Genomic DNA, 72089 nt, shown 5'->3' on the forward strand with positions numbered 1-72089 from the left:
CGTAGGTTTTAGAATACTCATGGACAAAGACGAGAGTGGTCCTAAAGGAAGAGTGCTAAATTGGGGGAAGGCCAACTATACTAAAATTCGGCAGGAGCTGGGGAATGTGGATTGGGAGCAGCTGTTTGAAGGTAAATCCACATTTGATATGTGGGAGGCTTTTAAAGAGAGGTTGATTAGAGTGCAGGACAGACATGTCCCTGTGAAAATGAGGGATAGAAATGACAAGATTAGGGAACCATGGATGACAGGTGAAATTATGAGACTAGCTAAGAGGAAAAAGGAAGCAAAGGCGACTGAAGACAGACGAAGCTTTGGAGGAATATCGGATGTTGCGGTTAGGGATAGATGTTTGATTACTCTAGGTCAAATCGGCATAAGGAGGGAGGATGTGTTGGGTATTCTGAAAGGCATTAAGGTGGACAAGTCCTCAAGTCCGGATGGGATCTATCCCAGGTTAATGAGGTAAGTGAGAGAGGAAATATCTGGGGCCTTAACAGATATCTTTGCAGCATCCTTGAACACAGGTGAGGTACCGGAGGACTGGAGAATTGCTAATGTTATCCCCTTGTTTAAGAAGGGTAGCAGGGATAATCCAGGTAATTATAGACCGGTGAGCCTGATTTCAGTGGTAGGGAAGCTGCTGGAGAAGATACTGAGGGATAGGATCTATTCCCATTTGGAAGAAAATGGGCTTATCAGTGATAGGCAACATGGTTTTGTGCAGGGTAGGTCATGTCTTACCAACTTAATAGAATTCTTTGAGGAAGTGACAAAGTTGAGTGATGAGGGAAGGGCTATAGATGTCATATACGTGGACTTCAGTAAGGCATTTGATAAGGTTCCCCATGGTAGGCTGATGGAGAAAGTGAAGTCTCATGGGATCAAGGGTGTACTAGCTAGATGGATAAAGAACTGGCTGGGCAACAGGAGACAGAGAATAGTAGTGGAAAGGTGTTTCTCAAAATGGAGAACTGTGACCAGTGGTGTTCCACAGAGATCCGTGCTGGGACCACTGTTGTTTGTGATATACATAAATGATCTGGAAGAAGGTATAGGTGGTCTGATTAGCAAGTTTGCAGATGACACTAAGATTGGTGGAGTAGCAGATAGTGAAGGGGACTGTCAGAGAATACAACAGAATATAGATAGATTGGAGAGTTGGGCAGAGAAATGGCAGATGGAGTTCAATCCGCGCAAATGCGAGGTGATGCATTTTGGAAGATCCAATTCAAGAGCGAACTGTACAGTAAATGAAAATGCCCTGGGGAAAATTGATGTACAGAGAGATCTGGGTGTTCAGGTCCATTGTACCCTGAAGGTGGCTGCGCAGGTCGGTAGAGTGGTCAAGAAGGCATACGGCATGCTTTCCTTCATCGAAAGGGGTATTGAGTATAAGAGTTGGCAGGTCATGTTACAGTTGTATAGGACTTTGGTTCGGCCACTTTTGGAATACTGCGTACAGTTCTGGTCGCCACATTACCAAAAGGTTGTGGATGCTTTGGAGAGGGTGTAGAGGAGGTTCACCAGGATGTTGCCTGGTATGGAGGCCACTAGCGATGAAGAGAGGTTGAGTAGATTAGGATTATTTTCATTAGAAAGATGGAGGTTGAGGGGGGACCTCATTGAGGTCTACAAAACCATGAGAGGTATAGACAGGGTGGATAGCAAGAAGCTTTTTCCCAGAGTGGGGGACTCAATTACTAGGGGTCACGAGTTCAAGGTGAGAGGGGAAAAGTTTCAGGGAGATATGCGTGGAAAGTTCTTTACGCAGAGGGTGGTGGGTGCCTGGAACGCATTGCCGGCGGAGGTGGTAGAGGCGGGCACGATTGCGTCATTTAAGATGTATCTAGACAGAAACATGAATGGGCAGGGAGCAGAGGGATACAGATCCTCAGAAAATAGGCGACAGTTTTAGATAGAGGATCTGGGTCGGCGCAGGATTGAAGGGCCGAAGGTCCTTTTTCTGTGCTGTAATTTTTCTTTGTTCTTTATTCTTATCCTGGCTATGACAGTGAATCCTGCCACCCAGGCATCTTGGTGGGGTTGGTCCAGGTCAAAGATTATATAGTCAGCTGCCAGGAAAACAGGACATCCGTGATGTCACGGATGTACTTGTGGACTATAGCTTGGGAGATGACACTCAAGCCCCCATTCGAGCCCTGCAATGACTCCGAGGCATAAAGTTTTAGGGCTATAGTGACCTTCATGGCCACCGGGAGTGGGTTTCCTCCACTTTCACATGGTGCCAGGCTAGCAAGGACATGGCACAGATGCCACACTATTTCCTTCCTGAGGTGGAGCCTCCTGCAGCACTTGCTGTCCGACATCTCTTTGAACGGTCAGCGACGCCTGTACATCTTGGGTCATTGCTGGCCTTCCCTCTGGGTCCTTCCTTGGCATGATGGGAGGCTGAATCCTCAGGTTATGGGGCGGGCCCCTGCACATGGGCTGCCGCCTCGAGCCTCTGCCTTTGCTGTTGCTGCCGCCCTCACCAGCACTGGTTGTATGTCAGAAGGCAGAGAGTGGGGATAAAGGGGTCTTTTTTAGGATGGCAGCTGGTGACTAGTGGTATACCTCAGGGGTCGGTCCTGGAGCACAACTTTTCACAATATACATTAATGATCTGGAGCAAGGAACTGAAGGCACTGTTGCTAAGTTTGCAGACGAAAGAAAGATCTGTAGAGCGGCAGGTAGTATTGAGGAAGCAGGTGGGCAAAGAGTGGGTAAAGAAGTGGCAGATGGAATACAATGTGGAAAAGTGTGAGATTATGCACTTTGGAAGGAGAAATGGAGGCATAGACTATTTTCTAAATGGGAAGATGCTTAGGAAATCAGAAGCACAAAGGGACTTGGGAGTCCTTGTTCACGAATCTCTTAAGGTTAACGTGCAGGTTCAGTCAGCAGTTAGGAAGGCAAATGCAATGTTAGCATTCATGTCGAGAGGGCTAGAATAAAAGACCAGGGATGTACTTCTGAGGCGAATAAAAGCTCTGGTCAGACCCCATTTGGAGTATTGTGAGCATTTTTGGGCCCCCTATCTAAGGAAGGATGTGCTGGCCTTGGAAAGGGTCCAGAGGAGGTTCACAAGAATGATCCCTGGAATGAAGAGCTTGTCCAATAAGGAACGGTTGAGGACTCTGGGTCTGTACTCGTTGGAGTTTAGAAGGATGAGGGGGAGATCTTATTGAAACTTATAGGATACTGCGTGGCCTGGTTAGAGTGGACATGGAGAGGATGTTTCCACTTGTAGCAAAATCTAGAAGCAGAGGACAGAATCTTAGACTAAAGGAACGATCCTTCAAAACAGAGATGAGGAGGAATTTCTTCAGCCAGAGGGTGGTGAATCTGTGGAACTCGTTGCCGCAGAAGGCTATGGAGGTCAAATCACTGAGTGTCTTTAAGACAGAGTAGATAGGTTTTTGATCAATAAGGGGATCAGGGGTTATGGGTAGAAGGCAGGAGAATGGGGATGAGAAAAATATCAGCTATGATTGAATGGCGGAGCAGACTCGGTGAGCTGAGTGACCAGATTCTGCTCCTATGTCTTATGGTCTTATGGTATGGACTACCACCACCATCGCGAGGACAGCTGCTGCGGATCCACAATATCACCCTGACTATGATATCTGTAAGGAATTGGAGAGGGTCAGAGACCGACAATCAGTTATTGCTTCCACCCCATTACCTTCAAATCCTCTGGGCACCCCCGCCCCCACCCTTACATTCGCTGCCATCTCTCAGGGTGCCAACCAACCTTGTGCTGGTGGACCTGCCCGGCTCATGCACGTCTGGCCACAGCACAGACCTCTGAACATCGTGCCCCGGACCCCAAACCCCCGTTGGGAATAGAGCTGGGCATAGCTACTCCCCCGTTGATAGACACGCCCACCCTCTGGTCGCTGGGGTGTCCCAAGCCCGCGGCCCAGCTTTGGAGTGTAAGGGGCGGGATTTTCCGCTATCGGGATTCTCTGTTTTACCGGCGCCCGGGGGTTTCCCGCCGGTGTGGGGCTGCCCTACAATGGGAAGCCCCATTGACCGGCCAGCGTATCGGAGAATCCCGCCGGAGGGTCGAGGCTGATAAGTGGCATGGCAGGGCGGAGAATCCAGCCCATGGTTGTTGGCTGCTGCCCCTACGGTTGTGCAGCCTCCTGTTTTCAGGCAATGTGTCTGGGCCACATTGGTGTGCCAGGCAGTAGCACCTGCCTGCGACGGGGCAGTCTACTCATAGGAATCCGCTTGGGAACTGTGAACTGCTTACATTACTAACATTGCCAATTCTCCATTAACGATTACCTTCAGCTGTGGGGCCATAGGTCGCCACAGAAAGTGGGGGTTAAAGTGACCTGCACCATATTACCATGGATACGTCTCCGTCCTGGAGGTGTTTGGTGGACGGACACACAGAAGCTGAAGTTGCCTCTCTTATGGGTACACACAATCTGGGGTGTAGCATGTAGGCCCCACGGGCACTGAGCCCTCTGCCTCTCCCAGCCCAGGGGCCACCGAGATCTATGACCGGGCCTGAACCCGCCCCCCCGCCCCCGCCATTCCAAGGACTCCCAACCCCTCCACCGAGCACTGCGGCAGCAGACCCTGTGCCTCTGGGCTGACTGCCCATTTACCAAGATGGCTACTCACCTCCTCCGATCCCCACAGCAGCCTTTTTGCTAGCTCCATGTTTTTAAATAGGTGTGCTGTTTCAAATAGATGTGCTCGCGTGACCATTCTCTGGGGAGCCGGTTATATCATGGGAAGCCGTCAGATAGGGGGTCCTTCTCGTTAATGGAAAGGAGATTGGCCTTAATTGGTGATTAACGGTTTCTCACCATGCTATGGCATGTTCCTGAGCTCTCCAATGGGAGCAGGCTAGTTAGATCGGGAACCAATCGGCACCAGCCGCGCTTCCCGATTTTGGACTTCCCTCGATCTAACTGGCTCACTCGGATTCGCACCTGGCGTGGCGCAGCCGTTTGATCAAACCCAATGTTTCAAGTTGGTATCACTCTTCTACAGCTCTGAATCATAAACTCTGTTTATTTCTCCACAGATGCTGCCAGACCTGCTGAGGTTTCCCAGAATTTTCTGGTTTTGTCCAGGAATGGAACCGTTTGATTTCAGAGGGAAAATCTACTTCAGAGCTGTTGACTATTACTCTTGCTGGTTCGAGATCAGCAGATTCTACACCACAACCATAGAAGTCATGGTAAAAGCCTTAAAGTGCATTTCTTCCACACATGGTATTGTGAATGATGTCGTCCCATACAACCATTTACATTTCTTCACAAGCAAACACAATTTAGAAGCTCATGAGAGAACAAGGGGCAAGAAGGAAATTCAAAAGGATAAGCAATCCTAAGCAGTATAAAAACAAAGACACTATTCAGGTTAGTACCTGGACAAAGGAGAAGAGACTGCCAGGCTGCAGATAGAGTCCGAGAACAAACTCAACAGTGTTATGGGTCAGGGTTTAGAGAACCCCAAAGTGTATCATGGAGTTCGCCTGACCCACAACTTTTAATAGATTGTGATATGGGAAGCAGACAGCCCACTCTAGAGGTGTGGTACAGCAGAAATGGAAAAGTATTTTTAAAAACAAAACAATGTTTATTCTATGAACTCAAGTTAATCTCTTTAAAATAAACAGTGAATATCTTAGCAACCATTAATCCAAAGATAACCCCCAAAGAATACAACACTAAGTAACCTGTATGCTGTCCTTTTACACCCAAAAGACTGAAAACCTTTAAACAGAAGCACATCAGGATTTACATTCAATACTGAAATCATTTAAATTTCTGAATTCACCAAATGATTAAGAGATAGTCCTTCATGGCAGAGAGAACAGCAATACAGCTGCTTTGCCTGACTTCAGCTGCAACACACTGCAAAACAAAACCAAAAAGACAGAGACACACCCAAGCTTTTCTCAAAGCGGAACTAAAAAGCAGAACCAGAGCTCAGCTCCGCCCACTCTCTGACATCACTGCAGTAACATGAGCAGCTAAACATTTCTTAAAGCGACATTCTCATGATACCTCCCCCCAAGAAAAAATAAATAAACCATCAACTTCAAGATGATTTCATTTTTCACCTTTTCACCATCCTTTAAGAAATGCACACAGTAAATATACTTTATAGTTTCAAAAAACAATACATGCAAACAGGTATAATAATATAATCCATTTTTTTTCCATTCTTCTCCCACCAACTGAAATCCTTTTCGATTGACAATCTCTTTGAACAAGAAGGTCTCTGCACGATCCGTCCATTTCTCTAAGCCTTGGCATTTCCCTTTAAAGTCAGATACTTTAGTTCAATCTGATCACAGAGTCCCTTGTAAATCTCCAACACATGCGCATTGGTTATCACAGCTTTCAGGCAGTCAAATGCCTGTCGAACGTCTGCTGTCCATTAAAATTTTCGACGTTTCTGAAGCAAGTCCATAAGTGGAGTAATCACGCTACAAAACTTTTGCACAATGGTTTGATCAAATCCACTCATGCCAAGAAATCGCATTATTTCTCACCGTGTCGCGAGTATCGGAAACTCCCCAATAACTTTTGTTTTCACATCCCGTGGGACTATTCGACCCTGTCCGATTGTATGGCCAAGGAAAGTGACTTGGGCTGTTCCAAATTCACTTTTGGCTAAATTTATCACCAAACCCGCATCCTGAAGTCGATCGAATAACTCCATCAGATGTTTTAAATGTTCTGTCCATGTCTGGCTGAAAATTACCAGATCGTTGATGTATACCGCACAATTGAGTAATCCTGAAACAACTGTGTTAGTTAACCATTGAAATGTGGCTGGGGCGTTTTTCATGCCAAATGGCATAACTTTGAATTGGTATATACCATCTGGAGTCACAAAAGCTGAAATCTCCTTCGCCCTTTCGGATAAAGGTACAAGCCAGTAACCTTTAAGTAAATCCAATTTGGAAATAAATTCCCACTTTCTCAATGCAATTCTCCAAAAGTGGATAGGATAAGAGTCCATTCTTGTAACTGCATTAACCTTTCTATAATCCACACACAACCGTTGGGTACCGTCTGGTTGAGGTACCATCACTATGGGTGAGCTCCATTGGCTGCAACCCAATTCAATTATGTCATTTTAAAGCATACTCTAAATCTCTTTGGAAACCTGTGCCAATTTTAAAGAATTAAGTCTATATGGATGTTGTTTGATTGGAACAGCATTTCCCACATCTACATCATGTGCAGCCATTTTAGTACTTCCCAATTTATCTCCACAAACTTGCCCATGTGATATCAATAATTCTTTCAGGTCAGTTTGTTTTTCCTCTGGAAGATAACTCAACAATGTATCCCAATTTTTAAGAACATCCTTATTTTCCAATTTAATTTGAGGTATGTCAAATTCACAGACATCTGGATTGGGTTCATCACTTTGAGTTTGAATCATTCAAACCTCCTCCTTTTTCTCTCCTTCCCTTTCAAAGTACCTTTTAAGCATATTCACATGACACATTCGGTGAGTCTTCCTTCTATCTGGTGTTTTTACCACATAATTCACCTCACTTAATTTCCTTTCAATCTGATAAGGTCTACAAAACCTAGCTTTTAAAGCTTCACCTACCACTGGTAACAACACTAAAACTTTATCTCCACTGGCAAAACTACGAACTTTGGATTTCTTGTCCGCGACCCGCTTCATCACATTTTGTGCAACTTTCAAATGTTGTCTAGCCAATTCACCTGCTCTATTTTATCGTTCCATAAAATTTGACACGTATTCCAATAATGTAATTTCCGATTTCTCACTCACCAATTTTTTCTTAATCAATTTAAGTGGTCCTCTTACCTCATGACCAAAAAATAGTTCAAAAGGACTAAATTTGGTTGACTCATTAGGTGCATCCCTAATTGCAAACAGTACGAATGGAATTCCTTTATCTCAATCCTCTGGATAATCTTGACAATAAGCCCTCAACACTGTCTTTAATGTCTGATGCCACCTTTCTAATGCTCCCTGCCATTCTGGATGGTATGCAGTTGATTTAAATTGATTTATTCCTAAGCTATCCATTACTTCTTTGAATAACCTCGAGGTAAAATTTGATCATTGATCCGATTGGATTTCTGTGGGTAGTCCATATCTAGTAAAGAATTTAAGTAACTCCTCCACAATCGTTTTAGCTGTTATATTACGTACTGGAATGGCCTCTGGAAACCAAGCAGACACATCTATTATAGTCAAAAGATATTGATTCCCACTTTTTGCTTTAGGAAGCGGTCCTACGCAATCAATTAGGACCCTTGTAAAAGGTTCCTCAAATGCTGGAATGGGTATTAAGGGCATTGGTTTTATCACTGCTTGAGGTTTCCCTATCACTTGACATGCGTGACATGATTGACAAAATTTAACTACATCTTTATGTAGTCCAGGCCAATAAAAATGTTTCTGGATTTTAGCTTGAGTTTTCCTTATCCCCAAATAACTTCCCACTGGTACCTCATGTGCAACTCGCAACGCCTCCTTCCTTTACCCTACCGGCAATACTATTTGATGAACTTCTGCCCACTTTTCATCCGCCTGCATATGTAAAGGTCTCCATTTTCTCATCAAGACATCACTTTTACGGGAATAACACTCTGGTATACACTCAGATTCCTCTTCTGTGTACACTTTCTGATACATCCGTTTTATTTCTACATCTTTTTGTTGTAACTCCGCCAATTTTCCTGAACTAAAAATATCCACCTCATCCTGCACCTGTTCTTGTTCTTTTTCAACCATCTGATCAAAAATCGTTTCTGATAATTGCACTTCCACTTCATCTTCACTCTTTGATTTCTCCTCGTGTCTTAACCTGTGACCTTGCGACCTTGTTACCACACAATCCAGAAACATCCCAGGATATTCGTCCTTCAACACTTCAGTTGTCTGATTTTGCATTGGGTTATCAATGACAGTAGGCATCACTCCCACCTGCGATCCAGCTATATCATTACCCAAGATAAACTGTATTCCTGGACAAGATAGTTTCTCTATTACTCCTAATACCACTTCACCACTCTTCACTGGACTTTCTAACCTTACCTTATATAATGGAACGCTACTCCTCTCATCCTGAATTCCACATATTACCAACTTTTCTGGCAACATTCTTCCCAACCTACATAACTCCTCATCTCTTACCATTAAAGATTGATCAGCTCCCGTATCTATTAAAATTGTGACTTCTTTACCTGCTCCTCCTGATACACATGAGTAAACTTTACCCACACAAGTAAATTCTTTAAAGAGATCTGGCACCTTCTTATTAATCACCTCTTGAACAGTGTGTACAATCTTTTGCACCTCCTTCACTTCCCTTGGGCTTTCCTTTACCACTCTAACACACCACATTGTCTTATCCTGTTTTACCTCATCCGCCTTCCCAGTGCTTTTCTTCAACCACCAACACTGTGACTTTACATGGCCTAGTTTATTACAGTGAAAACATCTGAAATTTTCATTTCGTTTCCACCCTCCTGGATTTCTTTTTTAATCTGAGGTACACTCTCTTTATTGTCTCCCATCAGATCACCTTTACTTTTACCACTTGCATATTTCTCATGTCCCCAGTTTCTATCCCTCACAGGCTGAAACTGATGTCGGAAACCAAGCTTTGATTTATGAACTAATTCATAATCATCTGCCATTTCGGCTACTAATCTCGCAATTTTAACCCTCTGCTCTTCCACATGAGTTCTCACTACATCAGGAATTGAATTTTTAAACTCCTGCAAAAGTATAATTTCTCTGAGAGCTTCATACATTTGGTCTATTTTCAAAGCCCTTATCCACCTATCAAAATTACTCTGTTTGAACCTTTCAAACTCCACGTATGTTTGACCAAATGATTTCCTTAAATTTCTAAACCTTTGTCTGTAAGCTTTAGGCACTAGTTCATATGTACCTAAGATCGATTTTTTTACCTCCTCATACGTCCCAGATACCTCCTCCGGGAGTGATGCAAACACTTCACTAGCCCTACCTACCAGCTTTGTTTGAATCTAATACCCACTGTCCTGTGGCCATTTCATTTGTTTAGCTACCTTCTCAAATGAAATTAAAAAGGCTTCTACCTCCTTCTCGTCAAGCCTTGGCAATTCTTGGACATATTTAAATAGATCCCCACCACGCCTTCGACGATGACGCTCTTTCTCACTATCCTCATCACTGTTATCCAACTGTACATTTCCCTTTATGTCTGCCAATTTTAACTGACTGTCATGTTTCATGGCCATTTTCTGAAGTTCAATCTCTCTCTCTTTATCTTTTTCCCTGATCTCTATCTCCCTTTCTTTTACCTTTTGTTCTGCTCGGGCTATTCTTTCTTTGTTTCTTTCTCCTCTCTCCTTTTCTTTTTCTCTCATTGCATATTCAAGCTGCTTTAATTCTTTTTCATGTTCAAGTTGCTTAATCTGCAACTGGATCTTTGCCATTTCTAATGAGTCAGACGGTATCTCAGGCAACTTTAAATGCTTAGCCACCGCCATAATTACCTCATCTTTTCGCATTTTGTCAGGTAATGTTAACTGCAATATTTTAGCCAAATGTAACAGGCTCCTTTTAGTCTCTGTCTGTAAGGTACTGCGTGTGACCGTCTCCACCCCCAAAAACTTCAGAACCTCTGAAAGAGCCATTGTCCACATCAGACTCCCACTTAATCTAAAATACCACACCTGAAAAGCAACCACAATATTCTCACCCCTCACTGTCTTTAAGTTCACTAAGCCAATCCAATAGATAGACTTTTATCCCGGACAAGCCCCAAATTGTTGTGGGTCAGGGTTTAGAGAACCCCAAAGTGTATCATGATGTTCACTTGACCCACAACTTTTAATAGATTGTGGTATGGGGAGCACACGGCCTACTCTAGAGGTGTGGTACAGCAGATATGGAAAAGTATTTTTAAAAACAAAACAGTGTGTATTCTATGAACTCAAGTCAACCTTTTTAAAATAAACAGTGAATATCTTAGCAACCATTAATTCAAAGATAACCCCCAAAGAATACAACACTAAGTAACCTGTATGCTGTCCTTTTACACCCAAAAGTCTTAACATACCTTTAAACAGAAGCACATGAGGGTTTACATTCAATACTGAAAACATTCACATTTCTGAATTCACCAAATGATCAAGAGACAGTCCTTCATGGCAGAGAGATCAACAGTACAGCTGCTTTGCCTGACTTCAGCTGCAACACACTGCAAAACGAAACCAAAAAGACAGAGACACACCCAAGCTTTTCTCAAAGTGAAACTAAAAAGCAGAACCAGAGCTCAGCTCCACCCACTCTCTGACATCACTGCAATAACATGAGCAGCCAAGCATTTCTTAAAGCAACATTCTCATAACAACAGTCACAATCATACCTTGGTGAAACACCATTTGGCAGAGAGGAGGAGAAGGTGGGAATATAAATAGTTTAACAAAATAGTTTAAGACATTTTTGAGATTACACTTTGAGTGGAGACGTAGACAAAAGGGTTAATGTTTATTTAATTAGACAATGATGCTTCTGATGATATAACCAGAAGAGCTGGTTAGATGACCAAGGGACTCTGAAGGCGCAAGTTACAGAGCAGTCTGTATAAAGAAAATAATGGACTGAATTTTTCACTTCCCAACACCGGCAGCAAGAATTGCGATCAGGTGGAGAATAGCACGCAATGGAAAAACGTGACTTGCTGAATAGCACGCAATGGAAAAACGTGATTTGCTGAATAGCACGCAATGGAAAAACGTGACTTGCTGAATAGCACGCAATGGAAAATCGTGACTTGCTGAATAGCACGCAATGGAAAAACGTGATTTGCTGAATAGCACGCAATGGAAAAACGTGACTTGCTGAATAGCACGCAATGGAAAAACGTGACTTGCTGAATAGCACGCAATGGAAAAACGTGACTTGCCGAATAGCACGCAATGGAAAATCGTGACTTGCTGAATAGCACGCAATGGAAAAACGTGACTTGCCAAATAGCACGCAATGGAAAAACGTGACTTGCCGAATAGCACGCAATGGAAAAAGGTGACTTGCCGAATAGCACGCAATGGAAAAACGTGACTTGCCGAATAGCGCGCAATGGAAAAACGTGACTTGCCGAATAGCGTGCAATGGAAAAACATGACTTGCCGAATAGCGTGCAATGGAAAAACGTGACTTGCCGAATAGCACGCAATGGAAAAACGTGACTTGCCGAATAGCACGCAATGGAAAAACGTGACTTGCCGAATAGCGCGCAATGGATAAACATGACTTGCCGAATAGCGCGCAATGGAAAAACGTGACTTGCCGAATAGCACGCAATGTAAAAACGTGACTTGCCGAATGAAACGCAATGGAAAAACGTGACTTGCCGAATAGCGCGCAATGGAAAAATATGACTTGCCGAATAGCGCGCAATGGAAAAACGTGACTTGCCGAATAGCACGCAATGGAAAAACGTGACTTGCCGAATGAAACGCAATGGAAAAACGTGACTTGCCGAATAGCACGCAATGGAAAAACGTGACTTGCCGAATAGTGCGCAATGGAAAAACGTGACTTGCCGAATAGTGCGCAATGGAAAAACGTGACTTGCCGAATAGTGCGCAATGGAAAAACGTGACTTGCCGATTAGCGGCAATGGAAAAACGTGACTTGGCGAATAGCGCGCAATGGAAAAACATGACTTGCCGAATAGCACGCAATGGAAAAACATGACTTGCACCCGCCGCCGATTCTGATGCCATGTTCCGGTCCCCTACTGGTGGCATTATTGATGTTCGGGACCCGCACCAATTTAAATCTCATTGGTGGGTTGACGTCATACTCCACCCCTCCACGATACTCCGCCCTCTTAGGCGGAAGTCACAAGGACGCAAATTGATGCAATATTTACAAGTGGAGACTGGGTGCCCTGGCTGTTGTTGGGGGGGGGAAAGAAGGTAAAAAAAACTCTCAAACATTACCGGGTCTGCTGGGCGGTGGCTGTCTGAGCGCAGAGTGAGAGTATTGGGGAACGACTTGGTGTCAAGTCTGTGCACTCAGGGTGTCCCACTCGGGATCAGGGTGGCCTGGCTCCTGTTGGCCATTGTTGCAGTTTGTGGATTTAAAAGCTCCCCTATGGTGTTACCTACAGGACCTGGCCATTCACACTGCTGACTGCGTCCTGTAAATGCTCTGAGAGCCTCTGGTCATCTGCCTTTACACTTTGACCAAGCTTTTGGTCATCTGCCTACACCCCTGTGAATGGTTCAGTGCAAACTTTGGTGGACAATGCTCCTATGGAGCATTATGGGATGTTCTGCTCTGCTAAAGGTGCTACATAAATGTACGTTGGTGTTGAAGCAGATGGTAACACTGATAGTTACACATCACAAAGACATTTCTAGGTTAGTGGTGCATAGGCCTGCATATTAACCACCACCCCCACCCCCCCCCCCACCCCGCCCAGCTGCCTCTCCCCGGGGGGGGGGGGGGGGGAGGGGTAGCATGGCTTTCTACTTCGGAAAGGTGGGGCAGCACATGAAAAAATTTGATTGAGTGTCTGATTAAAATTTAACAGTGGCTACAAGGGTGTCCTGGGCTCAGGATAGGTGGCAAAAAAAGGTTTTCTATCTCAAGGTGATAAGTTCCTTTTTCAGGACTCAGAGTGTTCCCCTGCGGCCTCCCTTCTCCCAATTGCACCCCGCCCCCCGCAAGTCATGATCCCTAGCTTTCCTCTGTTTTCAATTGCTGGGACCGTCTCCATGGGTCCCCAGCATGCCGCTGGTTGTTCCAGCCGATTGCCCGTCAGTCTGCTAATTTGACAGCAGGCTGCCGGGTGGAAAATTAAAATATTAAAAATCAAAAATGAGATTATATTCGGCAGGGCCTTTGCACCCCCAACCTTTGAATAGTGTTCCCTGACTGTTTTCATCCTGCCCGGGATCTTCCTTATCTTTCAGTAATTATCAGGGCCAATGCGATATCTTTTACAATTGATATTTCACCTACTTTATGATTTTTGCTAACACCAGTGCAGGACGGGACGTGGTATGCACTGCAGTTATTTGACAAAGTGTGGTCAATTTACTAGAAGCACTTTTCTCAGAAAACAAATCCAGCTGAAAATATATTGCTTCATTAGACTGTGTGCTAAAATTATTCTCCATGCAAAATGCGATAAGACGGGAAAAAATATATTAAGGTTCCTCAAATTATCTGCAACCCTGCTTCTTCTGCATAAACAGGAGACCAGATCAAATTCAAAGGGCATTTGCATGTAATATTTATTCTAATGCTGCCGATTTTAGTAGTTTATTACCTATTAATTGTATTAGAGCTTGGCTTGGAAGAATTTGATGCCAAATCTGAAGAGAACATTTGAGGTCTGAGGGTGTGGGTTAGACTGCAATCAGATTAGTTTATTACTCTGCTCCAGGCAATGTTATTCAGTGTTGAGGCTGAGAACATTTTTTTCCGTGGATTGCGATATTTGGCCACATGAATGAACAGTGGATCTAAATTCCGTATAATTAGAGTCAAGTTGCAAGTCAGGTTCCATCCGCAGGAATATGAAAATATCTCCCTGTTCCTACATATAAGTTACGGGGGTTTGTTCTAAATTTGGTTTAACTTACTCCATCTTCTTCCTTATTGTAGATAAATAAGATATATATTCAAATAACTTCTTGAATTGCCTCTCATCCCGTGATTTATTCACTGTTGTCTTCTGCAATTTTGATCTTCTGCCTAGTCTGATGTTGAGTTTACAGTGGTGTTTATGTTATGATCTGTAACTTCCCTGAAGATTATTAAACTTTGTAAAACTCTTCTTGGTTTATTTCGGCAAAAATCATTTTAGCCCATTGTACCGTTAAATTAATTTAATTACTGCTGAGATTGAAACCCCTTGAGTAGCAATAACAATAATAAACTATTATCAATTCACTGTGTAATATCATTTAGAATAGTTAAATACAAACAAAACCAGAGCTCCCTAAGGTTTAAGGTATTGCTTCAAGTTGATATTTTGTTATCTATACCCCACAACAGTTTGAGATTATCGATTTCACAGACAAATCTCTCCAAGAGGCGGTCAATTGGTAAAACTATTGAATAATTGCATTACTCATTACATGAATTTACATTAAGAGGGCATTTTTCCATAAGAGGATTGGCTTCATTGTGTGAACAGAGGAAAAAGAATGTTGGCTGAGTTTGTACTGTTGATTATCCGGGTGAATTAAAAACAAATACATTTAGAGTTGTATTTTATTTATGTTTCTGGATATTAGACTCAATTATGTATTGGAATTGTGCTGCACTGTTGTCCGATAGATAGCAAGCGGGAAACTGGAACTAAGTTCAATGCATTTGACAATTGCTTTTAAATTCAGCCACCTCATTATCATTTCATTTCTGGGGGTGAGCATGATTAGAACTCAGGTGATGCCATCTCGACTCCATCCTTCAGAATACAATCTGGACACATCAATTGAAAGAGTTTGATTGGCGATCAGAAGAGCAATGTCCGAATGGTGTCCAGGAGGGTAGAGGCTGTGTGCCACTTCACAGATTCCTGTGTTGCTGTGTTGCTGCCCATGAGTAATAAGAGTGGGATATTTTGTCCCCAAGGAATGGGAGGAAGAAACCTGCAGTTAAGACCAAGAAATAATGATTGGAGGCCGTGGAGGAGGCCCCAACTGTAGCATAGTGCCACGCTACTGGATTCAGTACAGAAAGTCAATTGATTACTTAAACAGGATGTGAAGATGCCGGCGTTGGACTGGGATGGGCACATGAAGAAGTCTTGCAACACCAGGTTAAAGTCCAACAGGTTTGTTTCGAATCACCCGAGGAAGGAGCTGCACTCCGAAAGCTAGTGATTCAAAACAAACCTGTTGGACTTTAACCTGGTGTTGTAAGACTTCTTACTGTTACTTAAACAGGGCAGGAAAGGTGGGTACAGTAGCACTTTCGTCAAATATTGCTTTGTAAATCACCGCACCACCTCATTCTGCCTTGCCAAGCCTACTTTATAATATCACTTCTCAATCACTTGCCTTGCAGTTGTATCCATCTTCATTTTTTAAATGCATTTCCTCACATTCCCTCCTTTCCATTCTTTGTTTCTACTCATCCTCATCCTTACGCATCTATCAGGTGAGCACATGCTATTACCCCCACTCATGCATATTTCCCTTCTTCCAGAAGACAGCACAGAATGGCAGGTGGAGAGAGAGAAACTGAGAACCTGAAGATCATGCAGCACACAATGGCAGAGGAGGTGGCACTGGAAATAAATGGAGTTACGGTGCAGGGGCTGTCAGAGATAGGGAGTTACCAGCTATTTTGTGACATAATTAAATAAAAGGCACCCACAGGCACACAGTAATCTCAGTAGATGGTGAAAAATAACCATCTTCCTTGTGAAAAATTGCAACATTCTTTTCTTGCTACCACCAATACATATTTTTGACTCCCATGGGTTTTGATGGGTGCAGCAAAAGTCAATGAACAAAATGGAAATGGGAGGGTACAAGTCCAATATGTTCCCTCTAGGGTAATAGGATGGAGTAACAAGCCCTGAAAACCATGGATAACAAGAGACATTCAGGATATGTTGAGAAGGAAAAGAGAGGCTTTTAGCAAGTGCAAGGGAGCAAATCAGTGGAGACATTAGTGGAGACACAGAAAGTGCAGCATGGAATTTAAGGAAGCAATTAGGAGAACAAAGAGGGGATATGAGAAAGCTCTGGCTGGTAAAAGTAGGGAAAATCCCAAGACATTTTATAAGTACATCAATGGGACGAGGATAACCAGAGAAAGAATAGGGGCCATTAGGGTCCAACAGGGAAGCCTGTGGGTGGAGAAAGAAGACATTGATAGGGTGTTGTATGAATACTTAATTTTGGTCTTCATCCAAGAGAATGAGGGGGTAGATATGGAACTTGGGGAGAGAGACTGTGAGATTCTTGAGCAAATTGTCATATAGAGTGACAAGGTATTGGAGGTGTTGGCTGGCTTAATAGTGAACAAACCATAGAATCGAATCATAGTGCAGAAGGAGGCCATTCAGCCCATCGAGTCTACACTGACCCTTGGAAAGAGTACCCCACCTAGGCCCAAGTCCCAAACCTATTCCCGTAACCCAGTAACCTCACCTAACCTTTTGGACACTAAGAGGCAACTTAGCTTGGCCAACCAACCGAACCTGCACATCTTTGGGCTGTAGGAGGAAACCAGAGCACCCGGAGGAAACCCCTGCAGACACGGGGAGAAAATGCAAGGTCAACACAGACAGTCACCTAAGGCTGGAATTGAACACGGACTCCTGGAGCTGTGATGCATCAGTGCTAACCGCTGTGCCACCATGCCACCCCATCCAGGTCCAGATGAATTATGTCCCAGGATGCTGTGGGAAGCAAGAAAGGAGATTGCAGGGGATCTGACCCAAAGCTTGTGGATGACATAAAGATTGGCTGGGTGGTTAACAGTGAGGTTGAGTGTCTTGGTTTACAGGAAGATATAGACGAGATGGTCAATGAGCTGAAAAAATGGCAGGTGAATTTAACCCTCTAAAGTGTGAGGTGATACACTTTGGAAGGAGTAATGTGAAAAGGAGGTATTCAATGAATGGTATGACACTTGGAGATTCCGAGGAACAAAGGGGATGTGTGCCCAGAGATTTGAAGGCAGAATATCAGGTTAATACAGTGGTGAGAGAGGCATATGGGACACTTGCCTTTATCAATCGAGGCATGGATTACAAAACAGGGAGGTCATGTTAGAGTTGCATAGAACTTTGGTGAGGCCACAGCTGGAGTACTGTGTGCAATTTTGGTCGCCACATTATAGGAAGGATGTGATTGCCCTGGAGGGGGTGCAGAGGCGATTCACGGCAGCATGGTAGCACAAGTGGATAGCACTGTGGCTTCACAGCGCCAGGGTCCCAGGTTTAATTCCCTGCTGGGGAGAGTGTGTGCAGAGTCAACATGTTCTCCCCTAGGTCTGCGTGGATTTCCTCCGGGTGCTCTGGTTTCCTCCCACAGTCCAAAGACGTGCAGGTTAGGTGGATTGGCCATGCTAAATTGCCCTTAGTGTCCAAAAAGGTTAAGAAGGGTTATTGGGTTACGGGAATAGAGTCGAAGTGAGGGCTTGATGAGGGTCGGTGCAGACTCGATGGGCCGAATGGTTTCCTTCTGCACTGTATGTTCTATGTTCCATTATAGGAAGGATGTGATTGCCTTGGAGGGGGTGCATAGGCAATTCACCAAGATGTTGTCTGGGATGGAACGTTTAAGTTATGAAGAGAGGTTGGTTAGGCTTGGGTTGTTTTCGCTGGACCAGAGAAGATTGAGGGGTGACCTGATTGGGGTGTACATGATTATGGGGGGCATGGACAAGATGCATAGAGAGTAGCTATTCATCTTAGTTGAAGGGTCCGTTACGAGGGGACACAAGTTCAAGGTCAGGGGCAGGAGGTTTCGGGGGATTTGAGTAAAAGCTTTCTTACCCGGAGGGTGGGCTGGAATGCACTGCCTGGGAGGGTGGTGGCTTTGGGTTGCCTTACATCCCTTAAAAAATACCTGGATGTGCATTTGGCACTCAAAACATTCAAGGCTATGGACCACGTGCTGGCAAGTGGGATTAGGTGGGTAGGTCAGGGTTTTTCCATGCGTTGGTGTAGACTGAATGGGCTGAAGGGCCTCTTCTGTGCTGTATTTTCCCGTGATTCTGACATGGCAGGCACTGAGTCCTCAGGAGGAGGTGAGTCCCTGCATTGTCAGGCCTCACACCAGCTCACATACTGACACTTCAGTAGGACCAGTAAGGCATATAATCGAGTTTTCAACTTGCAATCCACAGTTCTCAAGTGAGCAACAATATGTGACAGCAGGCACAGTAGTGCAGATTCTGTGTCAGAGAGCACAGCCTTCTCCCAAGCTCTGTTCATCTGGAAGCTGATAGGTGGGGGGGGGGGGGGGGTCACAAACATAAAGAGTAGAATCATTGAGTAGCAGGAAACAATGTTCAATGAACTGACAGCTCAGTCAGTTAATTCAGCACAATTACAGTAAGATCAGAGTAGTCCACCTCAAACATGAATAGAGTGGACAGCACCATGGCTCCAATCACGTGAGTTCATTTGTGACTGGAGCACCATAGTACTGCACTTAGATGTCAACTTGTCTCCCACCTTAACTAGTTTGATGGATACCTCAACTGTGATGTTATAGGCCTGTATTGACTGGCACTAAAGTATTCTCTAACGTAATAAGTTTTGTCTGGTTCCGCCATGAGAGGGACATTGATTTTAGGGGAATGGAGATTTTAAAGGGATCAGGGGCTATGGGGAGAAGGCAGGAGAATGGGGATGAGAAAATATCAGCCATGATTGAATGGCGGAGTAGACCCGATGGCCGAGTGGCCTAATTTTTCTCCTATGTCTTATGGTCTTATGATTTAATTCTAGCATAATATTTTGGGAGGGCCCTTTGTGACAATTTGCCAGTCTAGATTCTATCCCATCAATCTAACGATTGTGCATTGAGGGTTATAATTAAGAATAATGGCTACATATTTTACTGGCTGCAACTTTAGCCTTAGTATCTAAAAGAGTATTATGTTGTATGAAAAACAATCAATCAACTACACTGAGGATGTCATCAGTTTTACCATGGGTAATTAGCTCTGAGTGCTGGCAGAGGACCATTTGCCTTTTTCTGTAGTTTTCTGCTGTGAATATAAAAGGGGTTGTTGTCTCTTAGCATTCTAACATTTTTAATTATTGTACCAACAAATCAATATGCTTCCTGAATTATATTGGCCAGTTTCTATTCCATCTTGATAAGCAACTGAATGGAAAGTCCCAAATTTAAGTTAAAGTACCAATTTGATGAAGAATGCCACCTTCAATTATGTATTAAATACGACTTATGATCTGAAGCTTTGTGGCTTCATGCTTATTTCTTTGTTTACTTATTTCCTCACCTCTCTAAAATGATTTGATTGTTTTTGATGTTGAAAGAGTTATACAATATGAAATTGTTGTGTTGTTCAACCTGCAGATTATCACTATTTGTGTGACACTTTCCATTTGTTCAATTAATAATGATCAGATCATGTTCGGACTCCAGAATGCATAACAAGAAAATATTGGAAGGAAAAGATATCAGGCTTAACTGTTACTTATTAACTTATTACATTTGTGGACCACATTAATGATCACATTCATCAATGACGCTCCCTCCATCATAAGGTCAGAAGCATGGATGCTTGCTGATTATTGCACAATATTCAGCACCATTTGCAACTCCTCAAATACTGAAGCAGCCCATGTCCTATACAGAATGACCTGGACAACATTCGGATTTGGGCTAATAAGTGGCAAATAACATTTGCATCACACATGTGCCAGGCAATGACCATCACCAACAAGAGGGAGTCTAAAATCTCCCCTTCGAATTCAATGGCATGACCATTGCTGAATGCGTCACTGTTAAAATCGGGGGGGGGTTACCATTGACCAGAAACTTGACTAAGCCTGCCATATAAATACTATGGCTGTAAGAGCAGGTTAGAAGGTAAGGATTTTGTGATCAGTAACTCACCTCTGAACTTCCCAAAGTTTGTCCACCATCTACAAAGCACAGTGTGATGGAATACTCTCCACTTGCCTGGATAAGTACAGCTCCAACAACACTCATGAGGCTCAACACCATCCAGGACAAGTCAGTCTGCTTGATTGGTACCACAGTAACCACCCTCAAAATTCACTCCCTCCGGCATTGTTACACAGTGGTTGGCAGCAGTGTGCAGCAAGATGCCCTGCAGCAACTTGCCAAGCCTCTTTAGAAATCAAATTCCAAACCTGCGATCTCCAAGAAGCTCATGAGCAGCACATGGGTGGGAATACCACTAGCTCCAAGCCACACACCATCCTGAGTTGGAACTATATTGCCATTCCCTTATTGTTGTTGGGTCAAAATCCTGGAACTCCCTCACTGACAGCCCCGTGAACATCCGTACACCACATGGACTGCAGCCAATCAAGAAGGTGGCTCACCGCCATTTTCTCAAGGGCAACTAGAGATGGATAAAAAATATTGGCCTAGCCAGCGGTGCCCACATCCTGGGAAAGAATTTAAAAAACACATCGGTGACAGCAACATCCATATGTGTTTATATTGTTAACAAATTTGAGCATATTGACGAAGCTATTGGCTTCAGAACCTGACAGAACTAAGCCACATAATGATTATGATGATCACAAGTAGAATCCATACCTCAGACCAAAAATAACATGTTGTTTTCACATAGCAACACTGAGCTTTCAGACTTGGTAGATTTCTTAATGAGAATGTTCAAATATTTTTCCCTTTTTTGTTCCAAAGCGGAAGAACAAACTTCAAAAGCGAAATGATGAGGTATTTTGAATGCATTTTTCCAACAAAATATATATTTTGTCACCAAAACAGGAAAATATATTCCAATATCAACTTATTTGGCATGGAAAAATCTGAATAGCCATTGACTATTTAAAAAATATGTAATTCTAAACTTTTTGGGCAGTGCTTTCTGAATTTCAAATCTTATCTCGGGGTTTTAGAATAATGAACTGGTTGCTATTGTGCCTCTTCGAGAGGGTGGAGTTTTCTTCTCTCTCTGGTGGCGACTATGGAGGTGGGAATGACGTTCAATTGGGCACGATGATGGCAAATCAGAACCCAGTCCCCTTCCAGCCACTGCCAGAATTAGGCTCTGGGTGGGAAGGTCCAAGATCTGCCTTCCCCTGGCCCTCCGCCACCAAATAAGAACCACGTGAAGGCCTCATCCCACCACTGTTAACAGTAACCCAGCTGCAGATAGCTTGTCGCCATGTGGTGTTCATATGGATAAAACCGTGCGGCCATTTTGTCACCTTCAGACGGGTGGGGAGGTGCCTCGACCAAAGGTAACGGATCAAGAAATTGGACATCGGGAAGTGGTGAGGAGGTGGGTTGGGCGGGGGGTGGGGGGAGGAGACCATAGAACATACAGTGCTGATGGAGGCCATTTGGCCCATCGAGTCTGCACCGACCCATTTAAGCCCACACTTCCACCCTATCCCCGCAACCCAATAATCCCTACTAATCTCTTTGGATACTAAGCGCAATTTAGCATGGCCAATCCACCTATTCTGCACGTCTTTGGACTGTGGGAGGAAACCGGAGCACCTGGAGGAAACCCACACAGACACGGGAGAACGTGTAGACTCTGCTCAGCCAGTGACCCAGCGGGGAATTGAACCTGGGACCCTGGCACTGTGAAGCCACAGTGCTAGCCACTTGTGCTACTGTGCTGTCCACTTGTGCTACCGTGCTGTCCACTTGTACTACCGTGCTGTCCACTTGTGCTACTGTGCTGTCCACTTGTACTATCGTGCTGTCCACTTGTTCTACCATGCTGTCCACTTGTACTACCGTGCTGTCCACTTGTACTACCGTGCTGTCCACTTGTACTACCGTGCTGTCCACTTGTGCTACCGTGCTGTCCACTTGTGCTACCGTGCTGTCCACTTGTACTACCGTGCTGTCCACTTGTGCTACCGTGCTGTCCACTTGTACTACCGTGCTGTCCACTTGTACTACCGTGCTGTCCACTTGTACTACCTTGCTGATGATTGAGAATCATCCCTGCAACGGCCACCTTGTGAACCCCGCAGATTATTTACCTGTGACCTGAGTCACTCCGAAGACCATCCCAATGACACCACCGAGCACAAGAGCTACCTGTCTCTGATTTGCCGGTAGCTCTTGGGAGGTGAGGCTTCTGTCCACAGGGTCTTGATTCTAGGAGAAGGCTGCCATTGGCCTTGTCATTTGCTTAATTGGGTTGTGGTTGGTGGACCTTCCTGAAAAGAAGCAGTGTGGGCCTCTTACTGGCTCTGCAGCCAGCAGGCAAGACCCCAATTGCCTCAACAAGATTCCACCCACAGTATTCTTACCTTCTAAAATGTCAATAAAACTCTTATAGACAATGAATTAGGAGCAGGAGTAGACCACGGCGCCCCTTGAACCTGCTCCTCCATTTAATAAGATCATGACTGATCTGACTGTAACCTCAACTCTACATTCCTGCCCACCCCAATAACCTCTCAGCCCCTCAATAGAGTCGCTACAGTGCAGAAATTTGACCCATCTAGCCTGTATTGACCCTCCGAAAGAGCATCCTACCTAAGTCCACACTCCGCCCGATCCTAGTAACCCAGCCACCTCACCTGCACAGCCTTGGAAATTTAGGGAAATTTAGCATGGCCAATCCACCTAAACTGCACACTTTTGGATTGCGGGAGGAAACCGGAGCACCCGAAGGAAACCCACGCAGACGTGGGGAGAATGTGCAAACTCCACACAGTCACCCAGGGCTTGAACCAAATCCAGGTCTCTGGTTCTTTGAGGCAGCTGTGCTAATCACTGTGCCAGCATGCCGCCCTTGTTAATCAAGAATCTATCCAGATCAGCCTTAAAAATATTAAAAGATTTTTCTTCCGCTGCATTTTGAGGAAATGAGTTCCAAAGACCAACGACCCTTTGAAAGAATATTTCTCCTCATCGCTGTCTTAAAAGAGTGACCCCTTATTTTTAAACAGTGACACCTTAGATTCTCTGACAAGAGAAAACACCCTCTCCACATCCAGCCTGTCAATATCCCTCAGGATCTTAAAGGTTTTGTTCAAGTCGCCTCTTACTCTTCTGAACTTGAGTGAATACAAACTTAACCTCTCCTACCTTTCCTTATATGACAACCCACTCATTCCTGGTATTAGTCTCACATGAAATACACTTTCCTTAGACTTGGCTTAAATGGAAAACTATCTGAAAGTTCACAATTTGATATTATAAGTATAATATTATAAATGTCTAGTTTTAGAATGGCATTCTTTTATAGCAGTCATAAAACTGTTACATTTGAATTTAGAATGATTGTATCTCGCGAGTCTCAATCACGAGAAGCACATAAACACTGAATTTGTCAATACACACTTACATAATTTTACATTGTAAAGATTCCATGATATAGTGCTCTATGGTGGTTAATTTCTTGGCCATTTCTGGTGCATTAGGAGTTCCAGAATGACGTCGGAAAATCTTTCAGTGAGCAAACACATGTGTGAACAGTTTCGAGCATTTGTACACTTTTAAACAAACCCCCCTCTCATCCCACCAAATAGCTTCAAACTTCTCAAGCAGCTCCACAAAGCATTCAGAGTTATCACTGGCCTTGTTTATATACCCAAGTTGCACTAGTGGGGAGTTAATTCACAACTGCAATTACAATAGTGCACACCTGTTTGTATTGGGTGCAGCAGATGGAAAGAAAGAAGGCGGGATTCTCCGTTGCCCGATGGCGATATCGTAATCGGCAAACGGGCGAAGGATCCCTTCTGACGCCCAAATCAGGGGCCGTGCCGGTTTGACGCCGGTTTTGAGTCTCCGCCCCTCCGACATGGCGTCATCGCGTCATGCGCCGCACGGCATTGGAATAGCATTGGCACATCATCGGAAGGTCCTCCCCCGATGGGCCGAATTCCTAACCGCGCGGTCGACGTATGGTCTAAGCGGTCGGGAACTCAACGTGGCAGCCGTGGACTATGTCCAGTTCCGCCACAGTCGGGCATGAGCCATTCTGCTGGCCAGAGGGGCTTCCGCGAGGGTTGAGGGGCTGGTCGGGGTTGGTCAGCGATTGTCTGTGAGGCCGTATTTAGCAGGCCACGTCCACACATGGCCGGTGCTATGTTGTACGGTGTGGCCGCTGCAGGTCTTGGCCGTGTGCATGCGCGGCCACGAAGCCGGTCATTTTCTGCCCGTTTTTGGTGTGGGAGACGGAAATTTTACTTGGCGCCGCTGCTAGCCCCTCACCAGTCCCGGAATCGGTGAGGGCTCAGTGCCGAATTTGGGATCGTAAAACGCCACTGTTCCCATGCAGGCATCGGCACTTAGCTGCAGAAACAGAGAATCCAGCCCAGAGTTCCTGAAGGAGAATAGCCTGCAAATCTATTATTGCAAGCACAAAACGCTCTTTTAAGTGTTTTGCTTTGCATTCTGCATTTGCACGTATTTCTGACTCTTCTCAGAAGGTTAAACTGCTGTCAAATCTTTGGAGGGGGGTAAAGTTTTATCAAGTATTTCTTATGGGCAACTATTCTCATCCTTCTTCTGGCCACCCGAGGGCCAGGATTTCAGAAGGTTTGTAATGCTGCGTTGATGGCTCAGGGCACGAGCACAGACTGTTGGCTACATCTCTGGAAGGTGATTCTGGGTAGTCAGGTTATTCCCCCACATTCCACTTGGATAGTGCACTGAGCGGGATAACGGGGGCCTTTTCTGCATTGCTCTATTGAAAGACAGCAGTATCATGCAGCTAAAATTCATGGATAACTTATTCAAACTCTAATAAAAATAAAAATGAATGAATCGCCCAGCATCATCCTAAGCACTGGATTCAGACACGTTCGAGGCATATCCAACTGAGTCAACACTGAAAAATCTTCCTTAGCAGCATCTGAGGCCAAAATTAGTGAAACAACAGCCTGACATATTCACTAGATTGATTCCAGAGATGAGAGGTCTGTCTTATGAAGAGTGATTGAGCAATTTAGGCCTATTATCTCTTGATTGTAGAAGAATGAGAGGTGATCTAATTGAAATATATAAGATGATAAAGGTATTGACAAAGACGTAGAGCAGATGTTGCCTCTTGTGGGGCAATTTAGATTGAGATGTCATAATTTTAGAATAATCGGTCGCAGATTTAAAACAGAGGTTAGGAGAAATTACTTCTCTCAAAGAGGTATGAATTTGTGGAATTCACTGTCCCAGAGTGCAGTGGATGCTGGGACATTGAGTTAATTTAGGAGCAGATAGACAGATGTTTAATTAGTAATGGGTTGAAGAGTTATGGATAACGGGCAGGAAAGTGAAGTCGTGGCCTAAAGGAGATCAGCCATGATCACACCGAATGACAGAGTGGGCTTGAGGGGCTGAATTGCCTACTCCTGATCCTAGTTCGTATGTTCTGATGTTCTTCTCTACTCATTGGATCATATCTTTCAGGCAATGTCCCAGACTCTTCCATTACCATCCATATGTGTCCTGTCCCATCACAGGACAGATCCACCAGAGTTGACAGAACAATGGTGTACAGTTGGAAGGGTGTGACTCTGAGTTTTCAACACTGGCACTGGATTTGATGAAATCTCATGGAATTAGGACAATAATGGACCTGGAAGCCTCCTGCTGATTACCAACTATCACCCTCCCTCAGTAAATATCTCAGTACTGTTCAATGTTGAACATCACTTGGAAGAAGCACTGAGGGTAGCAAGGACACAGAATGTACTCTCGGTGGGATACTTCAATGTCCATTACCAAGAGTGTCTCAGTAGCACCACTACTGACCAAGCTGGCCAGCTCTTGAAGGATATAACTGTCCGGTTGATTTTAGTGGCAAATGGTGAGGAAACCAACACAAGGGATAAACATAGATGAAGTAATCCAGAACAATCTACTGGTCATATATGCATTTGCCCTTGATAGTACAGGTAAGAATGACCACACTACAGTCCATGTGGATTCTAAATCAGTCTACAGCTTGAGCACACCCTCTGTCTTGCTGGCAGGCACTACTAACATCTGAGAGATCCAGAACAGTTCTTGAAGGTCAAAACTGGGCAACGATGAGGTTATGAGGGTCATCTACAGAAGCAGAATTGCATTCCACAATATACAAACTTATGGCCTTGCATATTCCTCGTCCTATCATTATCATCAAGCAAGGGACCAACCCTGGTCCAATCCAAGTGCAGAGGAGCATAAGAGAAACAGAATCAATTGTACCTAAAAGGTAGATGCAGTGAAGTTACAACCCAGGACTTCGTGAATGTTAAAGCAGTGGGAGCAACTCACTATAGACAGAGCTGAGCAATTCCACAACCAAGGAATCGTATTACACATCTGCAGTACTCACATACAGTCATGAATGGAGGTGATTAATCATAGATTACCATAGAATTTACAGTGCAGAAGGAGGCCATTCGGCCCATCGAGTCTGCACCGGCTCTTGGAAAGGGCACCCTACCCAAGGTCAACACCTCCACCCTATCCCCATAACCCAGTAACCTCACCCAACACTAAGGGCAATTTTGGACACTAAGGGCAATTTATCATGGCCAATCCACCTAACCTGCACATCTTTGGACTGTGGGAGGAAACCAGAGCACCCGGAGGAAACCCACGCACACACGGGGAGGATGTGCAGATTCCGCACAGACAGTGACCCAAGCTGGAATCGAACCTGGGACCCTGGAGCTGTGAAGCAATTGTGCTATCCACAAGGCTACCGTGCTGCCCCTAATAAAACAACAAATGGGGGGAGGAATCTCCACAACATTCCCAATCCTTAATGATGGAGAAGCATGGATGTAAAAAGGTTGAAGTTTATGCAAACTTCCTCTGCCAGAAGTGCCGAGTGGATGATCCATCCCAAGCTGCTCCTGTAGTCCTGAGCTTCACATTTGACAAACTTCACTCTTTGTGATATCAAGAGGCAGAAAACATTGGAAATTGCAAAATCTCTAGACCTCAATGACTTCTTAATTGTAATGCTGAAGACTTGTGGTCCAGAATGAACTGCACTTCTAGCCAAATTCCAGAACTGATTGTAAGCTGAGTCAAACTGTTCCAGTGCAGCTACAGCACTAGTATATACCCGACAAAGTGAAAAACTGCCCAGGTATGTCCAGTCCACAGAAAAAATTAACAATCTAATGTCATCAATCACCTCCCCATCTGCTTAGAGCCAATCATCAACAAAGTGAGGAAACGTCAAATCAACAGTGCTTTGAAGCAACTCATGATCATCAATAACCTGGTCATTCATGCTCAATTTGGGTTCTACCAGCATCATCTGATTCAGCTTCAGACCTCAATACAGCCTTAGTTCATACAATGACAGAAGTGTTGAATTTCACTGGCGATGTGAAAGCTACTGCCCATGGCACCAATGCGGAATTTGAGCAAGTATTGTATCTCGGAGCCAAAATACAACTGAAGTCACTGGGTATGAAGGGGAAAACTCTCCATTGGATGGAATCATATCGAGGACAAAGGCTACGATTGTTGGAGGCCAAACATCTCAGTCCCAGGATATCACTGTAAGAGTTTCTGAAGTGTCTGAAGCTCAACCATCTTCAACTGCTTCATCAATGACCTTCTCTCCATCATAAGGTCAGGTGTAAGGATTGCACAAGTTGTTCAATTCCACTTGGAATGCCAATGATAATGAAGCACTTCATGCCCTTATGCATCAAGACCTCGATAGGTTTCAGGCTTGGACAAATAAGTGCTAAGCATCATCTGCGCCAAGTCATAACCTAGGATATTGTGATACCTTTTTCTTCTTAAAACCCCTATGCTGTTTGTCGCTCCTTTCTTCGCAGACTCTTTAATGTGTTTCCATTGCTCATTCGTGATGGTGCAATGTTTGTCTTTTCTAGCTAGTGCTTTGTTTACTTCATTTAATTCTTTTAGCATCTCTAGGTTCTACTATATTCCGTGTGTTTCACCTTGAATCTTTCTCAGTTGGAGTACTGTTTTCATTTTCACAAGATTATGATCTGTGTCAGCTCCCGGCTGAGTCTCAAGTTCTTAGCACTACTTCTGTATCTTTGTCATGATGCCGGCGTTGGACTGGGCTGGGCACAGTAAGAAGTCTTACAACACCAGATTAAAGTCCAACAGGTTTGTTTCAAATCACTAGCTTTCGGAGCACTGCTCCTTCCTCAGGTCTCACTGTTATTGTAAAGATCCTCTTGTGACTCCTTGTCTAAGCCTTGTGTCCTTTTAATTCTTGTCCTGCGCAACATTACAGACCTTAGATTTTGAGTTGAAACTGTCCGTCCCCCCCGTCCCCCCCCCCCACACACACACACACCCCACTGCAAGCTGCTATTTGGACTGATCTGGCAGATTTCTTTGATTCAGTATGCTCTGTGGCATAGCCCATGATGTTATTTTGTTGGACTTGGTTAGCAAACAGTCACCTCCATTGCAATCCCAGGGTTAAGCATATCCTCAATGCGGATTGGTATTTTTTTTCTGCAATGCCTTTCTGGGTGATTCTTTGTGTGTTTGGTTTTTGTTTGGTTTGGAGCTGCAGAGCTAAGCAGAATCCTTTTGCATCTCCCAGAAGAAGGGAATTATCTCTCAAATCGTAGCTGGACCTCCTTCAAGTAAACAAAGCAGTTAGTGATTACTCTAAGCCTGAAGATAGAGCTCAGGAGGGGGAATCTTTCTGGATTCTTCTACCATTAAAGTTACCAGACCACTCGAACGCCTCGTGAAAACTGTTGCTCTGATATTCTCTTTAATTGAAATAAGCTGGTGGTGGGTCTGCTGAAGCTGACCACATGTCAGAAACTCAGCAGACCTGAAATGCATCTTAGTTAACGTATGTCGCTGGAGGGGCAAAGACCTCAACCCCAGAAGCGAAGACCCTCAAAACTCTCATTCCTCTTAATCCCTGTTATTTTTTACCCTTTCCTACCTCCTCCACCATGTGTCTGTCTTGTGTGTGTCTGAGAAGAGAGTGGATGGAATTTGGGCAATATTTAGATGAGCAGACCAGTGTCCCATTCTGACCATTATAAATTCATCTATTTCGTTGTTATAAATAAACAGCTTTTTAATGTTTTCCTTGGTGCCTGTTACTTATTGGAGCAGTTAAGGGTTAAAGATCTCAGGAAAATACACAAATTCTTGGTTCATTCACGTATGTTGAGATTCAGTGGTCTATGGGGCTGGAACTGATCACACACTCGCCTACAGTATCGTAACATTATATTGTCCAGTTGAACGCCTTCAAAATCACCAAACTCACCAAATATTTTCCATGTGTATTATCTTCTTACTATGATGCCTAAACCATGTATTTGTTCTGAGTCATTTTCTTCCTCAATTATCAGTTTTTGGCCTCACGCATCTTATTTTCCAAGACCAAATCGTCCTACTTTCTTGACGACTCTTCCTTCTCCAACAAAACTGTTCCAATCTCTTCCCACTCTTCTATTCAGTTAAGTTTTCAATTCTATCATGTATCCTCATCTAAATATTTGCTTGTGGGCATATATACTGGAATGATGGTAATGTCCACTGATTGCCCCTTTGGTTCCACTGACATCAGTCTACCTGAGCCACAATTCACTTCATTCACACACTTGACAGCTGTCCTGTCTATCATTGCCGCTATGCCCATTCCATTCTTTCCTCTTCTTGAGTGTATTATTCTCATTGCATCACTCATAAAATTGCCTTCTCATGTTCACATAACCTTGGGATGTTTTATTTTTCCTTCTCAATTCCTTGCTTTAGGTTCTCGAGTTTTCCGTTCCTGTTCATTGTTTGTACATTCCCTGTTCCTATTCTTTGAATATTACCAAGCTTGTAGATGTGAGGATTTTGCTGGATAGTGACTGGAATTCCTCACTTCTTCCCTTGCCGAGCATAACCTCACCGTTCCTTTTACAAACCTTCCTGCCCGTACCGTTATTGTTCACATGTGCTGATGTTGCCCTGAGCTGTTTTCTTGGCTACTTTCAGTGGCGGCTCGCCACTGCCTTCCATTTTGCTGTGGCTTCATCACCACCAACTCCACCATTGCAACAGGTAATACTAGATTACAGTGATACCAGTGGCAGACCTCACACATCTGACCTGACAAGTGTAACTGCTATCAGCTCTTCCTGCATTCTGTTCAACATTAGAGCCACATAAACCGCCTTATAGTTTGGCCAACAGTTCCGCATTCACTTTAGCTCAGTTGCAATTCTGATTCTCCCACTCACTCAAAAGCCACAGGCCCAGCTAATGGAAGACACGCTTCACTCACTGAGCCCTCCAGCTGCCCTACAGCTCCTTCACATAGAAATAAATGTCCCCTTCCTCTGATCATCTGAATAACGTTATCACCGGTGTGGTTAGGGGACCGGCTCTCCAACTAGTGGCATCACCCAGGAAGGGGCAAGGGGAAATGTTAAAAAGGTAAAAATGGAAGAATGTTAATACTGAAGAAGGCAAGCTGAAATATAGAAACTTAAATAATGAATTAAGAAGAGAAATGGAATAGACTCGAGAACAATGGTTAAAAAAAAATCAATATGATATATTTGAAGAATTAAATCGATTATGAAGGGTAGACCTCATGTATGCAAAGGCAAAGGAGATTGGTGACGTATTGCACAAAGGACTGAAAATAGAAGAAGGAAGGTGTTTTCTTAACAACCCCTGATGAAATTTAAAAAAGATGGAAGGAACATATTGAAGAGCCAAATACAAAAATGGAATAAACCCGAAATGATTGAGCTAGAAGAAAATCAATGTTGACATTGATTTCATTGGGACAGAAATATGAGAGAGTGAGATAAGAACAGCAAAATATGAGATTAAAAACTGGAAAGGTAGCTGGAATAGATTAAATACCTTCTTTGTCGATTAAAAACATGTGAAAGAACTTTAACATCAAAGTTTACCATGCTGTGCAAAGATATTTACTTATGAGGAGAATGGTCAGAGGATTTCATGTAGATAATAATGATCATCCTCATCCAGAAGCTTGCTGATGTTCCGATTGTACGTATTCTGATTGTCCATGCTTTGAAGGTTGTGTGAGTGTTGTAACAGACAGTTGGTGGGAAGGCACCGAACTAAATCGGGGATGACCAGTTTGGATTCCAGAGAGGAAGAAGGACAAAACAAGCAATTGGCATGATAGGATTAATGAGTGAAAGTAGGTTTTACGACGGCGTCATCTGGCCCCTAGGATCAGCGATTCTGCGCTGCACAGGGAGCCAGCATGACACTGGAGAGCCTCACGTTGCCTCCAGCTGCCGACACGGGCATCAGCACGGGCGCGCGAGTTCACACATACGCGCCACAGCCGGCAGGAGTTCGCGCATGCGCATCCGTTACCGTCTCCGCGCCGGCCCCGACGCAACATGGCGGAGACCTAGCGCAAAGTGACATAGGCCCCCACCGGGATAAGCCCGCCTGCCGATCGGTAGGCACCTTTTGCGGGCCAGGCCACTGTGGAGGCAGTGCACCCCCGCTCATATATTTCCAGGCGGTGTGGGGTGTCTTCAATGGGAAATCCCATTGACGGCGCTGGGAACAGAGAATCCCATCACCAGCGAATGGCCTGCCGTGAGGAACAAGTGGCTGGGGACCTGGAGAATCCAACCCACAATCTGACTTTAAGATTGGGGGTTGAATTATAACGAATAATTCAACGAATTATTACAAATCTGCAGCAAGCACAGAAAAAGGATTACAGGAACTCGTCTGTCGACTAGTACGGTCAACATGAACTTTGGAATGAGTGTGAATATTGGCAAAACCAAAGTGGTGCTTATCTCAAAATCGCCAAAAACAAAATTAACCCTTTCAAAACGGGAAGAGAACCTGCCCAGGTACAGGAATTTTGAGTATTTATGAAGCATAACTTCTTTGAGATGGAAGATGTAACAAAGAAATAAGAATAGGGGGCGAGATTCTCAGACCGCCCGCCGGGTCAGAGAATCGCCGGGGGCTGGCGTGAATCCCGCCCCTGCTGGTGCCGAAGTCTCCGGCACCGGATATTCGGCGGGGGCGGGAATCGCGCCGCGCCGGTTGGCGGGGCCCCCCGCTCGATTCTCCGGCCCAGATGGGCCGAAGTCCCGCCGCTAAAATGCCTGTCCCGCCGGCGTAAATTAAACCACCTACCTTGCCAGCGGGACAAGGCGGCGCGGTCGGGCTCCGGGGTCCTGGGGGGGGGGGGGGGGGGCGCGGGGCGATATGGCCCCGGGGGGTGCCCCTACGGTGGCCTGGCCCGCGATCGGGGCCGTGGGGGCACTCTTTCCCTTCCGCCTCCGCCACAGTCTCCGCCATGGCGGAGGCAGAAGAGACTCCCTCCACTGCGCATGCGTGGGAAGCTGTCAGCGGCCGCTGACGCTCCCGCGCATGCGCCGCCCGGAGATGTAATTTCCATGCCAGCTGGCGGGGCACCAAAGGCCTTTTCCGCCAGCTGGCGGGGCGGAAATTCGTCCGGCGCCGACCTAGCCCCTCAAGGTTGGGGCTCGGCCCCCAAAGATGCGGAGCGATGCCCGTCTGATTTGCGCCGTTTTGGGCGCTAGTCGGCGGACATCGCGCCGTTTCCGGAGAATTTTGCCCAGGGATAGCAACGAGAACGTCCGTGGGTGGGATTCTCCGCCCGGTCACACCTGTTTTATAGCGTGGCACACCCCCGCCGGCAGCTTGATTCTTCATCCCGCCAGCCGGCCAATGGGGTTTCCCATTGTGGGCAGCCCCACGCTATCGGAAAATCCCCTGGGATGAGTACGCTGCCGGCACAACGGAGAATCCTGACAGCGGAGAATCCAGCCCAATTTGGTGAGAGGCAGTTGCTAACTGGAAAGCTGAATAAACAAGTTTGTTGATTGAGCTTGATTCAGAGTATTGTTTGATTATGGATGTGAGACTTGGACCTTATTGAAGGAGGAGACTGTTGTGGCCGCTTGCGGTTTGCTGCCACCTTATATGTTGATGTCAGCCTTATGGGATCTGTTTCTATGCTATCTATGCTAAGCAAGATATTGCGACTGCCGAGGGTTCTGGTTGAACACAATGACATGAAGTTTATTATGTGCAACAACTACATACACAACTCTGCACAGGTCTTGATCTAGTCTGGGTCCTAACAGTTATAATAATAATAATCTTTATTAGTGTCACAAGTAGGCTTACATTAACACTGCAATGATGTTACTTTGAAAATCCCCGAGTCAGGGTACTCCGATGCCTGCTCAGGTACACTGAGGGAGAATTCAGAATGTCCAATTCACCTAACAGCACATCTTTCAGGATTTGTGGGAGGAAACCAGAGCACCCGGAGGAAACCCACGCAGACACGGGGAGAACGTGCAGACTCCGCACAGACAATGACCCAAGCTGGGAATCGAACCTGGGTCCCTGGTGCTGTGAAGCAACAGTGATAACCAGTGTGCTACCGTGCCACACTTACATAGTTACAAGTTACATAGCTTAATTAGTTGACTATATGCCTGACTCATAAGTTATACATGAAGAATTATTGATAGAGTCAGTCAGTAGTGAATGTCTACATTAGGGATCCCAAGCAATAGTGAATATCTAAAAGGCTGCATCTTTTATCCTCCAGCCTTACACAAGGTGATGTCACTATGCAGCTTTCTAAAGCACATATCATTGTCTGTATAGTATCACAATGAAGACCAACTTGTCAAATAGTTTTGAAAGTTGTGCATGGATGAGAATTGAAAGGAACGGCTGGACTGGAAAAGTAGCAAATGATGAAGTGCTGTGAAGAGTGATGAACAATGAAATTTGCTGAACATAATTAGGAAAAGATAAAAAAACTGGTTCAGCACAGGAAAGGGACCTGTAACAGAATTTAAAGAGGGAAGAATTCGAGGAAAAAGAAGAAGAGAAATGAAGAGAATATCAAGAGAAACTGATTACAAAAGTAGAAAGGTAATGCTTCAGTTGTACAGTGAACTGACGAGACCACATCTGCAGTATTGTGGACAGTAATTGTCTCCTAATCAAAGGAAAGATGTAAATGCGTTAGAAGCAGTTTAGAGAAGGTTTACCAGGAATGGGTGGGTTATCATCTGAGCAAAGGTTGGAGATACTCAGACCCTCAGATACTGAAGCAGTCCATGCCCATAATCAACAAACATGGACAATATTCAGATTTGGGCTGGCACGTGGTAAGTAACATTCGCACAATACAAATGCCAAACAATGGCCATCTTCAACTAGAGAGAATACAACCAGGGGCTGGATTAGCATAGTGGACTAAACAGCTGGCTTGAAATGCAGAACAACGCCAGCAGCACGGGTTCAATTCCCATACCGGCCTCCCCGAACAGGCGCCGGAATGTGGCGACTAGGGCTTTTCACAGTAACTTCGTTGAAGCCTACTTGTGACAATAAGCGATTATTATTATAACTATCACCCTTTGACGTTCAATGGCATTACCATCGCTGAATCCCTCACTATCAACATCCTGAGTGTTATCCTTGATCAGAAATTGAACCGGATCAACCATATAAATACAGTGGCTACAAGAGCAGATCAGAGGCTGGGACTTCTGTGGCAAGTAACTCATCTCCTGATTCCCAGAGCCGATCCACTGCCTACAAGATGCAAGTCAGGAATGTGATGGAATACTCTCCACCTGCCCAAATTAAATTTACTCCAATAACATTCAAGAAGCTTGACTCTATAGGCAGCACGGTAGCGCAGTGGATAGCACTGTTGCCTCACGGTGCCGAGGTCCCAGGTTCGATCCCGGCTCTGGGTCACTGTCTGTGTGGAGTTTGCGTGGGTTTCGCCGCCACGACCCAAAGATGTGCAGGCTAGGCGGATTGGCCACGCCAAATTGCCCCTTAATTGGAAAAAATTAATTGGGTACTCTAAATTTATTTTTTAAAAAGCTTGACACTACCCAGAACAAACTATCCACTTGGTTCACCACCTTAAACTTCATTCACCACCTTAAACACTCCCTCCTTCCACCACTGACGCACCACTGCAGCAACTCGACAAGGCTCCTTCGACAGCACCTTCCAAACCCGTGACCTTTATCACTTCAAAGTCAAGGACAGTAATTACAATCTTCAAGGTCCCCTGCAAGTTACACACCATCCTGACTTGGAGCTTTATCACCATACGTTCACTGTCGCTGGGTTAAAATCCTGATGCTTCCTTCCTCAGAGCACAGTGAGTGTACCTCCTCCACATGACTGCAGCGGTTCAAGAAGGCGGCTCACCATCACCTTCTCAATGTTAATCCGAGATGGGAAATAAATGCTGGCCTAGCCAATGACACCAATGTGCAGAGGAGATTCACTAGGTTAATCCCAGAGCTGAAGGGGTTGGATTACGAGGAGAGGTTGAGTAGACTGGGACTGTACTCGTTGGAATTTAGAAGGATGAGGGGGGATCTTATAGAAACATATAAGATTATGAAGGGAATAGATAGGATAGATGCGGGCAGGTTGTTTCCACTGGCGGGTGAAAGCAGAACTAGGGGGCACAGCCTCAAAATAAGGGGAAGTAGATTCAGGACTGAGTTTAGGAGGAACTTCTTCACCCAAAGGGTTGTGAATCTATGGAATTCCTTGCCCAGTGAAGCAGTAGAGGCTCCTTCATTAAATGTTTTTAAGATAAAGGTAGATAGTTTTTTGAAGAATAAAGGGATTAAGGGTTATGGTGTTCGGGCCGGAAAGTGGAGCTGAGTCCACAAAAGATCAGCCATGATCTCCTTGAATGGTGGAGCAGGCTCGAGGGGCCAGATGGCCTACTCCTGCTCCTAGTTCTTATGTTCTTATGTTCTTATGTCCCATGAACAAATGTAAAACATGGTCAACCTGCAATCGTCCATTTTACTATCAAACAAAGTCAAGATATATCCCAAACTATTTAATGTTTATTTTAGTCCTGTCTCATGTTTCAATTTCAATGTTACTAACAACTGACCAGAATCAAAAATAATTCAATTACATTTTGGGGGAAATAGAAACATCGAAAAAATAGGACTAGGAGGAGGCCATTCGGCCCTTCAAGCCCACTCTGCCATTCATTATGACCATGGCTGATCATCCAACTCAATAGCCTAATCCTGCTTTCCCCCATGTCCTTTGATCCCCTTTGCACTAAGTGCTATATCTAACTGCTTCTTGAAACCATACAATGTTTTGGACTCAACTACTTCCTGTGGTAATGAATTCCACAGGCTGACCACAGTCTGGGTGAAGAAATTTCTCCTCATCTCTGTTTTAAATGGTGTAATCCATATCCTCAGACTGTGACCTCAGGTTCTTGACCTACCCCATATCCTCAGACTGTGACCCCCTGGTTCTGGATCTGCCCCATATCCTCAGACTGTGACCCCCTTCACCTACCATGCTCTCACCTTGGATCTGCTGCCCGACCACATTCGACTTGACCTCTGACCGTGACTGTTCCCTCTTACCATCCTGAGTTCTCCCATTAATCCTATGTAATCTTATGTAATCTAATGCTAGGAGATCGTTGACTGAACTAACCGACCTAATGTTTTCTACAGGCTTACAGAAATGTGGCAGAAACAGTCTCCCATATTTTACCTTGAAAAAATAGCTTTTTGCCAATGTGAAGATCTTACATTGAAATATGACTTCTGCTGGATGGACGAAGAAACAATAAAATGAAAGAAAATCAAAATCCTCTGGATGCTGGAGATCAGAAATAAAAACAGAAAATGCTGGAAAACTCAGTCAATCTGGTAATTTCTACAGAGAGGGAAACCAAGTTAATAGTTCACATCTATTATAACTTTTCTTCGGCTCTGAAGAAGTCATATTGGTCTCAAAATGTTAACTGGGTTTCTCTCTCCAGACATGCTGCCGACCAGCTAAGTTTGATCCTGCATTTGGAGTTTAAATTTAAGAAAAAGAAACGCTGGCATTTATATAGCACCTTTTATGATTAACAGAACTCCCAAAGTACGCCACAACCAATGAAATAGTTTTGAGGTGCAGTCACTGTTGTAAAGTAGGAAACAATGCAGCCAACGTGTTCAAAGCAAGCTCCATAAACAGCAATGTGGTAGTGATCAATTAATCTGTTTTTATGACGTTGATTGAGAGGTAAATATTGACCAGCACACTTGGCATATATTATCTGCTCGTCTTCAAAATAGTGCCATAAGATCTTTTAAATCCATGCTAAGTATTCATATTTCATATTTTTTTATTCTGGGTGTTCTTATATTCTCTCCTTTAGTAAATATTCTATTGTTTTTCCTACTATCGATGTAATGTGAATTTCCTGGGCATGTTCTGTCCCCTTCTTAAATATTGGTATTCCATTGACTAGTCATCAGACATTACACTTTTTTTGAATTAATTATTAAGTATGTGTTGCAATATCTCTGTTATCACTTGCCTTTGTTATTTAAAATTTGGGAATGCAACCCATCGGGACCAGAAGTTTTATCCGCTTTGAGTTTGATCATTTATTCAATAGATCCACTCTTTTTTTAAATCAATTCATCAGATTACCCATCTCATCATTCAATGTAATTTCAACCTTATGTATCTTTCTTGTAACTACTAAAGCAAAATAATTATTGAATATTTCTGCTTTCTCTCTATAACTGGTATTATTCAGTCTCTCCCTTAATGACGGTATTTCCAACCCAGCCTTTATTTCTTATTGATATGCCTGAAACATATTTTCCTGTTTTGTTTTATGTTCCATGATAATTTAATTTCACCATTCCTCTTTGACTCATTTTTTAAAAACTTATCTCCAAATCTTTTCATATTCTTTCTAATCATGCTCACCTCTGGGGCAAAATTCTCCCCAAACGGCGCGATGTCCGCCGACTGGCGCCCAAAACGGCGCCAATCAGACGGGCATCGCGCCGCCCCAAAGGTGCAGAATGCTCCGCATCTTTGGGGGCCGAGCCCCAACATTGAGGGGCTAGGCCGGCGCCGGAGGGATTTCCGCCCCGCCAGCTGGCGGAAACGGCCTTTGTTGCCTCGCCAGCTGGCGCGGAAATGACATGTCGGGGCGGCGCATGCGCGGAAGCGTCAGCGGCCGCTGACAGTTTCCCGCGCATGCGCAGCGGGGAGAGACTCTTCCACCTCCACCATGGTGGATCGGTGGGCTCCGATTGCGGGCCAGGTCACTGTGGGGGCACCCCCCGGGGTCAGATCGCCCCGCGCCTCCCCAGGACCCCGGAGCCCGCCCACGCCGCCTTGTCCCGCCGGTAAATAGGTACTCTAATTTACGCCGGCGGGACAGGCAATTTATCGGCGGGACTTCGGCCCATCCGGGCCGGAGAATCGAGCGGGGGGGCCCGCCAACCGGCGCGGCCCGATTCCCGCCCCCGCCGAATATCCGGTACCGGCGACTTCGGCAACCGGCGGGGGCGGGATTCACGGCGGCCAACGGCCATTCTCCGACCCGCTGGGGGGTCAGAGAATGACGTCCCTGGTCTCCATGTACTTAATGTATGCCCCTTATGTCTTTCTTTATCTATCAAGTTTCACGAGTGTTTAGTGTGTTCTTTTCCATGAATGGAATATATTTTTCCTGTGCTTGACTGAATATCGTTTTAAATGTTTCCCATTGTTCTTGTTGTTTGCCAAGAATGCCAATATTTTCCCAAATGTTGCTCTCACTCACTCAAAATCAGGAGGCGAGATTCTCCACTCCCGCGCCGGTTGGGAGAATTACCTGGGCCGCCAAAATTTCCCGCGACGCCAGTCCGATACCCTCCTGTGATTCTCCCAAGCGGCGGGAACGGCCCCATCGAGTTCCGCGGGCCGCAGGACGGAGAATCGGCGGAGACACCCAAAATGGCGATTCTTCGGCACCTCTGCTATTCTCAGGCCCGGATGGGCCGAGCGGCCAGGCCAAAACGGCAGGTTCCCCCCGGCGCCGTCCACACCTGGTCGCTGCCATCGGGAACAGCGCGGGAACGCTGGGGGGTGGCCTGCGGGGGTACCTCAAATGTGGGGTGGCCCGCGATCGGTGCCCACCGATTGTCGGACTTCCTTCCTTCCGCAGCCCCGCAAGATCCATCTGCCATCTTCTTGCGGGGCGGACTCGGAGAGGATGGCAACCACGCGCATGCGCGGATGACTCCAGTTATGCGACGATAAGGCCTGGCGCGTGTAGTTGACGTGGCCCCGCTCCTAGCCCATTATCGGGCCCTGAATCGGTCGGGATAGGGGCCGTTTCACGCCGTCGTGAACCTCAACGGCGTTCACGACGGCGTGGGCACTTCGGCGCGGGAGTGGAGAATCCCGCCCAGGTTTTCTCCAATCTAGTAACTTGTTTTTGTCATATTTATATACTCCATTATCATATTAAGTGTGCTATATTATGATCATTATTGCCGAGACGTTCCCCTAGCTCTATCCCCCATCATTGCTTCTGTTCATTCCCCATTATTAGTCACAATGAGGAATCTTGGCTTGGTGGGCATTTTACCTATTGAGTTAGAATGGAGTCCAGAACGCACTGTCGGAACTCTATTCTCTTAACCCTTTTACATAACACTTTTGCCCAATTAATATCAGGGTGGTTGAAATCCCCATGATTTTACTCAGTTCTTTAACTTGTCTTCCTATTTTATTCTCCACCTTCCTGCTACTATTTGGTGGTCTGTAAACTACACCTATTAGTGTGATAGATACTTTCCTGTTCCTTTAACTCTATCCAAATGGACTCGATTTGTATCTTTCTTATACTTGTGTCCCTTTTTTCTACTGTAACTAAGTGATCCCTAATAAGTACAGATACTCCAATGCCCCTTCTCCACTTTCTATCTTTTCTGAATATATTCTACCTTGCAAAGCTTTATCCCCAAATCTTATTTTCCTGTAGCCGTATCTGAGTAATACCTATAATATCTGGTTCCTCCAAAAGAATGATTGCCTCTAGCCTTCTAGTCTTATTGCAGGCATTGTGTATCTTCTTGTACAGATTTTTAAAAACTAATTTAAAAGAAATAAATTGAGAGTACCCAATTTTATTTTCCAATTAAGGGGCAATTTAGCGTGTCCAATCCACCTACCCTGCACATCTTTGGGTTGTGGGGGTGAACCCATGCAGACACGGGGAGAATGTGCAAACTCCACACAGATAGTGACACGGGGTCAGGATCGAACCCGGGTCCTCAGCACCGGAGGCAGCAATATTAATTGTACTAAGATTTCCATTCACTTTATGTTTAACCACTATTTTACACTCCTGTTCTATAAACCTATTTCCTCCTTTGCCATCAATGTTCTCTCTTTATTCATTTTTATGCTAACTTTTTCTGCTTTGTTTACATTTAGGCTGCTTATGTTTACAACAGAACCCTCCCTCCATCTTACTAGCTTAAAGTCTTTGCCACTCCCTATTCACCCTTTGCACTAGGACAGAGGTCTGACCCCAGTTCAGGTAGAGCCCATTCCATTACTAATGTTCCCTACTGTCCCATTAAAAGGAAACTCCTCTCCTTTCCTTTAGTGGAGGACATTGGCCATCCTTGCCTGGCCTGGTCCACATTGGACTCAACACCCACAACAATGGAATTGATTCAACAGCCCTTTGAAATAGCCTCGCAAGTCACTCAATTCAGGGGCAATTGGAGATGGATAACAATTGCTGGTCTGCCAGTGATGCTCACATCCCTTGGAAGAATTTTAAAATGTTAGCAAGAAAGCCAGAATAGTCAGCAGCCTTGGTGTGGTCTGTAGGACCTGGGTGCAGTGTCAGAAGAGGCTGAATGTCCTTCTCTGCTCTGCGAGTGTGAGTGAGGAAATCCCTTTGCATCTTGAGTGAATGTTTATTTGTGGGTATGCGTTTGGTGGGGCTGGAAGGTGTTAAGTTCCTGTTGCCATGTTTTCCTGTGCCTTACAAGGCTGTCTGAGACTAGAAAGGATGTTGGGATGTCTGGAAGGGAAAGTCCAACAAATTGTGGGGCACATGGGCAGTGATGTTGGGGAGGAGGAAATAAACATTGGCACGTCAAGAATAGACTCTTGAATCTGCTCTTGTCCTCACAGGAGAAGAGGAAGCACAATGTGTTGGAATGAAGCTGCACATGATGGTGATGGTACCAGTGCTGACTATTAACTGGTTGAGGAGAGGCTGGGGTTTCGCAGGAGAGTGAGAGTGAAGGGGATACACTTTCGATTGTGGTAGTGGCTCAGAAATGGAAGGCAATGGGACAAAGACTGTGATATTCTATCCCCTGCTCCTCTATGTTCTTACAGAAGTAAATATTTGAATTGCGCTATGCCCAATCACAGAATGCAGCTGCAGCTATCTGCTCTGAATCTTTCATGCTTTCTCACCCATCAGATGGATCATCTTGCAAACCAGCAGAGGAAATGGATAGTCGTCATTTAACCTCAAGAGGAGGGACCCTCAGAAGCTGTCACATCATTGCTGTAAGCTTATACAACCTCAGATACAGGCGCTTTGATGGGGTTGAGTGTTTTGGTATGGATGGGTGCACATACTGGGGAAGTCACGTTAAATTCCTCCGAGGGCTTGTTGGAGAGAGTTTCCAGGCCTGTCGGAGGAGTGTTGGACGATGCTGAGGTCTAGGCAGCTGATGAGTTCCTGGAGTTGTCCATTATCTAGCAAATGTTGGATGGCCAGCAGGATGTACATGGAGATCTGGCAGAGATTCCTGGTGGTTTGCAAGCCCTGGTTCATACAATGAGGAGAGGTGGCAGAGCATGTGCACTGTGGTCAGCCTTAGCTTTGAAAATACAACATATTCCAGCGAGAGATTGACAACATTCATGGAGTGACAGCTCCAGGAGCTCAATCGTGTTTCAGGGGTTACTTTCAGAGCTGCCAGTCCATTCACTGGCAGTGACCTCAGCAGGGCACTGCCAGTTTGCGGGATGGATTAGGCACTTGGTGCCTCTTCTAGCTGCTCATCCATCTGTTGTGAGCAGGGAGGTGGAAGGAAACCTCATGTTTACAGACGAGCTTGTAGCCATCTGGGATGGCCACTTCCAACTAGGTGCAGAGGAACTCGCAAAGCCTGGCGGGTAAAATGGACAAGCCAAGACTCAGGCAGGCTCAGAGCCTGAAATGCATATTTGTCAGCAAAAAGTCCAGACGGTATCGAAACTGCATCCAATTAGCATTTTAATGGGGCCGATTAACGTTTGATGGACCATCTTCCCCAAAACAAAGGACTGGTACTCAAGCAACCAGAACAGTCCCAGTCATTTTGGCGCCACTCCCTGTTCAAGGGAAACGCAAACAACGGGGTCAGTGACCGCTTGGGACACGCCCAGCCATCCAGATGCCCGCCCACTTATTGGCTAAGGAATCGAACGGAGTGATCAGGGATCACCCAATTAGTAAGGCCCAAATCGAAGGACCGCCCAAAAGAGAGCGAAAATCCCCTGAGTATAAGAAGAAGAGTTCGCCATATGTTCGCTCTCTCTTGGCCTTGGTACCCCGGTCACGGCCATCGCCAATTGCAGCAATACCAGAAGCGAGTCCAAGTTCAACGCCCGCTACCAGACGGATGAGCCCAGCTGAGCAGCAGTTACTCCTTCGAACCCGAGAGATCCAGAATTGAACAGCGGCCACTGTTTTCTGACCTAAGCCGGGTGCCCGAAGTTAAGTACAGGTTGTCTTAGTTGATAAGTGTAGTTAACTAGTAGTGTTTATGTTGCATGACTAATTGTGTGTAAATAAAGTACCCTTGACCTTGAACTGACTAACTGGTGTTTGGGTCTTTGATCGATAGCCGGTTGAAACCTGTGGTGGTATCATTCGATACCTGGCGACTCTAAACATTCGGACATAGATAACATAAAAAGAAGAGCAAATTCACTGATTGCCATAATTGGAACAGAGCCACAGAAAAGACCAAGTAGAAAAGAAGCACAATAAGCTGCAGCTATCTGCAGCTGGGGGCTCCTCTCAGGACCCTCCTGATGGTGACAGCAGCTCCTCCACCACTCTGCCAGTAACCGAAGAAACCGCGACGACTGAGGAGTATCCCACCACCTTTCAAGACTCTAAGCTGGTGGAGTCCATCACAGCCTCCAGCAACCAGAATATGTCTGCCAAGGCCATCCAGGCCAATGGGCATCTGGGCCAGAAGCCTGATGCCAATGCAGCTGCCAGCGATGGGGGAGCACCAAGATGAAGCACTCGGAAACATTTCTAAAAATCACTGTAAACACAAAAGGTCTATCAAGGGTAAAATCTTTATCTTTGTGACTTGTGTATTGTTTGTTCCACATCATTTTATTAAAATCTCATCTCACGTCACATCTCCTTCTTATGCCACAAGTGCTGTTAAGCTAGGATGCCTGCAGTTCAAATCAAAAAAATGATTGAGCATTGTAGCTTTTTTCAGGGGAAGGTACAAAAGAAATAAATTGTCTGGAAGCTTTCATGAGCTCTGAGCAAGAATGCTACTGCAGCTTTTCAATGATTTGCACTGTTAACTTTAGAAACCCCAAGGAAGTGCCTTTGAATCAGAGATTCCCTGGCTCCCAAACACTGAAATGACACTGAGTTTGAGCAGGTTCTTCCTCAGAGTGCCAGCTGGAACTGCCCTCAAACATTTGCAGTTGTGCATCACAGTGTTCACCCTCCGTCTGATCTCCCTGAGTGAGAACCAGATTGTGCAAGGCATAGAACATAACCACAATGAGCAACAAACACTCTGGAGGATGTTGAAGAGTTCCCCCAGACCAGCCCGGGCACTGAAACCTCACTTTCAGGAGGCCGAACACCCTCTCAATTGCTGCCTCTGTGGAGGCATGGTTTTTGTTGTACCTTTCTTCAGTGAGCATTCATGAATATTTTGGCGGGATTCTCCATCGGCCGACACAGGAATCGCGAAAGTCGTTTGGCCGGCGCCGGTTTCACGCAGAATCGCAATTCTCCGGTGCCTCGACAGTGGCGTCATTACGTTCCAGAACACACGTGCAGTAAACGCCATTGGCATATCATTAGCGGGACTTGACCCTGTATTCTCCGGGGCCTCCACGATTCTCCGTCTCCACTGGCGCGCATTCTCGACAGCAAGGTTCACTTGTGCTTTTAAAAATCGTGAAACAGGCACGGTGGCTGCTGAGGGGGTACGGAAGTGTCCAACTTCGCCATACTTTGCTGACAGTTGTGTCCCCTGGCTGGGGTGCTTCTGCCAGGGCCGGGGGAGGGAGTGCGGGGGGGGTGGGGGGGGGGGTGTAGCGGGGTGGTGGTCAGGAAGTGGGCTTCGGTATCAGGGTGGATGGGCACGGAACACCATTGCTGCAGCCTCCAAGGCGGCCATACAGCTGCACATGCCGCTGATTGCCCACTGTGATCTTAGTACCAGAGGTCATATGGGTGTTCCCCCCAGGCCACCCCCTTTGGTGTTCTCTGGCCCCAGCTGACCCATCGGTGGGATGACGCGCTCCAGTGCAACCAGTGTAGTCTTGTTGTCTGGGATGGTGTGTGTGTGTGTGTGTGTGTGGGGGGGGGGGGGGGGGGGGGGGGTGAAGTGTGTATATGTGGCTGCAGCTTGTCAGCCATCTGAGTGTTAATCACGGACTCGGAGAATCCTGCACCTTTTCCCATTGGAATTGATTGTGTTTCATGTGGCACCAGTACTAGCCTCTCAATGGTCACTGAATCGGTCCTGGTGTGGCGCCAGTGGAAGTCCAAGAATCCTGTCCCGGCGTCAACACTTAGTCTCAGGAACGGAGAATCCCGCTCCTTATATTTTCAGCGGATATCCTTTATCCTGCACCAGCCAACCATCCAAACATGGAGGGGGATGAATATCTTTGGAAACTGGCAGGGTTGCAGAACAGAGGAGTGCTGGCAACTCTCAGAAAACCTGGCACAAACCTGGAGGCTCTCCTTATCCGGGGAGCTCGTGTTCCATGAGATTCACGGGGAGATTAATCCCCACGGATCTCATGGGGGTTATAACAAGTAGTATGGGTGCTATTTGTTTAGGACATGCAGAAGGATGTCTCCACAAAACCGAAAAGTACATCGCTCACAGCAAAAGGTTACAGATGTTCGGACTTTATGGCTTATGCCAGCCAGATACAAGTGGAAATAAGTGTGTCGCAATATTTCTTTCCCTGAGAGATTGAGAGGAGGAATTTAAAGCAGCTATTCCAGATACAGCGACCAGTGTGAAAAGTGCAATTATCATGAGCAGAATCCAGGAGGAATAGACAGCACTTCTACAGATGGAGGTTTATTAATATGAAGTCCCAGTGAGCTGACACCAGCCTCCCAGAGAAACACAGGAGCTCACAGGGTTGAATAATTTATCATCTGTAGGGGTATGGGTCTTAATGTATTCAGAAATGTTGCTATTTTAACTTGTCAGCTATCTTAAGAGTTTAATAATAAATTAATTTCAACAATTTATATCAATCTCAGACACTGATTGCAGCTGTAAATGTATTATCAGCAACCTCTATTATTGTGACATCACTGCACAGACTTTCAATGGCCTTTAAGTCTCCTGTTACTTCATCAATTACAAAGAACAAAGAACAATACAGCACAGGAACAGGCCCTTCGGCCCTCCAAGCCTGCGCCAATCATGTATCCTATCTAGACAAACCGCTTGTATCCTTCTATACGCTGTCTGTTCATGTGCCTATCCAGATAAGTCTTAAAGGTTGCTCACGTATCTGCCTCAACCACCTCACTTGACAGTGCATTCCAGGCCACCACCACCCTCTGTGTAAAAAACTTTCTCCACACATCTCCACTGAACCTTTCCCCCCTCACCTTGAACCTGTGCCCCCTTATAATTGTAATTTCTACCCTGGGAAAAAGCGTTCAACTGTTCACCCTACCTATACCCCTAATAATTTTGTAAACTTCTATCAGATCGCCCCTCAGCCTCCGTCTCTCTCGGGAGAACAATCCCAGTTTATTCAATCTCTCCTCATAACTAATACACTCCATACCAGGCAACATCCTGGTAAACCTTTTCTGTACTCTCTCCAAAGCCTCCACGTCCTTCTGATAGTGCGGTGACCAGGATTGGACACAGTATTCCAAATGTGGCCCAATCAACGTTCTATATAATTGTAACTTAATTTTCAAGCTTTTATACTCATACCCCATCCGATGAAGGCAAGCATGCCATTTCCTTTCTTCACCACCGTTTCCACCTGTGCTGCCACTTTTAAGGATCTGTGGACCTGCACGCCCAGGTCTTTCTGTGTCTCTTTGCTGCTGATGGTTCTGCCATTTATTTTATAGCTCCCACCTGAATTGGATCTACCAAAATGTATCACCTCACATTTGTCTGAGTTAAATTTCATCTGCCATTTCTCTGCCCAATTTTGCAGCCTATCTATATCCTGTTGCATTCTGACAATCTTCATCACTGTCCGCAACACCTGCAGTCTGAGTATCATCCACAAACTTGCTAATCAGACCCGCTACGTTTTCTTCCAAGTCATTTATATATATTACAAAGAGCAGATGTCCCAGAACTGATCCTTGCAGAACATCACTAGTTACAGACCTCCATTTGGAAAAACACCTTTCCACTGCTACCCTCTGTCTTCTTTGGCCAAGTCAATTCTGAATCCATCCAGCTAGTTCACCCCTGATCCAATGTGATCTAATCTTTTGCACCAGCCTGCCATGGGGGACCTCATCAAATGCTTTACTAAAGTCCCTGCAGGCAACACCCACAGCCCTTCCCTCGTCAATCATTTTTGTCACCTCCTCAAAAAATTCAATCAAATTAGTGAGACATGACCTCCCTTGTACAAAACCGTGCTGTCTGTCGCTAATAAACCATTCACTTCCAAATGTGCATAGATCCCTCTCTGAGAATCTTTTCCAACAATTTCACTATCACTGACGTCAAGCTGGCCTATAATTACCCGGATTGTCCTTGCAACCCTTCTTAAATAACGGTAAAACATTGGCTATCCTCCAATCCTCTGGGATCTCACGTGTGGCCAATGAGGACACAAAGATTTCTGTCAGAGGCTCAACAATTTCATCTCTTGTCTCCCTCAGTAATCTGCGATAGATGCCATCTAGCCCTGGGGATTTGTCTACTTAATGCTTTTTACCACACCCAACACTTTCTCCCTCGTAATAACAACCTGTTCTAAAGTGTTTACGCATTCCTCAGATACACCGCCAATCAACTTGTCCTCTCTTTTGTGAATACTGATGCAAAATACTCATTGAGGACCTCACCTACTTCCTCTGGTTCTATACATAATTCCTCTCCTTTGTCCTTGAGTGGGCCAACTCTTTCTCTAGCTACCCTCTTGTTTCTAATATACATATAAAATGCCTTGGGGTTCTCCTTAATCCTGTCTGCCAAGGACATTTCATGACCCCTTTTTGCCCTCCTGACTCCCTGCTTAAGCTCTTTTCTACTTTCCTTGTATTCCTCAAGTGCTTTATCTGTTGTCAGTTGCCTGTACCTTACATATGTATCTTTTTTCTTTTTGACAATATTCTCAGTTTCCCTGGTCATCCATGGTTCCTGAATCCTGCCTTTCCCATCCTTCCTTTTTACCGGCACATGCCTGTCCTGCACTCCCATCAACTGCTCCTTGAAAGACTCCCACATGCCATGTGGAACACCGGTTCTTAGCAGTGTATATTTTCAATTTGGTACACTGTGAGAAAAATATGTGAACCAGGGAAGAATACTCCATTCGTTGTTTGAACAATTAACAAAGAATACTTATTAACTTAAAACAAAACACACTACATGATGAACTATAATACACGACAAAACATAAATACACTGATGGCTATTGACACACAGCATTACAGGAAATTACTCCTTGGTTCGAACTCTGAGATGCCCCTTTGATCCCAAACAATACCCAATATTATGTAACTCTAAGAGCTAAATCCAGAAAATAATTACCACACACGGGTTCTGTGTCCATGTTTGGGATAGTCCAAAAACTGCTTGGTTTGAGTTTAGTTCTTAATCGGCTGCCTGTTGAGCAAAACTTGTTTTTGGGAGACTGTTTCTGCAGCTGGGTGTGGCTGATGGTAGCTGTGCCTGTGTTTGTCTCTGTCTCCCTTTTTCCCCAATCACTGTGCTGTGGATATACCACTTTTTCCCTTTGATGTTATCCACCCTGTGATGTCGGCTTTTCGCATATTCATGTCAATTTCCTTATCTCTCGGATTTGAAGTTACCTTTACCGTACCCCCATTGATTTCCTCTAGCCAACTTGGTAAACATTTGCTTTTCTATTTTTTATAAATTTAGAGTACCCAATTCAGTTTTTTCCAATTAAGGGGCAATTTAGCGTGTTCAATCCACCTACCCTGCACATCTTTCCACCTACCCACGCAAACACGGGGAGAATGTGCAAACTCCCCACGGACAGTGACTCAGAGCCGGGGTCGAACATGGGACCTCGGCGCCGTGAGACCACTGTGCTAACCACTACGCCGCCATGCTGCCAACATTTGCTTTCCTCACTGATATGCCAATTTGCATTTCAACATGTCAGGTTTGATTCTCCTGGCCTCCTCGCCCAGTGTGTCCTGGTGACGGGAGGTGGCGCGGCGTTCGTTGGCGGTGGGATTCTCAGTTCCTGTGCTGTCAATGGGAGTTCCCATTGAAACCGCCCCATACCGCCGGTAAACCTGCATGCAGTGGTACACTCCTGGCGGGACCAGAGAATGCCGCCGCCAGCGAATGGCTGGAGGATTTCGACCCTCCGTAAACATCTTCTTCCTTATTTTCTTTTATCCCAATTTCATTTTTTAATCTTAATTTTCTCCACTTCTTAACACTATTGTGAATTTTCCCTAATTTCACTCGTTTGCCGGCCTTTGATGAGGCTTCAAAAATTAAACCGGTTCAGACTTCCGGTAGCGGCCATGGTTTGATCGGTCACATCCAGGGTGGCTCCTGTGTGGAAGTGTCGGGTTTGGAACTTTCTGCCCATTTGATGGGTGATTTCTGATGACAGAGTGTGAGAAAAGAGGTGGGTGGTGGATTCCCTCCCAGTGTGAGATGGCTATGGGGTACTAGACACAGCAGAAGTTGGTGAGAGCCCTAGCTCGGCAGTTGGAGGAGCCTTGTGTGCGCAGCACTATTGGGAAAGATGGCAGAGCGGAATGGGTCATCGTCGATGGCCACATTGCAGACGGAGCAGCTCATGAACTTCAAGGATTGATTCAACGACAGCGTAAAGCGATGCAGCGAGATTGGTCCACGGCGATTGAGGGTGCCATAGCACCTATCGCGGATCTTTGCGTCGAATAGAGAAGGGTCCGGAGGCACTGTGTGCAACAATAAAAGAGGTGGAGAAGACAGTCTCAGATCAGAGTCACCGAATCGTATCACTGGAGATTTTGATGCAGGGGGAAATGTGAAAGGTGCTGCGGCAAGGGTAGATGACCAGGAAAATCAGTTCAGGTAGCAGAATCTGTGCATCGTGGATCTGCCGGAGGGAGTGGAGGTAGCGAGTGCTACCAGCCGAGTGATGAAGATGTTTGAGAAGTTGATGGATGAAAAGGTGTTTGAAAGGGCGGCAGAAGTGAATTGGGCCCACTGGTCCCCAAGTGAGGAATCTACCTCTGGGAGAACGGTTTTCAGATTTGGCAGAGCTTCAGAGAAGTTTAAGTTACCTAAGGGGTCTGAGTTCAGACAGCTGCAGGTTCAGGATTATGCGTGGAAGGAGCTGCCCGCTTTCCCCAAAATACCGGAGTATACACTCCTGGAAAAGCTGTTCGCTCCAGACATGTGGGGGGAAGGGAACATCGTTTGGGAAAGAAAGAGACGATGTTAGTGGAAAGGATCAAGGGCAGGTGTGAGGAAGAGCTGGGGACCGAGCTAGGGTGGGGGGTATGGAGTGAGATATTGCACCTGGTCAATGTGACATCCTCATGTGTGAGTATGAGTCTCATTCAATTCAAGGTGGTGCATAAGGTACTTAGGACGCAGGCCCGGATGAGGGGGTTCGACCCTGGGGTAGAGGATCACTGTGAGAAGTGTGGACGGGAGCTGGTGAACCACGTCCATAAGTACTGGAGGTGCACAAAAGTGGAGAGCTTTTGGGAAATGGTGTTCAAGGCTCTGTCGGAGATAGTGGGGTTCGAGGAAGCGCAGTGCGCCTTGGTGGCCAATTTTGGAGTCTCGGATTTGTCGGGGCTACAGGAACGTAAGGGGGCCAATTTGGTGGCCTTCGCCTCCCTGCTTGCCCGGTGGAGGATGTTGCTGAACTGGCAGTCAGAAATGCCACCGGGGCGGGGGCGTGGGTTGGGGGCGTGCACGAATCTTTGAGCCTGGAGAAGTCAGTTTCACTCTGATAGGGTCGGAGGAAGAGCTACATGGGCGCTGGCGCCTGCTCCTATCTATGTTCAAGGATCTGTTTGTCGCCAGGGGAGGGCAGGGATGGGGGGTTAAGGGGAAAAATATTATAAACTAGGTGTACTGATTGTGTTTGTGGGTGTTCTTTATCACACAATCTTGTTTGAGTTAGGAATGAAATATATCTATTTTAAAATTAAACCAGCTTTTTTGGGTGGAAGGCCACTAGTAGGCACGTTTTAAAAGATTTCAAATGTAACTTTTGTTAATTTACTAAGAAACTGACCACTGTACCGCAACGTTACTAAAAAATGGCTTGTGTCTTTAAAAGTAATTTTCAGTAATTGCTCACGTGGCAGATTGACACTGATTAAAATGTTTATTTTTGGACTGCACGGTGATGCAGTGGTTAGCACCGCTGCCTCACAGTGCCGAGGACCCGGGTTCAATCCCAGCCCCGATTCACTATCCGTGTGGTGTTTGCGACATTCTCCTCGTGTCTGCTTGGGTCTCGCCCCCACAACCCACAGATGTGCAGGGTGGGTGAATTGACCACGCTAAAATTGCCCCCTCAATTGGAAAAAAGAATTGGTGGTACTCTAAATTTAATTTAAAATAATGTTTATTTTTGTGATATACCCATTTACAGCTGTATTAATCGAACACTCTCAAACTATGGCAAAGAACATTTAAATTATCTCCTACTACATTGACCGATTGCGCAATCTCGTGGAAGATTTTGCGGTCAGTGAAATGCAAATGAGTTTGTGCTGAACCTCAAAAGGAAAAAGAAAATAATTTCTGAAAACAGTCAACTGTAAACGTTCTGCTAAAATATCTTGTAATTAGCACAGTCTGCCCTAAGGCCCTTCACAATCTCACACGTATTCCTGCCAAGAAAACAGTAATTTTATTTTCTTCATTCTTGCCAAAACTGCAAGAGATGCAGCACAGTGCAAATTATTTATATGAAAAAAGAACAATGAATTTCATTAGTACCCATTACTGGTGGGTGGGTATTAAAGCACTTTAGGTAGTTATAATGTCAAAAGTGCTTTCACTGATTGCTAAGGCAGGAACACCAATCAATTCTGATATTGCAGCAGTATGTGAAATATTCAGTCAGGCATTAGTTGGAATTATTCATGTCTACCACCTCAGTGAGGGAGAATGAGGCATGTTATACCTGCTGTTATATTAAAACGAATGTTGCATCGTGTACCAGGACACAAAATGAAGCTGAAAACTAAACTGACAAAACACATTTGATTGATTATTCCAGTGAAACAATTCATGAATTATGAAGATACTTTGCAATATTGCACAAAATGGATCACAAACGACCTCCGAAGAGGAGACAAAAACATTTGTGTCAATCAATGAAAGTCAGCGCAGTTTCCCCACACACAAGATTGGAGGAACACGGCGTAATTATTTCAAACTGTTGGGGAAGAAAATAGTAGAATCCGATAAACAAAAGGTCCGAGGCATGCTGCAGAGAGAACTCTGTTCCAAAATGCTTCCGTACAATTCACAAAGGGGAAAGTAGATCCCCCAAGCTTCAGTGGTCTTTCTAGTGGGAAAAGCTATTTTGAAATCTCTTACTCAGCAGCAGCAACAGCTTGCACTTAAGTGAAAGGTTTAACAATGAAAACATCACGAGGCACTTCAGAGAAGAAAGAAGAACGTGGGCAGCAAATTGGAAAGGAAAGGTTTGGAGAGGTGACCGAATGCTGGTCAGAGGCATAGGTTTTTTTCATAGATAGAATTTACAGTGCAGAAGGAGGCCATTCAGCCCATTGAGTCTGCACCGGCTCTTGGAAAGAGCACCCTACCCAAGCCCACACCCCCACCCTATCCCCATAACCCAGTAACCCCACCCAACACTAAGGGGAATTTTGGACACTAAGGGCAATTGTAGCATGGCCAATCCACCTAACCTGCACATCTTTGGACTGTGGGAGGAAACCGGAGCACCCGGAGGAAACCCACGCACACATGGGGAGGACGGGAAATGGAGGGGCAGAGGTTCATGGGACAATAGCAGAGAGTGAGAACTTAATTGGTGAAGCACGACAACCAATATTGTGGAGATGGGCAGGGATACACAAGAGGAATTGACAGTTTGGAGATGGGGGTCACAGGGCTGGTGGAGATTAGGGTGGGATGAGACCAGGATGAATTAAACTCCAAAAGAGCAAGAATGATAAATTAGAGGCATTAAGTGGGTGAGAGTCAATGTAGCAAAGCAGGTTAAGGGGGTGTTGTGTGAGTGGTATTTATTGTAGGTTTATGATATGAGTAAGACATTTTAAGACAACTCTTAAAATTCAACTCTTTGATCAAATCTTTCCTTTTTAAATTCACTGTCCATTTTCGGCATTCTTCTGTGATGTGCTTTGTGATGTTTAAGTGCGTGTTATTGCTGTCATTGAGGAGGTTTAAAAATAACTCATCTTAACAGCAAAGTCCATGTAAATTTGTGATTAAAAAGGTATTATAATTCTAATCCACAAATCATAATAAAAATGTTTTCTTTATTACAAGGCATGTCTGATATTTCTTGGCATTGGAAATAGCAAGGAGAATGACCATGTTGTGTGTTACACATCAACATGCACTTTTACATGCATATTGTAGCCTGGAGCTATGAATAGTGATGGTCGAGGTTCCAATTTTCTTTCCATCACAGAGCTGACCAAGAATCTCTCCTTTTTTTATTGTGTGTGTTGGAAGGATTTGCAGTAGATACTCAACCTGTTCGGTGACATTATAAACGCACCTTCCTTGGCCATAAAATCCTAGGTAGGTCTCGAACCCGGAGCTTCTGGCTCAGAGGCAGAGATGCGATCCACTGTGCACAACAAGATCTCAAGCCACATGTGTCAAAAGAAAATTATACTGGTGCAGCATGTCAGGAAAAGGAATGGAATATTTTTCTCAATCTCAGCACAGAGTATTCTCTGATCAGGTATTGTATCGCTTAGATTATGTGTAAAGTGTTTGTTACAGTGCACCAATAATGCACTTCCCCCGGTGGGGGAAGGGGTTTGCACAGACGTCCCTCCTAAGCAAGGGATCCAATCGCCAGAAATGCTCTTTGAAACAACTTTTGGAGCATTTAGGGGTTCAGACGCCTTATATACTAGAGACACTTGGGTGGGCCCTTAAAGTAGCTGATATACTTTCACTATGCAGCGCTACAACACAAGGTTCCTGTGACATTATACAAATGTACAGCGTATGAAGAGTTAATGTTATGTTAAGTCTAGCCATTAGAGGGAGCTAAGGGACAGTACTATAAATTGCCCTGGTTCTTAAGCAAAGGGGAGGAGTTTAGACTGGAGCTGACAAAGATAAGATTCATAGTGTATTGCAGAGTTAGTTAAGATATACTAGTTATAATTAGTAGATAGAGATAGTGAGTGTAGCTTAATTCTTAATTGGTAGATAGTGTTAATGAGTGTGGTTTAATTCGTACATGTATGTTTGCCATTCAGAATAAGTGTCAAACTCAAATTTAGTAGTGTTAGTAAAATTAGTTTAGTTCTTCAAAAGAACTTAGTGTATCTTTGTGATCACTATGCCTTCCTACCTGGAAATCCCTCATAAAGATCACCACAGTCCCAACTGTGGATCACAAAAGGGGACTCTCAGTTTTGGGAATCTCCAGCCCTGGAGCCTCACTCTGTCATTCCCTTGCAAGGGACAGGCAGGAGATATATTTTTTTCTTTTACATGTCAATGAAGAAACACATGGAAACACAAAAGTAAAGATGAAACAGTGAAGTAATTGGTTCAAATTTTGAAAAATGAATTTTGTCGCTTCTCAGAGCTAATTGTTCTGATTTGTTGCAACTGAAAAAATGTTGACTTGTTTTTTGTGAACCTATTTCTGTTCCTAGTATTTAACTGGTTAACTTTCATTAATTATCAGGATGATAGAGATCAATTTTCACTCTTTGCAGCTGGTGAAAACTGATGGTCGAGGATCAGTCATGCGCCCAATCTGAATTTTCTTTCCATTATAAGTACAGCGGGCGGGATTCTCCAATCCCGCAGCAGAGTGTCAACGCCATCGTAAAACGCCGCTCCCAGGACTAATTCTGGTCCCTAAAGGGGGCCAGCACGTCGCTGGAGCGGTTTGCGTCGCTCCAGCTGCCGATCCTGGCGCGAACTGGGCGCTGCGGGATCCGCGCATGCGCAGTTGCGCCGGCTCCAACGAGGCCATGCGCAGTGGCACTGGCGCCAACGCGCACATGCGCAGTGGCCTCCTTCAACGCGCTGGCCCCGACGCAAAATGGCGCAGGATTACAGGGGCTGGCGCGTGGGAAAGGAGGCCCGCAGCGAGGCCAGCCCGCCGATCGGTGGGCCCCAATCGCGGGCCAGGCCACATCGGAGGCCCCACCCCCGGGGTCGGACACCCCTCCTCCCCCACCCAGAGGCCGCCACCCAACCCTTCAACGCTGAGGTCCTTTTCTCGGCTCTTTTCTTACGTCTGCTCGGCTCATCCGGGCCAGTGAATCGGCGGGCCGGCCACGTAGAGCGCCCCGCGACCGGCACAGCACCAACCACGCTGGCGCCAATGGCGCCGATTCTCCGCTCTGCCAGCGTCGGGGCGGCGTGGTGCAATTCGCGCAGCCCACCGGCGACTCTCCGACCCGGCGCGGGGTCGGAGATTCCCGGCCCCCTCTCAAAATTGGCACCCTCAGGCTAGGGCAATGCTAGTTTTCTGATCTTGCCGGATTTCTGGTCAGCCAGTGCAGGCCATCCGCATTTCTGTTCAAGTCAGATCAGGTAAGTTCAAGAGTCATTTGAAGCATAGGAATAGACCAGTGCACATGCAGGAAAGGGGCTAGTCAGATTCCACACTGTGTCAATGCAGCACCTTGCAATGTCAATTTTTCAGACAACTCTGGTTTTTGGACAGCCAGAATTGAGACAGTGCACTGTACCTTCAGTTGGGTAGGGTATGTAATTTTAAACATTTTAATTCAACCTGCCTCTACTATTCCAAAGAAACCAACCCCACCTTATCTAATCTTTCTTTGTAGCATAAGTGTGTTCAGCATAGCAAGGGTTAATGTGGGACTGGAGAACAGTACTGCCCACGTCATGATGTAGGGAGACACATAACAGCAGACAGGCGACAGAGTTGAATGGAGAGAGTCAAGGAGAAGCCAGCATGATGTTAACTCAGAGTTTGGGCTCTACTTTGTACAAATGTAAATAGCTATGTCTAACCAATAAGCATTACTGCTCAACCCTTACAAGTTGCTGAACCTCTATGTGAGTCCTACTGAACCATGTCTTACAACATGGCGACAGATCATGAACTAAAGAAACTGGTGAGGGAGCCTAAAAGAACTGAAGGAATAACACTTGACTAAATTGCACCTGAACCAAAAACACAGTTAGAGATCGCCGAAAAAGAAACTCTATTGAAGACATGGAGGCTGAAGTGCAGGGAGAAAAAAAAATACTCTGCAGATAAAGGACTCCAACATGGAGATCCATTGTGAACTCCCATCCATTGCAGAGTCAAAGGACCTAACAAGGCTGAGCAGAAATTCAGTTCTTTTGTTTTTAATTTAGAGTACCTAATTGTTTTTTCCAATTAAGGAGAAATTTAGTGTGGCCAATTCACCTGCCCTGCACATCTTTGTGTTGTGGGGGTAAGACCCACGCTGACACGGGGAGAATGTGCAAATGGACAGTGACCCGGGGCTGGGATCAAACCCTGGTCCTCAGCGCCGTGAGGCAGCAGTGAGAAATTCAGTCCTAAACTGGAACTAGCCTTTAGAAATCTGTGGGTCATTACTCACTCAGAGCCATCCATTTTCTTAATCACTACAGTCAGTCAGACTAGAGTCAACACCATATTTTTAAAACTCAGCCAAAGCTGGGATCACTTTTAAATCACCCGAACATACTCCAAAAACATTCAAAAGGGGATCCAAATCTTCGATTTCAAAATTTGGTACAGAAAATCAATTCCTTTGAGGTCGGATTCATAATCACTGCAGAAACCCGTCAAAACATAACAAGCGTGGAAAGATGAATTTAAAAATTGGTTACTGAAGTGCCATCTTTAAAAATGAAAAGCATTTAAAGCTGTCCCTTCAAGCTGAAAAGCAACCATGGATAATAGATCAGTCCTATCCATTTGGGATGATACAAGTGCTAGGCCAGGCACAGAATTGCAGACTTTCAACGTACATGAGAGTTAAGAAGACAGAGGTTGAAGAAGTGAATACACTGATGTACTTAGTAGATTCAATGGCTGATTACATCGCTGCGGGGCAAGGAACAAAGGAGTTTTCAGGTAAGTTTAAAGAAGTTTTGAAATCCTTTGATACCTACTTTAATTTAAAATGTAAAAAGATTTTAGATCAAACAAAATTCAACAAGCCTGGAGAACGCACTGAAGCTTTCAGAAACAATTTATACAAATTGGCTGAAAGCTATGACTACAGTGACCAGAAATCAAAGCTCATTCGGTCTCGAAAAATAGTCAGGGTGGCTGATGATGCCCTTTCAGACATATGACCAGCAAAGGAAGACCTGGTTCTTGAAAAAGGCCATCTAAATAGTCATGCAGTTTGAAATTCGCCAACAACACCAGTTTTACATGTTAAGGTTAAGTCATGGCATGAAACGACCCCAACTGTCCAGCTCATAAAGCACCAAAAGGCCAGGGAGACTGCAGGCCAGAAAAGCCATTATCCAAATAGACAACATGGTGGAGACCATGTCAGTGGTAAGCTGAAAAGTCTAAGACACCGAGACATGTGGCGGATCCTAAAACAGTTTATGAGGTTGAGATACCACACCAGGAAGAAGTTGAATTATGTTTGGGTGAGATCAAGGATCCCGCATTCTCCTTTTTGGAATGCTCTGTAAATCGCCATAAATGATCACCTCATCAATTTCAAATTACCCACCAGAAATGAAATGAAAATGAAAATCGCTTATTGTCACAAGTAGGCTTCAAATGAAGTGACTTTGAAAAGCCCCTAGTCGCCACATTCCGGCGCCTGTTCGGGGAGGCTGGTACGGGAATCGAACCGTGCTGCTGGCCTGCCTTGGTCTGCTTTAAAAGCCAGCGATTTAGCCCAGTGTGCTAAACCAGCCCAGTGTGCTAAACCAGAGCCAGCATTACGGTGCGCTCAGATAACAAATAATGGCTGAAAGACCTCTGGCTATGAATGGCATGTTGTGTTGGGCGCTCTGGATCCGTGGAACTCATACAGGCCACCAACACTTAAAATAGTGCAACACTATTTTATTAAGTCAGAAATTGTTTAACATACTTTCTCTGTGGGGTAACACGATATTAGATAGAACTAAAGACCTATGCCTTGTCCTAACCAGTCTAATCACTGAGCACATGGTGAAGATCTGTGCTGCAGGCTGTGAGCTCTGTCCTACTAGGAGGCTGCAGCTCGAATCAGCGGGAACTCTGATGCCCCTTGTCTTTATAGTGAGTGTGCTCTAACTGGTGTTGTGTGTGTTGATTGGTCCCACTGTGTGTCCATCAGTGTGTGTGTGTCTGCACCAAGATATACTGGTGTATATTATGACATGGCAGACCTGTAGGAATCTGACTTCTGATCTTAGGCACGATCCTAGAACCACTCCAGTATGGTAGAAGTCAAATATTCAAAATGTTGTCTGTCATCTGAATCCTATCCCTTTCACTCTCACGCAGGGATGCCTTTGTTGCCCTCTTCAAAACAGCACTCATCAACTACACTGAACTGCAAGTTCCCAAGAGATTGATCAGTGAAGAAATTCTCAACTGGTGACTTCAGCTCCGAATTGTCTTCAACTTTTGCAGTCCCAGTTTGTCTAACTACCTTGCAGGCGGCAGAAGCTTCTCTTTGGTCAGACCAGCCAAACCTTCAGGTAAGTAGCACCATTCTTCAGGCAGAAGGCACGCATGAAAATGACCATCAATAGAAGGGGTCGAACCTTAGGCTCCAACGGTTGTTCTTACACAACCAGAAACAAAACTTCAATCCGCAGCAGAAGTGCACAGCAGCAAGGTGAGGTGTGGGGGGGGGGGGGGCAAGGGGGGAGGAATTGGGGAGAAGGGGGTAGATTGGGGGGGAGTGGTGCTGGGGGAGGGAGGGAAAAGAGGGAGGGTGGAGAGACTGGGGGGGGAGGGGAATGAGAGCAGAGGGTGGGAAATGGGCGCTGGCGATGGGTTGGGGGGGAAATGGGGGGTGGGGGGAAGATAGGGGAGGGGTGGAGGGAGCAAAATGGGAGGGGGGATTGGGCGAGGGAGGGAAATTGGGGGAGGAAGATTGGGGGGAATGGAGAGAAATGTCAGGGAGAGGGTTGAGTTGACGAACAGAGCCATGTCCTAGGAGAATCTGGAGATGTTGAGGGCCTTCCTGGTCTTCCTCGCATGTTGGACCCTTGACGCCGCCTGTCCTCCAAACTCAGGCTCCTCCTTGGGCTCATCCTCCAGTCCCTTCTGGGCCACCTCCTCGTCCTCCTCAGATGAAGCCGCATGTCCCTCAGCCTCCTCCTCCAGCATGTCGCAAGCAAGATTGTGGCGGGCACAGCAGACCACTACAAAGCAGGAGACCTTGTGGGTGGTGTAATGCAGGGCACCGCCAGAGTGGTCGAGGCATCTGAACCGCATTTTCAGCAGCCTGATGCTTAATGGCAGCATGGGTGGCAACGTGGGCCTAATTGTATCGAGTCTCCGCCTCATCCTCAGGCCTCCGCACCGGCATCATGAGCCATGACCCCAGCGGGTATCGCTTGTCCCCACCAGTCAACCTGTCATCCTGAAGTGGTCCTTGAAGACACCGGGGATCTCCGAGAGCCCCAGGATGCAGCTGTCTTGCACACTCCCAGTGTAGTGGGCACACATGTGCATGAATTGACACGTGGTCGCATGCGAGCTGAACATTCAGGGAGTGGAACCCCTTCCTGTTAATAAAGGGGACTCCCTGATGCCTGGTGCTTGCAGAGTGACATGCATACCATCAATCACTTCCTGGACCTGGGGCATTTCAACGATGGCAGCGAATCCTGCAGCTCGGGCATCTTGGTGGGCCTGGTCCAGCTGGTGATATGATTGGATGGTTGGACATACAGAGCATCCATCACTACCCAGAAGCACAGGTGGGCTGTATAAATGCAACACAGGTCCCCGCTTGAATCCTGGAATGACCCGGGAGGCATAAAAGTTCAGGGTTGCAGGGTTGTCCTCCTCCTCCATGGGGCGCTGTGTCCACGTGGATGTGGCACAAGTGCCGCAATGTCTCCCTGTTGAGACGCAGTCTTCTGCAGCACATGGTGTCTGTCAACTCATTAAATGGCCAATGACGTCTGTACACCTTGGGCCATCGTTGGCCACCCCTTCTGGGTCCCTCCTCAGACTAATGTTGCAGTTTGGACTTCAGGGTGTGCAGTCACTCCCTGCACGTTGGATGCCACCTCCGGACTGTGTTGGCATTTCTGCCGTCGCTGGTGTCCATCGATACCTTTCAGTAATTTATAGCTTTCTTCCTCACTATCAACCAGGTGGCCAATTATTGTATCATCTGTGAACTTCTTAATAATGCCCCCTGCATGTAAATCATTGAAATGAAAAGATAGAACCTAGTGCTGGGTGCCACAGAACCTCACTGGGAACTGCTTTGACATTACAAAAACACTTCTCTACTTGATTACTCCTTTAAAAATACTACATTGAAGTCAATCAACTCAAAACAAATTCACCACATTAGAAAATTGAGTCATACATCATGATACTGCAATGTGTAAGGCATTTTGGACAACATTTTTTCTTAAAATATACCACTTTTGGACTAGCTTACCCAGCAAAGATAAAGGGCGGGTTCTCCTTCCTGGGACGCCCAGATTGTGTTCCCCAATGGGGCAGAAAATTGGGTGTCGGGGGAAAAATCGGGATCAACGCTGGGCGCTCACCCAATCGCAATGCTCCGACATCCCCGTTTGCGGGGGAAATACGATCCACCCTCAGCGGGAGCATGTAAATAAATGCAAATTAGTCATAATGACCCATTTACATGCATTTAGCAGACCTGGCGCCTTCCGTGACTCTCCAGTTTTGCGATCCGGGGGGGGGGCGTGGCCAGTCACAACACCCGCGCTATCAAGCCACTCGCTCAAGATGGCAGCCCTTTTACCTCTCCTTGATATGGGGGTCAAAGTTGATTTGCGGTCCAATGGAGGGGGCATGGCCGATGGCGGGACCTCGCTATCAGGCCGCCCGCTCAAAATGGCAGCCCAATTGTGGGTACCCCTGGGAATCCCTCCTATTCCACACCATGCATGCATTTGCAAGGCAAGGTATACAGTATTGCTTATCGGTGTGCGCTCCCATGGGGAACGCAAACTGGTTGCAATTCAGCTCTGATGGGAGAATATAGTTGCTGAAATGGCGAATTCCGCCAAATTAGTCATTCTGGAGGCTAACACGTTTAGCAGACATTTTGAAAGACAACACAGTAATTTCTGTGTTACGCAACATTTAACAGCTATGCAAAATACTTCATGTACCGTACAACGAGACAATGTATTGAAATGTGTTTTGGTAACATCAGATTACAAATAGTATGCCTTGGCTAATGACAGTCACATATTTAGCCATTGATTATTCGAAGCACTGACATTATTAGTTTCCTTTTTCTATAAGATAGAAACTTAGCTGTAATATGGTACTTTCAAAATTTCACGCTTAAAATAGAATAGTTTCTTAAAACGTCTACGCATATCTATACCTATTTTATTTTAAACTCAATGGCCTTACCAAGGAAGAAACGTGAACATCTCCAATTATGATACTGCAGTTTAAGCCAGCAAATATGACAAAAACATACTTTAGGCTGTGAATCTCTGCTCCTGTGTTCAAGACCATAAGATATCGGAGCAGAATTAGGCCATTTGGCTCACCGTGTCTGCACCGATATTTGATCATAGCTGATATGTTCCTCATCCCCATTCTCCTGCCTTTTCCCCATAACCCCTGATCCCCTTATTAATCAATAAATCCGCGTATTAATCAAGAACACCAGATTTGTGCTTGAAATGCTGTTAATGACAGGGCTGCAGACGAAGAGCTGGAAGGTGGAATTAGACTGAATAGTTCTTTCTGAGAACATAAGAACATAACAACTAGGAGCAAGAGAAGGCAATTTAGCCTCTCGAGCCTGCTCCACCATTCAATATGATCATGGCTTATCTCATCATGGCCTCATCTCCACCGTCCTGCCCATTCTTTGTAACCATTCAACCCATTACCAATTAAAAATCTGTCTAACTCCTCCATAAATTTACTCATTGTCCCGCACTCTGGGGTAGCGAATTCTACAGATTCATGACGCTTTGGGAGAAATAGTTTCTCTTCATCTCTGTTTTAAATTTGCTACCCATTATCTGGAGAATACCCCACAAGAGGAAGCATCCGCTCCACATCTACTTTATCCACAACTTCTATCAGCTTATATAAATCGATTTGATCTCCCCTCGTTCTTCAAAACTCTAGAGAGTATAGGCCAAACTGCTCAAACTCTCTTCATAAGACAAATCCCTCAATCGGGAATCAATCTAGTGAACCTCCTCTGAACTGCCTCCAATGCCACTACATCTTTCCACGAATAAGGGGACCAAAACTGCGCACTGTACTCCAGGTGCAGTCTCACCAATGCCTTGTACAGTTGCAACAACACTTACTTACCATTATACTCTATTCCTTTAGCTATAAATGCCAACATTCCATTCGCTTTCTTTGTTACCTGCTAGTTTTCTGCGACTCATGCTCGAGAACTCATACATGCCCCTGCACCGGAGCACCCCAAAGTCTATACACATTTAGATAATAAGTTGCCTTTCCATTTTTCTGACCAAAATGTGTGACCTCACACTTCTCCACGTTAAACTCCATCTGCCACATTTTGACCTACTTTCCTAACCTATTTATATCCATTTGTAAGATTCTTATTTCCTCATTGCAACTTTTTAGTGCCATTTGCTAATTTGGCTATCGAACCTTCTAGCCCTGTATCCAAGTTGCCAATATAGATTATGAATAATTGGGGCCCAAGGACCAAACTCTATGGCGCCCTTTTATTTACATCTTGCCATCCAGAAATTGATCCCGACTCACCACCTTCTGTGTGTCAGCCAGTCTTCTATCCAAGCTAACAAATTACCCCTAACCTCATGTGATCTAACTTCTGTCCAACCCCTTCTAAAATGCCTTCCAGGAGTCCAGATACACTACATCTACAGGATCTCCATTATCCACTTTGCTTGTTATACCATCGAAGAACTCAAGCAAATTAGTGAAACATGATTTGCCCTTCTTAAAACCATGCTGGCTCTGATGGATTGTGTTTTGACTTTCCAAATGTCCTGATATTACTTCCTTAATAATGGATTCTAATGATTTCCCAACAAGAGATGTTCAACTAACTGGTCTGGAGATTCCTTCATTCTGCCTCCCTCCCTTTTGGAACAAGGGCATTACATTAGCATTTTTCCAATCCACTGGAACCTTTCCCGTTTCCAGGGAAGTTTGGAATATTATAACCAATGGATCCACTATCTCGACTGCCACTTCCTTTAACACCCTAAGATGTAGGCCATCAGGTTCTGGGGACTTGTTTACCTTCAGTCCCAATAGTTTGTTAAATATTATTTCCCTATTGTTGCTGATTGTTCAAAGTTCCACACTTTCTATCACCTCTGAATTGCCCGTTCCTATAGGGATAGTACTAGTGTCCTCCACCGTGAAAATGAGGCAAAATATTGATTTAACATATCCGCCATTTCTGTGTTCCCCACCAGTAACTTTCTGGTTTCATCTTCCAAGGGACCAACATTCATTTCAGTGACTCTCTTCCCTTTTATGTACTTTCTGTATCCTTTTGATATTTTGCACGAGCTTTCTTTCATAATTTACCTCAGCTCTTTCGATTACTTTTTTAGTAAACCTTTGTTTATATTTGAAAGTTTCCCACTGGCCTTTGAAACATGGGATACCTCAGTTTTTGTCTTTATATTGTCCTTAACCTCCTTGCATCGCCATGTATGTTTTTATTCTTCTTACTGTCTTTCTTCCTCTCTGGAATATATTTTGGTTGTGAGGAATTGAACATAGAACATAGAACAGTACAGCACAGAACAGGCACCTTCGGCCCTAGATGTTGTGCCGAGCTTTGTCCGAAACCAAGATCAAGCTATCCCACTCACTGTCATTCTGGTGTGCTCCATGTGCCTATCCAATAACCGCTTGAAAGTTCCTAAAGTGTCCGACTCCACTATCACAGCAGGCAGTCCATTCCACAACCTAACCACTCTCTGAGTAAGAACGTGCTTTGGACATCCCTCCTATATCTCCCACCCCAAAGCCTATAGTTATTCCCCCTTGTAACAGCTACATCCTCCCGAGGAAATAGTCTCTGAACGTCCACTCCATCTATCCCCCTCATCATCTTATAAACCTCTAATAAGTCGCCTCTCATCCTCCTTCGCTCCAACGAGAAAAGCCCTAGCTCCCTCAACCTTTCCTCATAAAACCTACCCTCCAATCCAGGCAGCATCCCGGTAAATCTCCTTTCCACCCTTTCCAATGCTTCCACCTCCTTCCTATAATGAGGTGACCAGAACTGCACACAATACTCCAAATGTGGTCTCACCAGGGTCCTGTCCAGTTGCAGCTTAACCCCACGGCTCCTAAACTCAAGCCCTCTGTTAATAAATGCTAACACACGATAGGCCTTCTTCACGGCTCTATCCACTTGAGTGGCAACCTTCAGAGATCTGTGGAAATGAACCCCAAGATCTCTCTATTCCTCCACATTCCTCAGAACCCTGCCGTTGACCCTATAATCCGCATTCAAATTTTTCCGACCAAAATGAATCACCTCGCACTTATCAGGGTTAAACTCCATCTGCCATATTTCTGCCCAGCTCTGCATCCTATCAATGTCTCTTTGCAGCTTACAACAGCCCTTCACCTCATCCACTACTCCACCAATCTTGGTGTCATCAGCAAATTTACTGACCCACCCTTCAGCCCCCTCCTCCAAGTCATTTATAAAAATCACAAATAGCAGAGGACCCAGCACTGATCCCTGTGGAACACCGCTGGTAACTGGTCTCCAGTCTGAAAATTTTCCATCCACCACCACCCTCTGTCTTCTATGTGATAGCCAGTTACTTATCCAATTGGCCAAATTTCCCTCTATCCCACACCTCCTTACTTTCTTCATGAGCTGACCATGGGGAACCTTATCAAACACCTTACTGAAATCCATGTATACGACATCAACTGCTCTACCTTCATCGACACACTTAGTTACCTCCTCAAAGAATTCAATCAAATTTGTGAGGTAAGACTTACCCTTCACGAATCCGTGTTGACTATCCCGGATTAAGCTGCATCTTTCCAAATGGTCATTAATCCTATCCCTCAGGACCTTTTCCATTAACTTACCAACCACCGAAGTAAGACTAACCGGCCTATAATTACCAGCGTCATTCCTACTCACTTTCTTGAACAGAGGAACAACATTCACCACTCTCCAGTCCTCTGGCACTATCCCCGTGGACAGTGAGGACCCAAAGATCAAAGCCAAAGGCTCTGCAATCTCATCCCTTGCCTCCCAAAGAATCCTAGGATATATCCCATCTGGCCCAGGGGACTTGTTGACCCTCAGGTTTTTCAAAATTGCTAACACATCTTCCCTCAGAACATCGACCTACTCCAGCCTACCCGCCTGTATCACACTCTCATCCTCAAAAACAGCCCCTCTCCTTGGTGAACACTGAAGAAAAGTATTAATTCAACACCTCTCCTATCTCTTCTGACTCCATGCACAAGTTCCCACTACTATCCTTGACAGGCCCTAACCTCACCCTGGTCATTCTTTTATTTCTCACATAAGAGTAAAAAGCCTTGGGGTTTTCCTTGATCTGACCCCCCTCCAGGAGTTCTCATGCCCCCTCCTAGCTCTCCTTAGCCCTTTTTGTTTTTAGCTCATTCCTTGCTACCTTGTAACCCTCATGCAATCCAACTGAACCTTGTTTTCTCATCCTTACATACGCTTCCTTTTTCCTCTTGATAAGACATTCAACCTCTTTTGTGAACCATGGTTCCCTCACACGGCCATTTCCACCCTGCCTGACAGGGACATACCTACCAAGGACACTCAGTATTTGTTCCTTGAACAAGATCCACTTTTCATTTGTGCCTTTCCCTGACAGTTTCTGTTCCCATCATATGCTCCCTAATTCTTGCCTAATCACATCATAATTACCCCTCCCCCAATTATAAACCTTGCTGTGCCGTATGGCCCTATCCCTCTCCATTGCAATAGTGAAAGACACCGAATTGTGGTCACTATCTCCAAAGTGCTCTCCCACAAACAAACCTAACACTTGGCCCAGTTCATTACCCAGTACCAAATCCAATGTAGCCCCACCTCTTGTCGGCCTATCCACATATTGTGTCAGGAAATCCTCCTGCACACACTGTACAAAAACTGCCCCATCCGAACTGTTTGACCTATAGAGGTTCCAGTCAATATTTGGAAAGTTAAAGTCACCCAAGACAACTACCCTGAGACCTCCACACCTATCCATAATCTGCTTTGCAATTTGTTCCTGCACATCTCTATTACTATTTGGGGGCCTATAGAAAACTCATAACAACGTGACCGCTCCTTTCCTATTTCTAACTTCAGCCCATATTAGGCAGATCCCCCTCGAACTGCCTTTCTGCAGCCATTAAACTATCCTTGATTAACAATGCTACTCCTCCACCTCTTTTACCACCTTCCCTACTCTTACTGAAACATCTATACCCCGGAATGTCCAACAACCATTCCTGTCCCTGTTCTAACCATGTCTCTGTAATGGCCACAACATCGTAGTCCCAAGTACCAAGTCGGGGCTGTTTAGCACAGGGCTAAATCGCTGGCTTTGAAAGCAGACCAAGGCAGGCCAGCAGCACGGTTCGATTCCCGTAACAGCTTCCTCGAACAGGCGCCGGAATGTGGCGACTAGGGGCTTTTCACAGTAACTTCATTTGAAGCCTACTTGTGAAAATAAGCAATTTTTATTTCAATTTTTCATTTCAATCCATGCTCCAAGTTCACCTACCTTAATCCGGATGCTCCTTGCATTAAAGTAGACACACTTCAGCCCACCTTCCTGCCTGCCGGTACGCTCCTGCGACCTTGATACCCTCCTCAGTACCTCACTACTCTCAACACTGGCTTCTGGACTACAGCTCGTTTTCTCATCCCCCTGACAAATTAGTTTAAACCCCCCCGAAGAGCCGTAGCAAATTTCCCTCCCAGGATATTGGTGCCCCTCTGGTTCAGGTGCAAACCGTCCTGTCGGTACAGCTCCCACCTTCCCCAGAATATGCTCCAATTATCCACGTAACTGAAACCCTCCCTCCTACACCATCCTGCAGCCACGTGTTTATCTGCACTCTCTCCCTGTTTCTCACCTCGCTAGCACGTGGCACCGGCAACAAACCAGAGATGACAACATGGTTTGTCCTGGCTCTTAGCTTCCACCCTAGCTCCCTTAATTCCGGTTTTAAATCCCCATCCCTACTCTTACCTATGCCGTTGGTACCGATGTGTACCACGACTTGTGACTGTTCCCCCTCCCCCTTAAGGATTCTGAAAACACGGTCCGAGACGTCACGGACACTGGCACCCGGGAGGCAACTTACCATCCGTGAGTCTCTTTCGTTGCCACAGAACCGTCTATCTGTCCCTCTAACTATCGAGTCCACAATAACTTGCTCTCCTGCTCTCCCACCTTCCCTTCTGAGCCACAGGGACAGACTCAGTGCTGGAGCTCCATGGCTTACCCCTGGTAAGTCCCCCCCCCCCCCCCCCCCCCCAGCAGTATCCAAAGCGGTATACTTGTTACTCAGGGGAATGACCACAGGGGATCTCTGTACTGACTGCTTCCTCACAGCCCCTCTCACCGTCACCCATCTATCTTCATTCTTCGGAGTAACTACATCCCTGAAGCTACTATCTATAACCACCTCTGCCTCCCGAATGATCCAAAGTTCATCCAGCTCGAGCTTCAGGTTCCTAACGCGGTTTCTGAGGAGCTGGAGATGGGTGCACTTCCCACAGGTGAAATCAGCAGGGACACTGACAGGAGGAACATTGCACTGCCTTCCCTGCCATCCCCCCCAGAAAACCTGTGGTAAAAACAAGAAAAAGAAAGAAAGAGCTTACCTGATATTCACCCCCTTAGGTTCGAGGAGTTGGAAGGGTGGGGGACACTACAAGTGGAGTGTCTCGGGTTTAGCAACCGCCCAACTTAAATACAGGTAAAAATAAAACACTTAACCAGCAACCACTAAAACACTTAACCAGTATCTCCTTAAACAACTGTCACTGGCCCTCAGCTGTCCTACCTTTCAGCCTTCCTGCCCACTCTACTCAGGCCGAATCTGTCCTCATGTCTATGTAATTACCTTAGTTTAATTCCAGAACGTGAGTGTGGGACTCTACTTTCTTGCCCCAAACTGAATTTTGAATTCTGTCATACTATGGTCACTATTCCCCAGAGGATCCTTAACTCTGAGGTCATCAATTAATCCCTCCTCATTACACAATACCAAATCCAGAGTAGCCTTCCCCCTGGCTGTTTCCACAATATTGCTCCAAGAAAGAATCTGCAATATATTCAATGAACTCTCCCTCGAGGCTACCTTTGCCAATTTGATTAATCCAGTCTAAATGCATATTAAAATCTCACATAATTATCGCCATAACTTTCTTACAAACCCCCAGTATTTCCTAGTTTATAATGTGCCCCACTGCAGGACAACTGTTTTGGGACCTTTAGATCACTCCCACCAGAGACGTCATCCTTTTGCTATTTCTTATTTCTACCCAGACTGATTCTTGATCTCCATTTCTTGTATCATTTCTCATTATGGCACTGATCCCTTTCTTCACCAGCACAGCTGTACCACCTCCTTCACCTTTCACTCCAATATTTATTAAATACTGGATATACAATTGGATATACAATTCCCAGACCTGGGGCGGGATTCTCCGAGCCTCTGCACCGAAATCGCGCTCAGCGTGGGGTCGGAAAATGGAGCCTCAGACCCACGGCGCCGGGTTGCGATTCTCCACGGACCGGAGAATCGGCGCTCCCCACGCATGCGCGGTCGATATGGCGCCAGTTGCGGGCCATTGAAAGGGGCCCCCGTGGCGATTCTCCGCAATCGACCTGCCGAGTTTCGCCGGCGTGGTTCCAACCTGGCTCCACCCGGCGGGGGCTCAGACTCGCGGCCGCGCTGGCCACCCTGGTGGGAGGCGGGAGGATCAGACTCCGGGGGGGGGCCTCTACGACAGACAGGCCCGCGATCGGGGGCTACCGATCGGTCGGCAAGCGTGATCTGGGGGGGGGGGGCCTATCTTTTTCGCGCTGGCCCGCTGTGTGGCTCCGCCATCGCCATGTTGCGCAGGGGCCGGCGCAAAAATGGCCGCGCGCATGCGTGGACCCATGGCAGGAAGTGCAGGGCCCCCTGTCGGCAGCAGGAGCTGCGAAGACCAAGTCGGGGCCCTGCTATCCCTCTTAAAACAGGAAAATCTCTCCGGACTTTTTGAAACAAGTCTGGAGTGATTCACGCCCTTTTTCCGACGGGAGTGGGGACATAGCCCCATTTTTGGAGAATCCCGGCCCTGGTCTCCTTGTAACAATGTCTGAGTAATCACCACCAAATCACACCTGCTTGTCTCTATTTGCACCATAAACTCATTAATTGTGTTCTGAATGCTTTGTGCATTTAGATACAAAGCTTCTAAATTTGTTCTATTTTCAAATTTCCCTATTCTTCTATATTTCCTTGTTGCAAAAAGACATTCACCCTTTCAGTTCCACAGGGTTTACAGTGCAGAAGGAGACCATTCTTTCCATCGGGCCCTTGGAAAGACCATCCAACCCAAGCCCACGCCTCCAGCCTATCCCTGTAATCCAGTAACCCCACCTAACTTTTTGGACACTAAGGGGCAACTTAGCATGGCCAATCCACCTATACTGCACATCTTTGGACTGTGGGAGGAAAGTGGAGCACCCGGCTTTCCCCCATAATCATATGGCATATTCCAGTTAAAATTGCATAATTTAAATGATTGGACAATTCATTCCGAATGCAAAAATATGATTAAATGTCAGTACATTGTGTACTTAAAATCTTTGGTTGAACTTATTTCTTGAATCTGCTTTTTTTTCCAAATGTCCTAATTTTGAAAAATCCATGAAGGAAATAAGATTTTCTTCGTCGTGTTCTTAGCTGTGAAATCTAGAATGCATGTTTCTAAGGAAAACACAAAAGACAGCAGCGATATAGAGTGATAACCCTGAGCTAATATTACTTTTTGAGGCAAGATCATTTGGTAAATACAATAATGAAGGATAATTGAAAGACATAACGAAGATATAATTGTATTAACTTTGGGAATACTCTCTGTCACCTGAAGTGCAGTATCACTCTGTTCTTTTGTTGCATTTTCTAATAGCTGCTAGCCAATTTGGCTAAAAGAGTAATTCATCATGGTAGCTTGGAATTCGAGTTGACTACTTTATTAGGACCATCTCTTACATGTCATCTCGTTCCATGCTATCTTTGCCTTAAGTAGTTCTTGTATTCTTTTCAGTTAATACTGCAAGATTCTGAGTATTTTTCCCTTTTGGCAGTTTATAATCGCACCTTCCAATTTGTGTACTTTAAGCTTCTTTAATTTTAGTCATCTAGCCATTCCAGCAATAACATAGGGGTGAATTCTCAATTTAGGAGACTGTCGGTGGAATTCTCCCTTCCTGAGACTCAGTGCGGACGCCGACATAGGATTCGTGGAGTTCTCCAACAGCAAAACTGGCACCGCACCTGGACGTATTCAACGACCGTTAAGGGCCTAACACCGGCATGACATGGAACACAGTCGATTCCGATGAGAATTGGTGCGGGATTTGCCGGATTCACGATTGACACTCAGGAGGCCGTCAGCAATACCATCCGGATCGGCCAGCAGTGCCATAAGAAACTGCACAACCTCCTCGGGGCAATCTTGGTGAGTAGGCAGCACTGTGCCCCTGACACTAACCCCCATCGCACGCACCCATAACCAATCCCCCCCCCGCCACCAGGAGGGTGGCCGAACCCCAACCCTGCACCACTGGGACACTATCTAATGCGCTCCACACACATGCTTCGGTACAGCAGGTGGAGGTAGGAACTCCTGAGGGGCAGGCTGATCCCAGGGACTAGCTGCTGTCCAGACGGGTTTCAGGCTTCTGGAGCGGACAGTCCCATCGATTGTGGAGATGCAGTCACAGAGCCAGGGACTGCATGAAGGGATGTCAGCGAGCATCCAGCATCTGCAGGTGCAGATGGGGGAGTCCAACCCTGTTCAGGAGCACGAGGTGGTAGAACATAGAGCATACAATGCAGAAGGAGGCCATTCAGCCCATCGAGTCTGCACCAACCCACTTAAGCCCTCACTTCCACCCTATCCCCGTAATCCAATTACCCCTCCTAAACTTTTTGGACACTAAGGGCAATTTAGCATGGCCATTCCACTTAACCTGCACATCTTTGGACTGTGGGAGGAAACCGGAGCACCCGGAGGAAACCCAGGCATACACGGGGAGAACGTGCAGACTCCGCACAGACAGTGACCCAGCGGGGAATCAAACCTGGGAACCAGATGCTGTGAAGCCACAGTGCTATCCACTTGTGCTACCGTGCTGCCCATGGTGCCGACCATGTGTGCCACCTAGGCCAACACTGCACGGGTGGTGTCCACGGTGGAGGCCTTTGGGGTGAGAGTTTCGGCTGTGGCTCAGCATGTGCAAGGCCTGGGACACTCTGAGCAGGTGGTGGCCGAGATCCAGGACAGAGCTGCCCTCTCACAGGCAGCCATGTGCCAGAGCCACCTGGACATTTAAGCGGCACTCCTTAGAGTGGCCCAGTCACAGCGGGCCATGACTGAGCGCATCAGCGGCATTACTCAGGCGCTGGCCGATGTGGTAGGGACACAGAGTGAGGTGGTCCACTCCGAGAGGGAGAGGGCACAGTCACTGGCCGATGTGGAACAGACCAAGAAGGTGGTAGCACAGTCAATGG

This window comes from Scyliorhinus torazame, chromosome 14 (assembly GCF_047496885.1).
Source record: "Scyliorhinus torazame isolate Kashiwa2021f chromosome 14, sScyTor2.1, whole genome shotgun sequence".
Classification (NCBI taxonomy): Eukaryota; Metazoa; Chordata; class Chondrichthyes; order Carcharhiniformes; family Scyliorhinidae; genus Scyliorhinus; species Scyliorhinus torazame.